This window comes from Schistocerca gregaria, chromosome 1 (genome assembly GCF_023897955.1).
Source record: "Schistocerca gregaria isolate iqSchGreg1 chromosome 1, iqSchGreg1.2, whole genome shotgun sequence".
In the NCBI taxonomy this organism is placed as follows: Eukaryota; Metazoa; Arthropoda; class Insecta; order Orthoptera; family Acrididae; genus Schistocerca; species Schistocerca gregaria.
The window spans coordinates 689,553,356-689,625,444 of record NC_064920.1 but is presented as its reverse complement, the minus strand read 5'-3'; the positions used below and the strand labels follow the sequence as shown (position 1 = coordinate 689,625,444).

Here is a 72,089-nt window from a genome sequence, read left to right as displayed (position 1 = left end):
ATAAACTGTAGATTGAAACTGAAGAAACTGCAAAAGGTGGTAATTTAAGGAGATGGGACCTGGATAAAATAAAAGAACCAGAGGTTGTACAGAGTTTCAGGGAGAGCGTAATGGAACAATTCACAGGAATGGGGGAAAGAAATACAGTAGAAGAAGAATGGGTAACTTTGAGGGATGAAGTAGTGAAGGCAGCAGGGGATCAAGTAGATAAAAAGACGAGAGCTAGTAGAAATCCTTGGGTAACAGAAGAAATATTAAATTTAATTGATGAAAGGAGTAGACAGAAAAATGCAGTAAATGAAGCAGGCAAAAGGGAATACAAACGTCTCAAAAATGAGATCGACAGGCAGTGCAAGATGGCTAAGCAGGGATGGCTAGAGGATAAATGTAAGGATGTAGAGGCTTATCTCACTAGGGATAAGATAGATACTGCCTACAGGAAAATTAGAGAGACCTTTGGAGAAAAGAGAACCACTTGTATGAGTATTAAGAGCTCAAATGGAAACCCAGTTCTAAGAAAAGAAGGGAAATCAGAAAGGTGGAAGGAGTATATAGAGGGTTTATACAAGGGCGATGTACTTGAGGACAATATTATGGAAATCGAATAGGATGTAGATGAAGATGAAATGGGAGATATGATACTGCGTGAAGAGTTTGACAGAGCACTGAAAGACCTGAGGCGAAACTAGGCCCCGGAGTAGACAACATTCCATTAGAACTATTGACGGCCTTGGGAGAGCCAGTCCTGACAAAACTCTACCATCTGGTGGGCAGGATGTATGAGACAGCCGAAATACCCTCAGACTTCAAGAAGAACATAATAATTCCAATCCCAAAGAAAGCAGGTCTTGACAGATGTGAAAATTGCCGAACTATCAGTTTAATAAGTCACAGCTGCAAAATACTAACGCGAATTCTTTACAGACGAATGGAAACACTAGTAGAAGCCGACTTCTGGGAAGATCAGTTAGAATTCCGTGGAAATATTGGAACACGTGAGGCAATACTGGCCCTACGACTTATCTTAGAAGCTAGATTAAGGAAAGGCAAACCTACGTTTCTAGCATTTGTAGACTTAGAGAAAGCTTTTGACAATGTTGACTGGAATACTCTCTTTCAAATTCTGAAAGTGGCAGGGGTAAAATATACGGAGCGAAAGGCTATTTACAATTTGTATAGAAACCAGATGGCAGTTATAAGAGTTGAGGGGCATGAAAGGGAAGCAGTGGTTGGGAAGAGAGTAACACAGGGTTGTAGCCTCCCCCCGATGTTATTCAATCTGTATATTGAGCAAGCAGTAAAGGAAACAAAAGAAAAATTCGGAGTAGGTATTAAAATCCATGGAGAAGAAATAAAAACTTGGAGGTTCGCCGATGACATTGTAATTCTGTCAGAGACATCAAAGGACTTGGAAGAGCAGTTGAATGGAATGGATAGTGTCCTGAAAGGAGGATAGAAGATGAACATCAACAAAAGCAAAATGAGGATAATGGAATGTAGTCGAATTAAGTCGGGTGATGCTGAAGGTATTAGATTAGGAAATGAGACACTTATAGTAGTAAAGGAGTTTTGCTATTTGGGGAGCAAAATAACTGATGATGGTCGAAATAGAGAGGACATAAAATGTAGACTGGCAATGGGAAGGAAAGCGTTTCTGAAGAAGAGAAATTTGTTAACATCGAGTATAGATTTACGTGTCAGGAAGAAGTTTCTGAAAGTATTTGCATGGAGTGTAGCCATGTGTGGAAGTGAAGGATGGACGATAAATAGTTTAGACAAGAAGAGAATAGAAGCTTTCGAAATGTGGTTCGAGTAGATCACGTAACTAACGAAGAGATGTTGCAGAGGATTGGGGAGAAGAGAAGTTTGTGGCACAACTTGACTAGAAGAAGGGATTGGAGGGCAGTGTGGAGGGTAAAAATCGCAGAGGGAGGCCAAGAGATGAATACACTAAACAGATTCAGAAGGTTGTAGGTTGCAGTAGGCACTGGGAGATGAAGAAGCTTGCACAGGATATAGTAACATGGAGAACTGCATCAAACCAGTCTCAGGACTGAAGACCACAACAACAACAACAATACTGTGCTCCAAACGTACATTCTCAGAATTTCCTTTCTCAAATTAAGGCCTGTGTTTGATATCAGTAAATTTCTCTTTATTCTAGAGTGCCCTTTTTGCCAGTGTTAGTCTTTTTTACGACCTCCTTGCTCCGTCCGATTTTTGTTATTTTGCCGCCTAGGTAGCAGAATCCCTAACTTCATCTACTTCGTAATCACCAATCCTGATGTTAAGTTTCTCGCTGTTCTCATTTCTGTCACTTCTCCTTGCTTTCGTCTTTCTTTGATTTACTCTCAATCCATATTCTGTACTCAATACACTGTTCATTCTATTCAGCAGATTCTGTAATTTTTCTTCACCGTCACTGAGAATAGCAATGTCATCAGCAAATCTTATCGCTGATATGCTTTCGCCTTGAATTTCAATTCCACTCTTGAATCTTTCTTTTATTTCCATCATTGCTTCTTCGATGTGTAGATTGAACAGTAGGGGAAAAAGACTACGTCACTGTCTTACAACCATTTTAATCCGAGCACTTAGTTCTTGGTCTTCCTTTCTCATAATTCCTTCTTGGCTCTTGTACATGTCGTATATTATCGGTCTCTCTCTATAGCTTACCCCTTATTTTCTTCAGAATTTCGAACAACCTGCACCATTTGACGTTGTCTAGCGCTTTTTCGAGGTGGACAGATCCTATTATTCTTCTTTAGCCTTGCTTGCATTATCAACCGCAGCGGCAGATCTGCCTCTGGTGCCTTTACCTTTCCTAAAGCCAAACCAATCGTCACCTAACACCATCTCAATTTTTTCCCATTCTTCTGATATTATTCTTGTCAGCAACTTGGATGCGTGAACTGTGAAGCTGATTATGCGGTAATTCTCGCACTGAGAAGCTCTTGCAGTATTCGGAATTGTGTGGATGACATTTTTCCGTAACTCAGATGGTAAATCACCAGACTCATACATTCTACACACCAGCGCGAATAGCCGTTTTGTTACCACTTCTCCCAATGGTTTTAGAAATTACGACAGGATGTTATCTATCCCTTCTCCCTTATTTGATCTTAAGACTTCCGAAGCTCTTTTAAACTCTGATTCTAATACTGGATCCTCTATCTCTTCTATATCGATTCCTGTTTCTTCTTCTATCCCATCAGACAAATCTTCATCCTTATAAAGGGCTTCAGTGTACTCTTTCAACCTACGTGCTCTCTTCTCCGCATTTAACAGTGGAAGGCCCATTGCGCTCTTGATGTTACCGGCGTTTATGTAAGTTTCACCGAAGTTTGTTTTGACTTTTCTGGATGCTGACTCACCCCTTCCGACAGTCATTTCTTTTTCGATTGCTTCTGATTTTTCACGCAGCCATATCGTCTTAGTTTCCCTGCATTTCCTGTCTATTTCATTCCTAAGTGATTCGTATTTCTGTATTCCTGAATTTTTCTGAAACTTTTTGTACTACTTCTTTCATAGATCAACTAAAGTATTTCTTCTGTTACCTATGGTTTCTTCGCAGTTACCTTTCTCTTCAACTGAACTGCCTATTATTGCAGTATCTATAGCCTTAGACAACTTCATGCGTATCTCGTCATTTCTTAGTACCTCTACATCACTCTTTTTTGCGTGTTGATTCTCCCTGACTAATCTCTTAAACTTCAGTCTAATATTCATCACTGCTACATTTTGATTTGAGTCTGTATCCGCTCCTGGGTATCCTTACAGTCCAGTATCTGATTTCGGAGTCTTCGCCAGACCATGATGTAATCTAACTGGTATTGTAATGTAGCAAGTTCTTATGAGATAACATTCGATGCAGTAAGGCACGCTGCCGTGTAGCACGATGGCTTCAAGATGGCTATGTTTTTTGTTTGCTCTGTCTCACAGCGCAGCTGACGATACCAGTCTCAAGTAACATCCAGTCGGTAAGCAAATTCATACCCCTACGAATCTAAATAAACCATAGTAATTATCATCTGATTTTGTTCCAACCTGGTACACAAACTTTGTTATTAAGGTAGGGATCCTGTCAAATTTTCAGTTTTTATCTATTATAGTTATGGAGATTGAGAAAATTACTTAAATGTTCTAAAACCGACACTTATGTTTCAGAACTCAGTTAGGAACAATAGCAAAATGTCTTTTATTATCATCTGACGTCATAACAAAGCTCGCAGTATATAAAATCACTTAAATGGAATTTTCTTTTCAAAACTTTAATAACTCTACGTTATGCAGTATAAAAATCATTCAAACTTATTATTTGCTTATTTTTTGGTGAATACATGGGAATGAATGAGAGAGGTATGCGGGACATACGTTAAAACTTAATGTCGTTTTATGTAAAACCTTATAAAATTGAACTGTGGGAAAATTGTGTTGCAACCACGATGCTGATGACGTATGCCGATGTGTGCTTGCTTTTGTAAGAGGAAAGCCATAATAAAAGACCGAAGCGGAAAAAGTATCCATATTATTTTTTTTGCATTTCGTTCTATTTTATTAAACAGTATATTAAAAATTGAAAGTGTAATGACGTCAATGTAGGGTTTCCATACGTTGCGGATTTCGCGGACAGTCCGCTCGAAGACGGGTATCCTGGACGAAGAGGAAAATGTCAGCAAAAAAAAAAAAAAAAAAAAAAAAAACCGCAAGTTTTGCCACTGGCCACCGATGAAGCGTTTCATAATTCCTGCAAATTTGATGATAGCCGTTGTAACATATGCTGATGTTCCGTGTCACTTCAGAATCGCTCGGCTATTTTCAGAACACACTGTGGAAGCAGTGCAATAATCGATTCTTTGCAATTGTTTCAGTTTCCCGCTGTGCACATTCAACTTTTTCCCAACCAGGTAAAGCATTAAACAGTATCCAGTCAAAATGTTCAAGTTCGGATAAAGGCTTGCTCCATTTTATCAGATAGTCTGTAACTGTCTGATAAAATGCCATGACATCCTCTGAAATTTTGGCTGCTGACACTGGGAGAGATCTGACATCAACTCTTTTATTTTCGTAGTCATGAATTTAAATTTCTTTCTTTTCTTTAAAACATGCACGAAGTTTTTAAGTTTCAACCTAACCTCATTCACAAATATGTCCTCTTTCTAAATGTTGGCGATAGCCTTTTGAAATGGACTCATCTCGGCAGCAGAAAGTGCAAATACATCTCTCCACAAGCATCAGAAAAAAAGACTTCAGAGGCTTGAACGTTTATCGAGAGACAGGAAATATGATTTAAGAGCTTGAAACATGTATATCAATTTTTCAACTGCAGGAAGTAAGCTCATCCACCTTTTTTCACACGTCTAAGTAAATCTTTGTGAGTCTTATGGAGGAAACCACAAAAATCCCTTAATGCTGCTACACGAAAAATATAAACTGAAAAGTGGTTATAGACCTTAATAATTAAAGTTTGCAATTCTTGTGAAAGTATGTCGGTTCCACTTTTAATATCATTATGCAGTACATGAACTGGGTAACCTACCCCTACTATAGACTTGTTTAGTTTGTTTTCAAGTTTCTTGAATACATTGTTTTCCCCTTTTCTTTCAACACCTCCAAAGTTAGTGTTGGTATTATCCCCATCAAAAGCACAAACTTTGTCACTAAGGTTGAATTCTAAAAGTATTTTATACACACACTCAGACACTGTACACTCATTCAAATGTAATAAATTACTTTGAGCACCTTGTGCAATGTCAAAGTACTGGACCAGAAAGGGAAACATTTTTACATGCTTGTGATTACTAGCATCTGTACTGATCCCAACATAGTTAACTTTTGATAGACTATTTTTAACATTGACTTTTATAAAAGGTGCTATAACGTTGTTAACAATTGCTTTAGTTTTAGTTTTTGCACTTGAAAACTGAACTGCTACCTTTGAATCACTAAAAATTTCACTAATGATTTTTGATGTTCAAGACGAAGAATTGTATAAATGGTGGTGTTTCACAGCATGAAACGCGAATGTTTCTTCTGCTGCAGCGACATTTTTAGATTATGTCTGATTAGCACTGACAAAACTGGTCAACTGTTTGGAAGTTGAAGCAGAATTCACAGCTCTTGTGTTTCTTGCTTGTTATGTGGTCATTGAGAGGTCGTTTCCCCCCACTGGCGATTGAAATGTAGCAACTGTAATGAAATAATTTAGGATTAGTTGCCATTTAACCAAAAGCACGCGAATTAACATTTTAGTTTATGTACGGTATTGCGTAAATGTGCACAATCTATTGCGCTATGTTTCGAAGAGTCACAACTACTAAATTTTTACATCACAAAACACACGTTTTTGACAGCTCTTTCATTCTATTGTCACCCTGAAAACTAAATTTGATGGCATGGTGAAAATATTTTTTTTCAGTAACTGAAAACTCCACAGAAAATAAAATTGCGAGAGACTTGGTTTTTAAACTTGCACAGTTGAGTAATTTGATCAATTATAATACTCATTTGTATGCTTTCTACAAATGATAGTCACTGTTTACTGTTACGTACCTACAAGGCATTGTACTTACCCACACACTTTGCGAATAGTTTCAAGTTTGTTTCTTCCACGATTAATACTTGGAAACTCATCATTATATTCTTCTCGAAAATGTACTTTTCGTATCGACATTTTAAATTTCAAATTCTGTGCAATAACAACACCAGATGTACACTTTGCACAGTTGAATGTTAACTTTACACGACCAATGAATATCAGATACCGGCAGCTGACGTGCAGGAAGGTGAAAGGACATTGTGTGATTCCAGGTTTCAACCACATTTTCATAATTACCACTGTAAAGTAATTATGCAGATTCAACTGAAATGCAAACCAATGGTCACTTGCACAACATATTGGTCCGTGTTCCAACCACATCTTTATAATCACCGAATTTTGTCCTTGATTTTCGTCCTTGGATTATGGCAGCCCTACGTCAATGACTATCTGATTAGTGGTTGGTTAAGGCACGTTTTTCCACGAGAATGATCTGGAAGGATCATTCTGATTGGCCATTTAGATCAGTAGCCAATCAGAATCAAGCGGTTCCCGCGTGCAGATAGTTAGATGGGCAGAGACGAGAGGACCATCGAGAGAGTCGCTCGCTGGCCTGCTTCCGAGTAACACCATGTTAGACGTCTCCGCAAAAATAATACTTAAAATGAAGAAATAGTGAGTTATCGCGTTTAGAAAGTGTCATGACTAAAACGGCTTAAGTTACGAACATTTTGATCAAAGTATGATATTTCTGAATTAATTAGGTAGGGACAATTTTGCGTGGCATATTCCGTGTTCTTAATGGAATACTTTGTCGAGTACTTGCCACTTAGACCATTGAAACGACCGAATGTTTAACTCACTAATAGTGGTCGATCAGTGACTGTTAGATCGTAAAATTAATCGGGTCAGACTTGCAGGAATTCTGGCTGCTTTTCCGTGTGAAATATGTTGTGTAGACAGTGAACTTGGAATAACAGAGCATTTGCCTTATTAAATACGGGCTTGATAGACATTTGATGTGCTTCCTTATGAATAAAAATACGTTAATAGAATTTTCAAATGCTTATTGCAGTTAAACTGCATTCCCCTACCGCCCGAAATTTGTGAAAATTAACTTTCAGGAATTGATTTGCAACTTGAGTTAAGCGGCCTCTGTGTGGTAGGTATTAGGGAGTGGTTTCATCAACGCTGCTTTACACTGCTTAGCGTGTATAGATTACTGCAGAGTGAAGGGTCGTCGGAAGGAAGAAATATAGAGGGAGGTGAACTGTTCGATGAAAGTGACAGAGAGAGTAAGGAGACGAAAAACGACCGAACGATCCCGCCCCGCAGCAGATCTTCTCGTATCTCCCACCCTTTTCGAAGTATTCCTCCTACTCGTATGACTCTTAAATAGAGAATTTGCTATTACCAGCTGAAATTTGTTGTAGAACTTCATTAGTCCTTCTCCTCTCTCATTCCTAGAACCAAGCCCACATTGTCCCGTAACTTTTTCTTCTACTCCTTCCCCTACAACTGCATTCCAGTCCACCATGACTATTAGATTTTTATCTCACTTTAAGTACTGAATTACTCGTTCAATATCCTCACATACATTATCATTTCATCTTCAGCTTCAACGACGGCATGTGTACCTGAATCATCGTGGTCGAAGTTGGATTGCTGTCGACTCTGATGAGAACAACCCTATCACTGAACTGTTCACAGTAACACACTCTCTGCCCTATCTTTCTATTCATAACGAATCCTACTACCGCTATACCATTTTCTACTGCTGTTGATATTACGTTATATTGTACTCATCCGATGAGAAATCCTTGTCTTCTCTCTATTTCACTTCACTGTCCAACGTTATATCTACAGTGAAGCTTTTGATTTCCCTTTTCAGATTTTTTTTGCTTCCGTGCCACGTTCAAACTTCTGACATTCCACGCCCCGACTCGTAGAACATTATCCTCTCGATGGTTATTCAGTCTTTCTTTCGTGGCCTCCTCCCCCTCGGCTGTCTCCTCCTAGAGATCCGAATGGGGGACTATTTCGGAACTTTTTGCCAATGAAGAGACCATCATACTTATTTTTTAGTTACAAGCATCATGTCCTATGGATACACAGTATGTATGTTTAATGCAGTGGTTTTCATTGCCTTCTGCATCCTCATGCCGTTAATCATTGATGATTCATCCACCCAAATGGCACGAGGGTGCCCTCAACCTCTGTCCGCTCTTCCGCCCTTTTTGACAAGGCCTTCTAATTCCGATACGTCTTCGGCCGCCAATTCAGATGATTTTGATTCAAAATTTAAGCGGTTCGAATGCAGGATATAGGAAGTTTTTATTACTAATCAAAGACACTATCCCTATTATTACTATTATTATCAATGAGTGGCATGGAAAATATAATGCAGAATTCGCATGCAACCAATAACTACTCGCTCTATAACTCTATAACTTACTCCAATCAGAGTCTCAACATTAGAGCTCTCCCACGTTGTTGATCTATGAACAGAAGATCCTGTCATTGAGTTTCTACGTCTTTGAAATTTAGGTATGTATTTCGTACTGTATAATGCAGTGATGTCTAAGCCCATCAAAGACTTCCAACTGTTGAGCCGAACCTAGATATGAGTTGAGATCGTCGAAAACCCAGCTACAGAAAACATCTGCCAAACAGTGCCTCCCCCTGCCACTTATTTGGTTACTATGCGGAGTATCTATTGACACTGACTGTACATCCTACTTTACGAAATGTTTTCGTGTCTTCTTGGAATTAGTCTGGAATACCGAGAGAACCGTTTCCGTTGAATAATGTCAATCTCCTTATAGGAGACTTCCGTCGAGCTTGTGCAATGTTCAGTTTCACGTGAAATGAGAGTAATGTGATGACTCAAACCGTCTCACGACGCTCAAGCAGTTCATATTTGAGTGTCAATTCATTACATTACATTTCGTGTTGTACAGCGCTTCTTCGTTTCATGCGTTCCGCACAGCAGTCTTCTGCATGTGGTAACTTAATGGTGAGTTTCTACTGGGAACCATAAAGCTTCTTCCAGAGTTGATTCTTTCTACCTGGTGTGAGCACACCAAGCACAGCAATCAATTTATGATGTAACATATCTTACAAGTGGAGAGATTTTGTAGCTACACTTGACGACATTTGGCGTAAACTGAGACCGATAGTACCTCTAATACTCATTGGCGTACGTACTCTGCTCGCAAGTAAAACGTTATCTATTTGCCTGGAAATTTCCCGGATATACATCACTCGAAGTAAGCAATACGAACTGTCATCAGCGAAGCGGTTTAGGAACCGATGAATCTTCTGACAGTATAGGGGAATATTACGTCCACACATTAAACGTAATTTCTTTTTGGACAGCATTTATATAAAAATTCTCTCTCCCTCAGCGGCTACTTGGCCGTGGTGAACTCCGTAACTGCCGTCATTACCAACGAATGACCAGAGGACTGTCGTTCAAACTCTTAAAGGGCCTCTTGCATACTGCCCACGGTGAATACTCTGAAGTATTTGCTGCTCACTACTGGAATTAAAAATATATTTAAACATTAGTTTTCAAATACGGCTGACAGTGGAAACCACATCATAAATTTGGGACGTGTCGCTCGAGGAAAACAGGTACCTGGAGGCGCTGGGTATCGATCCCGGTACCTCTCACATGCTAAGCGAGCGCTCTACCATCTGAGCTACGCCCCCAGCTGATGAAAGTATCTTTCGACTTTCTTTACGCTATGAACTGAACAGGTCTGGAGGCCTGCCGGCTTCCAGCTGGTAGGGCCGCTTCCGAGCAGAGAAGGGAAAGTGCTTCTGTGAAAAATATGCTGATCTGTGGACATTTGTTAACATGGTGGGGGGGGGGGGGGGTGGCTGGGGAGGGGCGAGAGGAGAATAGCTCGGATGGCTGAGCGCTCGCTTTTGATCTGAAGAAGTTGCCTATCGATGCCACTGCTACTCATCGGCTTTTTCACCTGAATTATAGAATTTTAAAATGGCTCAAATGGCTCTGAGCACTATGGGACTTAACATCTGAGGTCATCAGTCCCCTAGAACTTGTAACTACTTAAACCTAACTAACCTAAGGATATCACACACATCCATGCCCGAGGCAGGATTCGAACCTGCGACGGTAGCAATAGCGCGGTTCCGGTCTGAAGCGCCTAGAACCGCTCGGCCACCGCGGACGGAGCACGATTTTAAAATCAACGAGGATATCACGTTATTAAATAACCCTGATGTGATGTTATAGTCTTTGACAACAGATAAATTCAAAACACTTGAATTCCTCGCATAATATAAGGAGTTACATAATTGTCAGTATCTTTTTATTAAGGGAACACAAGTAACACAACGTTAGGTACATTTAGCCTGTGCACTCTGACACTGTTTTCAAGTTATACTGACTCTGCACAGCGTCTCTGAACAAGAAAGGAAGAAAGGATCAGATCGAAAGTATAAAATATCTACATCAAACTATACAGTAGACTTTCCATTATTTACAACTTGCGACCGATATGCTGAAAATAGAAAAAGACATCGAAACAGAGAAAGGTATCTAAAACAGTTGTCATTACAAATGTAGCCGAAATGCACATTACTGAAAGACTGAACTCAACGATCCAGTTCGGCTTTCAAGAGAAGTCAACCAATAAATCGGCTTTCTGTGTGGTGAGCTATTTACCATATCAGCACAGAGTTGCCATTTTTATAGTCATTGGTACTCCTTTCGACAACGTGACATTTTACAGTGCTGAAGGAAACGTAGGATGGGTAATTTCTATTGCTACAGTTTCAGAGATTATTGCCAATGTAAAGTTGTATAGAGTGCCGCACGTACGATTGTTTCTGTTACTCCTGCCAAGCTAAGCCACGTTTCGTCAATGTTGAGAGTGTATGCTGCCATAAAAAATAAAATGGGGTGAGCTGTAGCAGTTTACGGGAAATTAAACACCACTTACATAGTCCATGTGCAAAAGTGTGTTAACTGTATAATGTATAACACAAATATGGGACGAAGTCGTCGCACCGAAACATCCATCACTACACCACAACAATACCGAAAACAAAACGAAGCCCCAGCAAGAAAAAAAGGAAGCTTGTAACAGCCATCTGAAAATGGAATAGTAATATATCCGAAACCGGTAATGGTTTAAGTTAAATGAACTTTTTAAACCATACCTCTGGCTGGTTGCTGCTTAAATTATAAAAATTTTAACTAACAAACAAGATTCTCATGAAAATTAACAAAACATGTCAAACAGGGGCCGGCCGCCGTGGCCGAGCGCTTCTAGGTGCTACAGTCCGAAATCACGCGGCTGCTACGGTCGCAGGTTCGAACCCTGCCTCGGGCATGGATGTGTGTGATGTCCTTAGGTTCCTTAGGTTTAAGTAGTTCTAAGTGTAGGGGACTGATGACCTCCGATGTTAAGTCCCATACTGCTTAGAGCCAATTTTCAGTGTCAAGGAGAGACTGTAAATTTAGAAACAGTATTGATCACATCCTGTTTGTGGTGTCAGAAGATTGCACTGCTAGAAAGAGAGGAAGGGGTATTCACTAGTTACGTAAACACGACTGAGTAAGCATCGTCGACCTTAAAAAAGTACATTTATGTTAATTGAAAGGAAAAATATTGGTTAATACTGCAATCAGGTTCAGTTTACAGCCAGGATGGTGTTTTCGCGGCCGATTTCCTTCATCATCCTTTATCACGCCACGCTAGCGCCCAATCTCTAACGGTGCCGTCATCGAATGGATGTTAAGCACTAACCTTCCTCCCTCTTTTTGTTTCAGTAATTAGTCCTAGATCCAGTGTATAGATTCAACAGCGTCGTCTGTAACTCTTTATACGAATGTAAATAAGGTTGTCCTTGCGATTGTCTGCGGTGTTCGAAACCACTTCGAATGTAGGAAATGTCTAATAAAGAAGCAATCAAATAACAGCCCATTCGTAAGAGGTAGAGGCCGCAACTCACGAGAGTGTAAAATCCGTGGGCAGCTGTTTAACTACCTCACTTGTCTTACGAATTTGACCACGTACACTCTTTTCGGAACTGATCTCATACTACAGATTTTCATAAATTTAAGTGAACTGCAAAGTGGGAAGAAAGTGACGTATTGTAAAGAAATACATCTGCTGTTTGTAGTTACGCATGATGGGCTCATTTTTGGACAAACAATAAAGCTTTATTTTGATATACTGTCGTTTTGTTTCGATACATTTCTCAGGAAAGTAATCAAGTTCAAATGGGTCAAATGGCTCTGAGCACTATGGGACTTAACATCTATGGTCATCAGTCCCCTAGAACTTAGAACTACTTAAACCTAACTAACCTAAGGACAACACACAACACACAGCCATCACGAGGCAGAGAAAATCACTGACCCCGCCGGGAATCGAACCCGGGAACCCGGCCGCAGGAAGCGAGAACGCTACCGCACCACCACGAGATGCGGGCAGTTATCAAGTAACTGAGACAAAACCTTTTTACGTGTATACTACAACAGAGTCTCTCATACAGTCTCTAGCAATTTTCCCGTTATATGTACTCTCCTTTCGTCTAATACCTCTCTTTTACGTTTCGTATATATCAAGCAAATTTGTCGCAACAATGGCAGCTACAAAAATTTCCATTTCTAATTCACATAATAAGCAAATTGTCTTCAGAAAACTTATTGAAATACTACATGACTAGTGGTTCTACATAAACGCTACTTATATATTTAAAACAGTCAGCGACTAAGTTTTAATGTATGTGGATTATGTAGAGACAGTTCCTTTGTCTTTGCATATACTGCTACCTTTCGCTGTTTATGCTGTGTCAGTACAGCTTCGAAATCATAATATCTTTGAACTCTACGCGAGTTCACAAGGGATTATTTTCTGTGTGCTCAGTTTCAATTGCTTCTCACATAGAACTTTCTCCTTCCACTGAATACCAAATTTAGTCATAATGAAAAAATAATTTATACGTCTTCACCCAACACACACAAACACACACACACACACACACACACACACACACACACACACACACACATAAAACCACACGTTCACACACAAAATGTAACAGAAACTAACGTCAATTTTTTTACACGAAACTGATGATTGGGAAATAAAATTTCAGAAACATTAAACAGTTTTGCCAGAAACGAATAAATTACTCGTTAGATCAATGGATACAAAGTTAAGAAAAGGGGTGAAGCAATAAACACGAATGAAAAACAATGGCCGTAAGCAAAAAAGCGGTTAGTTTACTGCAAATTCAGTTTTCTACCTGTTTTGATCTCAAGGAACAGTGAAATTCGGCAGGGTCTATCATCATCATCATTTAAGACTGATTATGTCTTTCAGCGTTCAGTCTGGAGCATAGCCCCCTTATGAAATTCCTCCATGTTCCCCTATTCAGTGCTAACATTAGTGCCTCTTCTGATGTTAAACCTATTACTTCAAAATCATTCTTAACCGAATCCAGATACCTTCTCCTTGGTCTGCTGCCCCGACTCCTCCTACCCTCTACTGCTGAACCCATGGGTCTCTTGGGTAACCTTGCTTCTCCCATGCGTGTATCATGACCCCACCATCTAAGCCTGTTCGCCCTGACTGCTACATCTATAGAGTTCATTCCCAGTTTTTCTTTGATTTCCTCATTGTGGACACCCTCCTGCCATTGTTCCCATTTACTAGTACCTGCAATCATCCTAGCTACTTTGATATCCATAACCTCAAACTTGTTGATAAGGTAACCTAAATCCACCCAGCTTTCGCTCCCATACAACAAAGTTGGTCGAAAGATTGAACGGTGCACAGATAACTTAGTCTTTGTACTGACTTCCTTCTTGCAGAAGAGAATAGATCGTAGCTGAGCGCTCACTGCATTAGCTTTGCAACACCTCGCTTCCAGTTCTTTCACTATGTTGCCATCCTGTGAGAATATGCATCCTAAGTACTTGAAACTATCCACCTGTTCTAACTATGTTCCTCCTATCTGGCACTCAATCCGTTTATATTTCTTTCCCACTGACATTACTTTCGTTTTGGAGATGATAATCTTCATACCATAGCCCTTACATTTCTGATGTAGCTCTGAAATATTACTTTGCAAACTTTCAATCGAATCTGCCATCACAACTAAGTCATCCGCATATGCAAGGCAAGACTGCTTATTTTGTGTTCACATATCTTAATCTCACCCAGCCAGTCTATTGTTTTCAACATATGATCCATAAATAATATGAACAGCAGTGGAGACAGGTTGCGGCCTTGTCTTACCCCTGAAACTACTCTGAACCATGAACTCTATTTACCGTCAACTCTAACTGCTGCCTGACTATCCATGTAAAGACCTTTAATTGCTTGCAAATGTTTGCCTCCTGTTCCATAATCTCGTAGAACAGACAATAACTTCCTCCTAGGAAGATATATAAAGCATAGATACAATTCCCTGTTCCACTCATAACACTTCTCCCGACAACCTCTAAGAGGCCTAAACCCACACTGATTTTCATCCAATTGGTCCTCAACTAATACTCGCACTTTCCTTTCAACAATACCTGAGAAGATTTTACCCACAACGCTGATTAAAGAGATACCTCTGTAGTTGTTACAACCTTTTCTGTTTCCATGTTTAAAGATTGGTGTGATTATTGCTTTTGCCCAGTCTGATGGAACCTGTCCCGACTCTCAGGCCATTTCAATTATCCTGTGTAGCCATTTAAGACCTGACATTCCACTGTATTTGATGAGTTCCGACTTAATTTCATCCACCCCAGTTGCTTTATTGCACTGCAATCTATTGACCATTTTCTCGACTTCCTCAAATGTGATCCTATTTCCAACATCATTCCTATCCCATTCTACCTCGAAATCTGAAACATTGCTGATTGTATTTTCACCTACATTGAGCAACTCTTCAAAATATTCCCTCCATCTGCCCAAGGCATCCACAGGATTCACCAGCAGTTTTCCTGACCTTTCCAAAATACTTGTCATTTCCTTCTTACCTCCCATTCGAAGATTTCTAATTACACTCCAGAATGGTTAACCAGCGGCTTCACCCATAGTCTCCAACCTGTTTCCAAAGTCTTCCCAAGATTTCTTCTTGGATGCTGCAATTATCTGTTTGGCTTTGTTTCTTTCTTCAACATAACTTTCTCTGTCTACCTGAGTTCTAGTATGTAGCCATTTTTGATACGCCTTCTTTTTCCTTTTACAGGCTGCCTTGACTGTGTCATTTCCCCAAGCTGTTTGCTTCATCCTACCTTTACACACTACTGTTCCAAGACATTCTTTAGCCACTTCTAGTATTGTGTCCCTGTACCTTGTCCATTCCTTTTCCAATGACTGTAGTTGACTCCATTCAACTAACTGGTACCTTACTGAGATCGCTGTTATGTACTTGTGCCTGATTTCCTTATCCTGAAGTTTCTCCACTCTTATCCTCCTACATATGGACCTGACCTCCTGCACTTTCGGCCTCACAATCCCAATTTCACTGCAGATTAAATACTGATCAGTGTCATCAAAGAATGCCCTGAATACACGTGTGTCCCTCACAGCCTTCCTGAATTCCTGATCTGTTATTATATAGTCAATGACAGATCTGGTCTATCAATAAAAAATAAATACAGTTTTCTAGTCAGTATATACAAAAATAAGATCTATGAATAATGTTTACGTTAAACCCTTAAATAACACTACAGAAGGGCGACTGAACATTATTCTTAAACGAAAGCGAGGCACGACTTTATTGTAATAGCGAATCACGTCTGGGGTAACATTGATTTACAAGTGTAGCAGAATAGTTGTTCGTTACACAAAAATGGGAGTAATTTATTCATGTGAATGTGTTCCTTCACAAATACTCGCTGCGTCAATGTAATCAAACTTTCAACACCACGAATCACGTTTTTGAAGTGTGAAAGAGAAACGCGTTAACTTGCACAGATGATTGTTACCCTATCGGCGTATGTGTTGGTGTGAAACGCGTGCAGTTGTTACGCATCGTTTTTGCGTGTTACTACTTCCCGCTGCGAGAGCGTACATCGGGTCCTCAGAAACAGTACACCGCAAATAAAAACGAGAGCGTAAACGTACCGCGCAAGCGAATAAACTCGCAAATGCAATGTTACTTCATTCCGTTAGTCCAGCGCCAATTAGTGTTTCAGCAATTAGTTCCTCCCACTTCAAAGGCGTTCCTTATTCAAAGCGGACTGTCCTCCAACGCCCTGGGCTCACTCGCACGCGTCTGCACACTGCCAAACAGCTCACTGGCTTCTTTTTTTGCTTAGCTGTAGAGCCTAACGGCTTCTCGTAGTGACATAGATATTTCGTTCTAATAACAGAAGCTTCCCCCTGAATTAAAATTTTTCTGTTTCCAACTCACTTTATTTTTTGTGCTCCGTCAGCGAAGCTCTTTTTGAGAACAGCAGCAATTTCTGTTATTTTTTGGCTGTGTTTTTACGGTGTTGTAGTTTACAACACATTTCTTTGTTTAATACTAACAGGAAACTAATAACTCTTGCTTTCACGGAACGGAATTTCGACCTCAATTTTCGCTTTTCATTCTTAATGCTGTCAACTACGCCATATTGTTTAAAAGGGAAGCGCAGGAGTAAATGCAGATAGTACAGAACGTAATAGGGAAATTGTAATCTCGCAACTACGCTGTCCCTGCTCTCTTGACGTCAACTGCACGCTGTCTGCGAAGAATTAATTATGGATAAGTACTTTTATATGTCGTGTAATTGCTGTTGTAACCGCGTGTGCCCACGCCGTAGATGCAAATCGTAGTAGAACCGAGGTTCAGTCGAACCCGCTACAATCTTCATGAAGGTTAAATCTTCTTCTAATTAAATACAATTCTTTAATATGAAATCCGTTTCGTTAGCGAGGAGTAGACACAGGAACAGTTTCGAAGTATAATGATGAATTACATTCGCGTCAGGAGTTAGAGATATTGTGAAACAAACGAAGATTCCATTCACCGATTTTTCAACAACTGATAATATGATAATACCTATTGTCAGTGTTCTCTTTCATTCTCTTATAGAATGGAAGTATTTACCAATATGCCTTTTGTTGAATACGTAATCATTTTAAATAATATTTTTCAATACTTTCTTTAACTGCACGTCGTAAATACAGTTTAAATGTCATCGTTGACGTCAGTTAACAATTGCAGTCAGAGATAACACTCTTATTGGTAATCGGAATGGGTCAAATGGTTCAAATGGCTCTGAGCACTATGGGACTTAAGATCTATGGTCATCAGTCCCCTAGAACTTAGAACTACTTAAACGTAACTAACCTAAGGACATCACACACATCCATGTCCGAGGCAGGATTCGAACCTGCGACCGTAGCAATCGCGCGGTTCCGGACTGAGCGCCTCAACCGCGAGACCGCCGCGGCTGGCGGTAATCGGAATGATGAGTATGAAAATCTCACTCCAACAATACTTCTAACTGGCGTACAAGGTAGCAACAGCTACATGCCGTTAATACTTCTAGTCGGTTCACTAGGCGCATCTCATATGCACAGAATTCACACTTATAGTAACATCGTTCTTTGATTTTCCTCCAGCCATCAAATCACTGTTATACTTGTTAAAAAGTATCAAGAGTTCGTAATCCTTTATTAGAGCTCAGTACGCGTTGAATACTGAAGTGCAAGTAATCAGTCGAAACCTTCGCAATGGTAACTGTCGGAGACACTGCTACACTTTTGATCTCATTTTGTCCCTTAAGAGCACTTTGTCATTTAACTGTCAATAACCTTCTAATAGCTTCCACTGAGCTATAAGGATAGTCCTTTAAAGTGCCTGGCTAATCTCCAAGCAAATAGAAAGTCCTCAAAGTTAGTTAGCGGTATCAATCAATACTCGCAACAGAATCATTTTATATATTTACATGGATATGGTGTCTGTTCTTTCGGACATGTCCAAAAGAACAGACACCATATCCATATAAATATATAATTCTGGCAATACCGGTCATAACCTTCTTATTCTGTGCAGATGCACACATATTCCCCGAACTCTTACGGGACTTGGTAAGAATGTCTTCCACGAGTAATGAGTGTGTTGGGTAGGAACACTACGAATGTAGTGTGTGGACATACAAGGTGAGAATGTGGGTCTTGCGGGAGGCGTGCGCGAGGTAGTCCCTGCAGTCGCACTATCCTCTGTGCCCTCGGTGGCTCAGATGGATAGCCGGCATCGTAGCTCAGCGTGTTTGGTCCGAGGATTAGCTCCCTCTGTAATAAAAGAAAACTGAGTTAATCGATCAACAACGAACTTAAACGAATGTCTTACGACGTCCGCCCCGAGCAGATACAACGGACGAAAGAGAGCAAAAATGAGATTTTTTCTAAAAAAAAAAAAAAAAAAAAAAAAAAAGATGGATAGAGTGTCTGCCATGTAAGCAGGAGATCCCCGATTCGAGTTTCGGTCGGGGCACACATTTTCACCTGTCCCCGTTGATATATATCAACGCCCATGAGCAGCTGACAGTATTAATATAATTCTAAGAGAATCGCAAACACGTACAAATCTGATATTTCACTACTTTTTAATGTTAAGAGTCAGCCGTCAGACATTAAATATAGTTTTATGTTCATTTATTACCAAGACATTTTAATAATTAAATATTAGTCTCGACAATTTCCGCGTCGTCAGAACAGCACTTTAATACCTTGCCGAACTCGATCTTGGCTCATGTAATCAATACAAAACAAACATTTTTAGAATATTAACCGATATAAAACCTGTAATAAGAAATTGTAACACACACCCCTACTTGCCTGGCGTCGCTCGGCGGAACGTCTTAGAGTTTGTGACGATACATCGTAAACACTACATACCACTTACATGAAAATACAGTGTTAAGAACATATATATCCTAGTTTAACGTTTGGGATACTAATCAGAGCCTGGAGCAACAGGAGAAAAGCTAGCCTAGTGGTGTCTATAATTGTATTACAAATAACCAGCTATTCGTCGGCGAATTAACGACCGCTTGCGAGCCACTAACGCGGCAATATTAATGCAGTTAAACACGGGCGGTTTAGCTTGCCCGGCTGCGAAGCTACAGCAGCGACGCTAAGCCAGACAGGGGTGCGGCGTGGCCAACTGCCGGAAAATTGAGGGCGCTTATTGCTTCAGCAGCCCCAGCGACATATTATGGCCCCGAATGCCGAGGTGGAGCTTCAGAAACTGCCCGCAGCACATACGCCGTGTTGTCAGAAGTAAGTACATGGAAATACGTAAAATAAAACCTATAGTAACACGTAGTTAAAATGGGTATTTTTACTACCGTCTTATACAGGGTGAATCACTAACTATTGCCAGCTAGAATAACTCCGAAAGTATTGTAGGAGGTGAAAAGTTTGTGGGACAAACGTTGCATGGAACAACGGGGCCATAATATGACGTTGGTTTTTTGTTGCTAGGTGTGGTCGCTTCAGAGATATGAAGGTCAACTTTTTTTATGGGATGCTATAGTTTGGTACTTATTTTCTGATAGCGGCTATCGAGGCGAATCCAGTGATGTGTAACAGTAAGGTCTTTGAAGGTCAACGAAGGCCGCAAAAGTGGCATGAACGCCCATTTACGGAAGCTGTTCGAAATGATAACGATTGTTATCAATGCAGTGCTGCAATCTTCTTATCGTGGATTGAGTGGTATTCCTTATCATATCAGCACTTATCGAAGCACATCCTCTGACAATTCTCTCTCACATATCGTCAGGCGTAGTTGGAATATCTTCATAAACAATGTCTTTTATGAACCCCGACAAGAAAAAAATCCAGAGGCGTCAAACCTGGTGAACGAGCCGGCCACGACGCATCTCCTCCGCGTCCAATCCAACGATTTGGGAACTGTCTCTGCAACTCATGTCTAGGCATCAGCGAAAAATCTGCCGAACACTATCGCGTAATTTTTTTAATGAAAGATGATATTCTGATATTTTAATGAAATGTTTTGTTAAAAATTCTTTTATATTTCTTAACAGCCACGGCTAAATTTTCTCAGGGGGCTATCGCCAGAAATATCATACGTATTCCAACGTGAAGACATCCGTCTTACAATGGATTACAAAAAAATCTTTCTTTAATATTACGCGATAAGCCAATTAAACACAATGCTTAATTGTTTTTTCTGTGAGGCTTGATGTTCCAGGATAGCTGCCTATATGCAATGGCAGCGTACACATTTATAGAAATTACTCTTAATAAAACTGTTCCTGTGGCCAAAAAGGAATTGGAAAATATTACAACACCGATCGTGTTGATACCACATTCTGTTCCTTGTTCCTAAATATATTTCTTCCAATAACATACCTACCGTTTCTTGCAGGAATGGGGTGTACTTCCTACCATGAAGATTCCCGTCAGTGAAATAGGGGCCTATAACTCTGCCCTCCAGAATGACACACCATACATTCACCGACCACGGTTTTTGTTGTGCAACTTGCCGCAGCCAACATGGATTTTCAGTTGCCCAATAATGCATGTTATTCAAATTAACATTTCCATGGTTTGTTAATGCAGCCTCGTCAGTAAATAAAATCAAATTAATAAATGTGTCATTCCTCTGAATCTGATGATCAGCTCATCGGCAAGATGAGCCACCGTACCAGTTAAGTCTTGGTGGAGACTGATATGACAAGGATGACATTTATGGCGATTCAGAACACGAACAACACTACTGTGGCTCATGCCAGATTCCCTTGCGATTTGACAGAACTAACACAAGGATCTCAAACCACAGTGTCAACAGTACCAATTTTCGTTTCCTAGTTAGTAACTTTCCTCTGCCGCATATGTTTCCGATGTGTTAAAGATCCACTTGTTCTCAGTGTCTCATACACACATTTAGATGTAGGACGTGTAGGGTGAGTGCGTTGAGGATATCTTTCAGCGTATAAGTCTCTTGCTCTCATTGAATTTCTTTGGAATTCTCCGTAAATGAGGAGCATATCGACTTGTTCTTCGAAGGAATACATCTTTCACATTCGCTAAATTCGACTATACTAGTCTTACCGTTCCTATTAGTGTTGTATCGCGAACGGTCAAAGGGTGTTTACATGTCAATGGTACGTTAGATGGATACGCTGTATTAGGCGAATATTTACTATTTCACGATATATGAGAGAGAATTGTCAAAGCATGTCCTTCGATAAGTGCCACAGTGATTAGGAATGCCACTCAATTCACGATAAGAAGATTGCAGCACTGCATTGATACCAATCGTTATCACTTCGAACACCTTCTATAAATGGACGTTCATGCCACCTTTTTGATCTCGTTGACCTTCAAAGACTTTACTGTTACACATCACTGGATTCGTCTCGGTAACCGCTATCACAAAATAAGTACGGTACCAAACTACAGCACACATATAAAAAAACTAAGTTGACCATATCTCTGACGCGACCCACTTATCACCAAAATAAACCAACGTCATATTATGGCCCCCGTTGTCCCAAGTAACATTTGTCCCACAAACTTTTCAGCTACTATCATACTTCCGGAGTTATTCTAGGTGTCAATAGCTAGTGACTCACCCTGCATACTAAACGTCGCATTCTCCATCTTATTTTGGCAATCTAAGATCAAGTGAGACCACTAGATTTATATCTAATCGATAGCTTCAGATGAAAGGTTCCTTCTTGATCATACACTAAATTTTCGAATAATAAAAGCTGGTTCTGATGTAACAGAAAAATGACTATTTGGGAGGAAAGGAATGCAAAGGAAAGGGGATGGCAAAGGAATAGGAAGGAAGTAATGACTTCAAGTCGCACAGGGAACTGCTGCAATGCAGCGGCGAGAGTTTAAAATTTGTACCGGACGGGTATTCAAACCCTGATGCTCCGCTTCTCTAGAGCGGTTGTCTTACCTGCGCCGTCCACCCGGACACGTTTTCCATCATACGCAAGTTCGCGACTTCCCACTCGCCGCGCACCAACGACCCTCGGCCCATTAACCCCCTGCTCGAATTTTCTGATTCCCGTAGGAGTTCGACCGCATTTTATTTATTTATTTATTTATTTTTATTTATGCATTTATTTTACCTGGCAAGATTAGGGCCTTCAGGCCCTCTCTTACACCTAACCAGGCATACTCAGATTGAACGAGTTACAGTTACTAAATAACATTAAGAACATTTAACGTATTATGCAGTATTGATGTCAAACGAAAAAAAATTGAGATTATAACAGTAGTACAATGATAGTCATAACAATAAAAATAATTATAACAATCAACGATAATAATGATAATAATAATGATAATAGTAATAATAATAATAATAATAGTGACTAAGTATATGAAAGTAAACATACATTTCTTTTGTGAATGTCAGTTAGTTGGGAATTTTCTCGTTATATTCTTGCAGCTTGTGAGTTATTCTCATCGAGCAGAGACATAAGACGATAGAATGGGGTGAAAGAGATATATAAGAGGTAGATAGGTTTGAGGAAGAGAAAAAGAATGGTAAAATTCGAAGCTGTGATGGAGAGAAGAAAGAAAGAGATGTTAGGGGCACAACAATGGTGGCTATACCGTCCCTAATATGTAAGTTTTGAGTTCCCTCTTGAATGTTGAGTAGTTCTGGATAAGACGCAGATCACAGGGGAGTGCGTTCCATAGTCGTATGGCTGAGATGGAGAATGACACGGAGAAAGATTTTGTGTTATGTAAAGGTACAGCCAAGATGATAGACGTATCCGATCTGGTATTGCGATTGTGGAATGATGATAGATGTTTAATGTGAGAAGATAAGTATTGAGGGCACCAGTGGCTAAGAAATCGATGAAGTAAGCACATCGTGTGGAGATCGCGTGCCTTATGTGGGCGTATCCAACCTAGCTGGGAGTATGAAGGACTGATATGATCATACAACCGAATATTGCACACGTATCTGACGCAAGCATTCATCACTAGCTCGAGGCATCTAGAATTTTCACTATTCGTGCCGTGTTGAACTACATCGCATTTTCTGATTCCCCGTAGGAGTTCGAGGTTGGTTTTATATCCACACTGAAACTTTTACATCGCACAGCCATCGTCACCACAGAATTATACATGTAAGTGGTGTCTTTTCTATTGGACAAGTGCGACAGGACAGACACCACCCATACCTGTAACAAAGAAAACCTACCGCCATCTTCAAGTATTTACATAAATTATAGGGAAGCAGCCTACTCACGCCGTATAAGAAGGGTAGTAGGAGTAATCCATTTAACTACAGACCTATATCATTGACGTCGGTTTGCAGTAGGGTTTTGGAGCATATACTGTATTCAAACATTATGAACCACCTCGAAGGGAACGATCTATTGACACGTAATCAGCATGGCTTCAGAAAACATCGCTCTTGTGCAACGCAGCTAGCTCTTTATTCGCACGAGGTAATGGCCGCTATCGACAGGGGATCTCAAGTTGATTCCGTATTTCTAGATTTCCGGAAAGCTTTTGACACCGTTCCTCACAAGCGACTTCTAATCAAGCTGCGGAGCTATGGGGTATCGTCTCAGTTGTGCGACTGGATTCGTGATTTCCTGTCAGGAAGGTCGCAGTTCGTAGTAATAGACGGCAAATCATCGAGTAAAACTGAAGTGATATCAGGTGTTCCCCAGGGAAGCGTCCTGGGACCTCTACTGTTCCTGATCTATATAAATGACCTGGGTGACAATCTGAGCAGTTCTCTTAGACTGTTCGCAGATGATGCTGTAATTTACCGTCTAGTAAGGTCATCCGAAGACCAGTATCAGCTGCAAAGCGATTTAGAAAAGATTGCTGTATGGTGTGTCAGGTGGCAGCTGACGCTAAATAACGAAAAGTGTGAGATGATCCACATGAGTTCCAAAAGAAATCCGTTGGAATTCGATTACTCGATAAATAGTACAATTCTCAAGGCTGTCAATTCAACTAAGTACCTGGGTGTTAAAATTACGAACAACTTCAGTTGGAACGACCACATAGATAATATTGTCGGGAAGGCGAGCCAAAGGTTGCGTTTCATTGGCAGGACACTTAGCAGATGCAACAAGTCCACTAAAGAGACAGCTTACACTACACTCGTTCGTCCTCTGTTAGAATATTGCTGCGCGGTGTGGGATCCTTACCAGGTGGGATTGACGGAGGACATCGAAAGGGTGCAAAAAAGGGCAGCTCGTTTTGTATTATCGCGTTATAGGGGAGAGAGTGTGGCAGATATGGTAAGCGAGTTGGGATGGAAGTCATTACAGCATAGACGTTTTTCGTCGCGGCGAGACCTTCTTACGAAATTTCAGTCACCAACTTTCTCTTCCGAATGCGAAAATATTTTGTTGAGCCCAACCTACATAGGTAGGAATGATCATCAAAATAAAATAAGAGAAATCAGAGCTCGAACAGAAAGGTTTAGGTGTTCGTTTTTCCCGCTCGCTGTTCGGGAGTGGAATAGTAGAGAGATAGTATGATTGTGGTTCGATGAACCCTCTGCCAAGCACTTAAATGTGAATTGCAGAGTAGTCATGTAGATGTAGATGTAGGTGTATAAAATTCACAGCAGTCTTTCCATTGTGTGCCAGCCTAGTCTGCTGTAACTAGCTTTGACGTCATAAATGTTGCGCAATACTTTAAAAATCAAGTAAATAACCTGAAACGTTTCTAGCATGTCAGGAGTAATACTAAATCAATATGTGTTGAATATCAGTTCGATAACTTAAACCATTTTCGAAATTTGAACGTTTTTCTGTAAAAATCAGAAAAGAGCTAGAAACTTAATAATTTATATTTATATTACTTTTTCATAATAATTTAGTAGAAATAAAATTCTGGATCTCACAAATTAAAATTTTAGTTGAAATCCATGATTTTCTGGTTTTTGTCTTAGAAATTAAGGAAGCAAGATAGATTAAGTAGGCGAATAAATAAGGCTAGGATGTTTAAATTTAAGTAGAAGGGAGATCCGCTATATGTGAAAAGTTTCAACTGAATAACTATAAAACTATAGCTATAGAGTATCTCCAAAGGGCAAGTTCAGAGCTCGTCTACTGCGTGTAGTGTAATTAAATTAATTCTCTCGCCCAAAATGTTTGACTTAGCCACATCAAACTTTTATTATGATTACTTACCTGTGTGCTGATCGCACATTTAAATTGAGAGCTTCATCAGCCATCAGCAAAGGAAGCAATGATTTATTCGATAACTTGAAGTGGTGCATTACTAGCCCAGCGGATAGACGGGAAAGCAGTTTTGATCAGGCGTTCCCTTACCCGTCCGCACCGCGGCTTTATATGTAAGAACGCTGCGCGAGAAAAAAAGGCCCCAGTTCTCTCCAGATGTTGATTAGCGCACAACCTGTGCCGGGAGTCGCGTCGCGTCGGTATCATTGCTATAAACAGCCTCTGATGCAGTAATAAGTTACTCGGGATACGCGTAACCATGAAATCGTTTTCGAGTGAAGTGTTAATTCTGAGATAACTTTAATTATCTATCTTCAGTTTGCGTATGTCGTATTTTCACGTGCCGCCGCGGGACAGACATTGTACCATTATTTAGTGTGGCGTTTGATGAACATTATCATCAAATTATGGCGAGCATTCACTTAAACATTTAATTTGAACAGTTATAGTTGCATCAGCGCATTAGACTCTGAACTGCTCTGGTAGTTGGCTTGTGTGGATTCTTTCTGGTCTGTGACTTTCAGAATATAGTGAACATTTTAGAAAGAATCGTTTTTAATTATGAATCCTAGACAATCTCCTAATTCCTCAGAGCTATAAGCTGTAGCTATAAGTGTATTTCTCAGGTGAAGTGGGCACTAGGAATTCTAATTACAGTCTTCACGTTTTGCTAATCACTTTCTGGTTGCCAATACTGTAGTTAGAGTGCCAGTGTTGAGAACGGCCAGCAACAGCATAAATACAAAACATTTATTCTATTATTCCACCCTCCGCCCCACAAAATGTTCACCTAAAAATTATGAAACAGGTTTTACCTTGATTTTCAGTGAATTTTCACGAAAGAGTCCCCAATAACGAATACTGACTCAGTAATTTTAATGACAACTTCGCCCTTTCGGAGCGCAACGGGAAGTTCAGTGAAAAGTTTATGAAGAAAACAGGTCAATAGAGCTTGAGAGGTTCCTCTTACTCGGCACTTTCATTACCTCACATTAGAGTTTGAATTTTTCTGCATCATGATGCCTGTACGTGCTGTCATCTATGAGATCTTGCAGTACCAGTTTCGATATACCGATACAAGCTCTTTAGCAATGTCTTTGCTTGATCACTGAGACAAACGTCAGTTCTTGGCGAATCGAACTGCTCTCGACCAATAAAAAAAAAGTTCAAATGGCTCTAAGCACTATGAGACATAACATCTGAGGTCATCAGTCCCCTAGACTTAGAACTACTTAAACCTAACTAACATAAGGACATCACATTCATCCATTCCCAAGGCAGGGTTCGAACCTGCGACGGTAGCAGCAGCGCGGTTCCGGACTGAAGCGCCTAGAACCACTCGGCCAGAGCGGGCAGCTTTCTCGTTTGAAAGTAGTCCGTCATTACTCCTGGTCACTCCTTGTTCGTACTTGGAATGACACAGTCGAAGAGGAACTTTGTGCTGAGAAGGAATTGTTTTTGTCTGGCCGAGGTACGCGCTGTTGCGCAGGCACTGAAATGCTTAAGGAAGCGGCTCAGACCAACTCCAATTTATTTACTGGGATAACGATTAGTTTTACATGGTGAGATTAGTTTTTGAATGTTTGCTTATTACTCCGCGCGTTGGTATCCGAGCTTGTGTTTGACCACCTTGTAACACCTTCTCAACTATGAACTGTTTGGAAATTGGTTAATGCATCGCTTATTGCTTTATCTCCGGCAGTGCTGTTACGAATTCAAATAAATTACCTCTCCTGAAATGGAAGAGTAATTTATCTAGGAATCAGGATCACATATTTCAGACGATGTGACATTAGTCTGTAAGATTGAAACTTGGAATTGTACCGTAGGTTGGAATGTCCTACGGAGTAGTAATGTTTCTCTTTTGTATTGAAGGTCAAGCTTATGTCCACGAATTAGCATGGTTTTAGAAAGAAAAAAAAGGTCAAATGGCTCTGAGCACTATGGGACTTAACATCGTAGGTCATGAGTCCCCTAGAACTTAGAACTACTTAAACCTAACTAACCTAAGGACATCACACACATCCATGCCCGAGGCAGGATTCGAACCTGCGACCGTAGCAGTCGACAGTGACTGCACCGACATTTCCGTCGGCGTGGCAAAAGCGTAGGCCGTGTTTGGTGTCACGAAGTATTCTTTCGCACACCGCGTCTTTGACGACTTTGACGCACACTGTACTGCTTAATATGGTCAAATGGATGCCCAGTATGTCGGAAGCTAGGATCTTAGCAACGTCGCGTAGGTAGCGGTCCACTTCCAAGGCATTTGGCTGTGTGTAGTCGTTGCAGAAGCTGAATCGTAGTGTTGATTTTCTAAAATGATTGGCCATGGTTCTACTACACGTAAACGACGGCTGCTGAAAAGTAAACAGCGAGCGCGCGTGCTCCACAGGTGGAAACAACAGCACGTCCGCACTGCACGGCGGCGAAAGCCGGGCTGTGACCATTTGGCTATCCGTGTACGACCACGGCCAGACCCAAACTTGCATATGTCGTCAACCATATGCCTACGATCTGTACTCGCACATCCATTATGTGTATTCCCGCACACCTCGGAAATAGATGTGTGTGATGTGCTTAGGTTACTTAGGTATAAGTAGTTCTAAGTCTAAGGGAATGATGACCTCAGATGTTCCGGCCTGGCACAGATTTTCATTGTCGTCGTTCCATTCAACAGCTGATGATCGTCGTTATTCGCAACTGCGAATTCATCTCACGTGTTTTATAAGAGCTGTGGTCGCCGCAGTGCATTGTCATCAGAATAACATAGGCACTGCAATATCGTATTTGTCGGCCGGTAACAGGCATGCGACATTCAAGCACAACGTCTGATATGTACGTGAATACACATCATGGTTGTGCGGATACAGATCGTAGACGTATGAAGGATGACATAAGGAAGTTTGGGCCTCGCCGTGAGCCGTGCACGGATAGCCGAATTGTAAGGCGACCGCTCGCGATAAGCGGGAAATCCGGGTTCGAGTCCCAGTCCGGCACAGTTTTTCACTGCCGTCATTCCATTAGACAGCTGATGCCAGTCATTATTCGCAATTCCGAATTCATCTGATGTGTTATTTGGAATGCCCTAAATAAATCCGATTCATAAAGTCATTTATAAAGCTACTGCATGGCTTGACTGAAGCTATAAAATGGCGTCACAAAACTATATTAAGAAACTAACTTCCATGGCAGTTGGTTATCAGCAAACTGGCGGCAGTGATATGTGGCATTTTGCACTAATACCTTCAGATGACGTTGTGTATTTTCGTTTGTGAGTAACGACCTGATGGCAACAACCATAGTCCATCCTGAAGGGCAACAAATACATGTTTTTACTTTTTCTGGATGCTAAAAATACTAAAAAAGCATTAATGAAGTTTTGTTTGTTACTTAAACCCGTAAGATCATTTCAGACATCATATGGACTCGTTAACCTAGAACGTTGAAGAAAACGACCACAATATAAGTACATCCACGGGGTGCTGATTTGAGAAAATTTTATTAGGAGCTCAGTTGTCTGACAGGGTAAAGATAAGTACACTCATCTTCTTGAAAATTTTGCAATACCTCACATCATGTGGTCGCGGTCAGCCGTCTTCAGGCTGCTGCCTCGGAGTGTAGCGGCAGTGGGGAGTATGGTGCGTCGCAAGGTACACCCCAGGTGTTACATGCTTCACCCACTGTCCCTGCTGTCGAGACATCTTCGCGGGTACCGGGCGCGGTTGGGCCACCCTCTCCCCAAGGGGAGTGGCGGGTTCAGCGGCGTTCGCGGCGCACGAGGCGGAGGGTAAATGTAGAGGCTGGCCGTGTGGCATCGGCCGCTCTGCCTGTGAGTGGACATATGACTGCTCCTTCAGCAAGGTACGAGCAGGCACAAGGGGGGAGGGGTTTATTAGTTATTGGGAGCTCCAACGTTAGGCGGGTGATGGAGCCCCTTAGGGAAATAGCGGAAAGGTCGGGGAAGAAGGCCAGTGTTCACTGTGTCTGCTTGCCGGGGGGTCTCATCCGAGATGTGGAGGAGGCCCTACCGGCGGCGATAGAGAGCACTGGGTGCACCCGACTGCAAATTGTTGCTCATGTCGGCACCAATGACTCCTGCCGTCTGGGTCTGGGTTCAGAGGTCATCCTCAGTTCGTACAGGCGGTTGGCGGAATTGGTGAAGGCGGAAATCTTCGCTCGCGGGGTGGAATCAGAGCTAACTATTTGTAGTATCGTTCCCAGAACCGATCGCGGTCCTCTGATTTGGAGCCGAGTCGAAGGCTTAAACCAGAGGCTCAGACGATTCTGCGGAGAGCTGGGGTGCAAATTTCTCGACCTCCGCTATCGGGTGGAGAAATGTAGGGTCCCCCTGAATAGGTCAGGCGTGCACTACACGCCGGAAGCGGCTACAAGGGTAGCGGGGTACGTGTGGAGTGCACACAGTTTTTTTTTAGGTTAGAGAATTCCCTCCCTAGGCCCGACAAGACGCCTCCTGAGACGCGGCAAGGTACGAGTAGGCAAAATGCAACAGGGAATAACAATATTAATGTGCTAATAGTAAACTGCAGGAGCGTCTATAGAAAGGTCCAGAACTGCTCTCATTAATAAACGGTCACAACGCCCATATAGTACTAGGGACAGAAAGTTGGCTGAAACCATACGTAAACAGTAATGAAATCCTAAACTCAAATTGGGATGCATACCGCAGAGACAGGCTGGACAGTGAAGGGGCGTGTTTATAGCGATAAGAAGTGCAATACTATTGAAGGAAATTGACGCAGAACCGAATTGTGAAATGATTTGGGTGAAGGTCACGGTTAAAGCAAGCTCAGACATGGTAATTGGATGTCTCTATAGGCCCCCGGGCTCAGCAACTCTTGTGGCTCAGCACCTGAAGAATAATTTGGAAAATATTTCGAGTAGATTTCCCCACCATGTTACAGTTCTGGGTGGAGATTTTAATTTGCCGGATATAGACTGGGAGACTCAAGCGTTCATAACGGGTGGCAGGGACAAAGAATCCAGTGAAATTTTTTTAAGTGTTTTATCTGAATACCTTGAGCAGTTAAACAGAGAACCGACTCGTGGCGATAATAGATTAGACCTTCTGGTGACAAACAGACCCGAACTATTTGAAACAGTTAATGCAGAACAGGGAATCAGCGATCATAAAGCGGTTACTGCATCGATGATTTCAGCCGTAAATAGAAATATTAAAAAAAGGTAGGAAGATTTTTCTGTTTAGCAAAAGTGACAAAAAGCAGATTACAAAGTACCTGACGGCTCAACACTACAGTTTTGTCTCAAGTATAGATAGTGTTGAGGATCAGTGGACAAAGTTCAAAACGATCGTACAATATGCGTTAGATGAGTATGTGCCAAGCAAGATCGTAAGAGATGGAAAAGAGCCACCGTGGTGCAACAACCGAGTTAGAAAACTGCTGCGGAAGCAAAGGGAACTTCACAGCAAACATAAACATAGCCAAAGCCTTGCAGACAAACAAAAATTACGCGAAGCGAAATGTAGAGTGAGGAGGGCTATGCGAGAGGCGTTCAATTAATTCGAAAGTAAAGTTCTATGTACTGACTTGGCAGGAAATCCGAAGAAATTTTGGTCTTATGTCAAAGCGGTAGGTGGATCGAAACAAAATGCCCAGACACTCTGTGACCAAAATGGTACTGAAACAGAGGATGACAGACTAAAGGCCGAAATAATAAGTGTCTTCTTACAAAGCTGTTTCACAGAAGAAGACTGCACTGTAGTTCCTTCTCTAGATTATCGCACAGATGACAAAATGGTAGATATCGAAAGAGATGACAGAGGGATAGAGAAACAATTAAAATCGCTCAAAAGAGGAAAGGCCGCTGGACCTGATGGGATACCAGTTCGATTTTACATAGAGTACGCGAAGAAACTTGCCCCCCTTCTTGCAGCGGTGTACCGTAGGTCTCTAGAAGAGCGAAGCGTTCCAAAGGATTGGAAAAGGGCACAGGTCATCACAGTTTTCAAGAAGGGACGTTGAACAGATGTGCAGAACTATAGACCTTTATCTCTAACGTCGTTCAGTTGTAGAATTTTGGAACACGTATTATGTTCGAGTATAATGACATTTCTGGAGACTAGAAATCTAGTCTGTAGGAATCAGCATGGGTTTCGAAAAAGACGGTCGTGTGAAACCCAGCTCGCGCTATTCATCCACGGGACTCAAAGGGCAATAGACACGGGTTCCCAGGTAGATGCCGTGTTTCTTGACTTCCGCAAGGCGTTCGATGCAGTTCCCCACAGTCGTTTAATGAACAAAGTAAGAGCATACGGACTATCAGATCAATTGTGTGATTGGATTGAGGAGTTCCTAGATAACAGAACGCAGCATGTCATTCTCGGTGGAGAGAAATCTTCCGAAGTAAGAGTGATTTCAGGTGTGCCGCAGGGGAGTGTCATAGGACCGTTGCTATTCACAATATACATAAATGACCTGGTGGATGACATCGAAAGTTCACTAAGGCTTTTTGCAGATGATGCCGTGGTCTATCGAGAGGTTGTAACAATGGAAAATTGTACTGAAATGCAGGAGGATCTGCAGCGAATTGACGCATCGTGCAGGGAATGGCAATTGAATCTCAATGTAGACAAGTGTAATGTGCTGCGAATACATAGAAAGATAGATCCCTTATCATTTAGCTACAAAATGGCAGGTCAGCAACTGGAAGCAGTTAATTCCATAAATTATCTGGGAGTACGCATTAGGAGTGATTTAAAATGGAATGATCATATAAAGTTGATCGTCGGTAAAGCAGACGCCAGACTGAGATTCATTGGAAGAATTCTAAGGAAATGCAATCCGAAAACAAAGGAAGTAGGTTACAGTATGCTTGTTCGCCCACTGCTTGAATACTGCTCAGCAGTGTGGGATCCATACCAGATAGGGTTGATAGAAGAGACAGAGAAGATCCAACAGAGAGTAGTGCGCTTCGTTACAGGATCATTTAATAATCGCGAAAGCGTTATGGAAATGATAGATAAAATCCAGTGGAAGACTCTGCAGGAGAGACGCTCAGCAGCTCGGTACGGGCTTTTGTTAAAGTTTCGAGAACATACCTTGATCGAAGAGTCAAGATGTATATTGCTCCCTCCTACGTATATCTCACGAAGAGACCATGAGGATAAAATCAGAGAGATTAGAGACCACACAGAAGCATACCGACAATCCTTATTTCCACGAACAATACGAGACTGGAATAGAAGGGAGAACCGATAGAGGTACTCAGGGTACCCTCCGCCACACACCGTCAGGTGGCTTGCGGAGTATGGATGTAGATGCAGATGTAGATCATTCTTGTATCAGTGTCAGTCACTGTAGCTTGTTGTTTGGTGATGTTTTTGCGAACCAATACATGTCAGATGCCTGCTTAAATTTCATGACACAAGAAGCAGCCCTAACAAAAATAAAGCTGTGCCTAAATAGGATATGGATGAAGGTCAACGTGAAACGGTAGAAACTGCATGGAGCAGACGCAAGTATTTTGTACTGGTAAACATCGAAGGGGTCGCAGACCTTACAGGACGGATCACCATATAGAGTACCCAATTTCTCGCCTCCGAAGAAAATGCGGAGAGGTTTGAATTTAAGGCACGGTTCCGGACCAAGAAACGTGATGCACTGGTTTCCACACTCGGCTCGAATTCGGGAGGCGCGCGGTTGAAACCACGTTCCACTGTCGTGATACAGAACTATAGACTTACCGTGGCTTCTCTTAAACGATCAAGGAGAAAGCCGGGACGGTTCACCTTCGAAAGCTTTCTTGCCGAAAGTTTTCTTGCCCTGTCGGAGACAGAACTCCGTCTTTAAAGACTTTGTCGTCGACGGGACGTTTAATATTACTTTCTAAATTCCCATGGGATAAACACACAGGCTCCTCAGTAATGATTCAACGTCATCGTCTCTTCTCCCGTCCAAATTTCGTGGTAGAAATTTCTTAAAGATCTCATACTCGAAACATCAATCTCCAACTCGCTCGTCGAAATTTGAGAGTGATTTCATATTGTCGCTTACACAGATCAATAGTACAGACATTTTAATGACAGAAAACGTGTGATAAATAAGTGCTAATAGCCACTGGGCAGTGCTGATAACCCATCTTCGTCTCGCAGTGTATCTGAAAAGGAGCAGTTTGTCGTAGAATTAGATTGTAAGTATTCAGTCACTTCCGTATACCTGACAATCATTCAAGTATCTATTTACATTTCAAAACTAACTTCGACAGTTATCTGCGGTAAAACACACATCAAAAAAACGTTTTGTAACATCCCGGTTCCCATTACCTCTGAAGATAGACGTTGACTGTGGATATTATATCACAGACACCCCCCCCCCCCCCCCCCCCCCCCCGTCCCCATGAACCATGGACCCTGCCGTTGGTGGGGAGGCTTGCGTGCCTCAGCGATACAGATGGCCGTACCGTAGGTGCAACCACAACGGAGGGGTATCTGTTGAGAGGCCAGACAAACATGTGGTTCCTGAAGAGGGACAGCAGCCTTTTCAGTAGTTGCAGGGACAACATTCTGGATGATTGACTGATCTGGCGTTGCAACATTAACCAAAACGGCCTTGCTGTGCTGGTACTGCGAACGGCTGAAAGCAAGGGGAAACTACAGCCGTAATTTTTCCGGAGGACATGCAGATTTACTGTATGATTAAATCATGATGGCGTCCTCTTGGGTAAAATATTCCGGAGGTAAAATAGTCCCCCATTCGGATATCCGGGCCGGGACTACTCAGGAGGACGTCGTTATCAGGAGGAAGAAAACTGGCGTTCTACGGATCGTAGGGTGTAATGTCATATCGCTGAATCGGGCACGTAGGTTAGAAAATTTAAAAAGGGAAATGGATAGGTTAAATTTAGATATAGTGGGAATTAGTGAAGTTCGGTGGCAGAAGGAACAAGACTTTTGGTCAGATGAATACAGGGTTATAAATACAAAATCAAATAGGGGTAATGCAGGAGTAGGTTTAATAATGAATAAAAAAATAGGAGTGCGGGTAAGCTACTACAAACAGCATAGTGAAAGCATTATTGCGACCAAGATAGACACAAAGCCCATGCCTACTATAGTAGTACAAGTTTATATGACAACTAGCTTTGCAGATGATGAAGAAATTGATGAAAAGTATGATGAGATAAAAGAAATTATTCAGGTAGTGAAGGGAGACGAAAATTTAATAGTCATGGGTGACTGGAATTCGTCAGTAGGAAAAGGAAGAGAAGGAAACGTAGTAGGTGATTATGGACTGGGGCTAAGAAATGAAAGAGGAAGCCGTCTGGTAGAATTTTGCACAGAGCATAACTTAATCATAGCTAACACTTGGTTCAAGAATCATAAAAGAAGGGTGTATACATGGAAAAATCCTGGAGATACTAAAAGGTATCAGATAGATTATATAATTGTAAGACAGAGATTTAGGAATTAGGTTTTAAATTGTAGGACATTTCCAGGGGCAGATGTGGACGCTGACAACTATCTATTGTTTATGACCTGTAGGTTAAAACTGAAAAAAATGCAAAAAGGTGGGAATTTAAGGACATGGGATCTGGATAAGCTGAAAGAACCAGAGCTTGTACAGAGTTTCAAGAAGAGCATAAGGGAACAATTGACAGGAATGGGGGAAAGAAACACAGTAGAAGAAGAATTGGTAGCTCTGAGGGATGAAGTAGTGAAGGCAGCAGAGGATAAAGTAGGTAAAAAGACGAGGGCTGCTAGAAATCCTTGGGTAACAGAAGAAATATTGAATTTAATTGATGAAAGGAGAAAATATAAAAATGCACTAAATGAAGCAGGCAAAAAGGAATACAAACGTCGCAAAAATGAGATCGACAGGAAGTGCAAAATGGCTAATCTGGGATGGCTAGAGGACAAATGAAAAGATGTAGAAGATTATCTCACTAGGGGTAAGATAGATACTGCCTACAGGAAAATTTAAGAGACCTTTGGAGATAAGAGAACCACATGTATGAATATCAAGAACTCAGATGGTAACCTAGTTCTAAGCAAAGAAGGGAAGGCAGAAAGGTGGAAGGAGTATATAGAAGGTTTATACAACGGCGATGTACTTGAGGACAATATTATGGAAATGGAAGAGGATGTAGATGAAGACGAAATGGGAGATAAGACAGAGCACTGAAAGACCTGAGTCGAAACAAGGCCCCCGGAGTAGACAACATTCCATTAGAACTACTGACGGCCTTGGGAGAGCCAGTCATGACAAAACTCTACCAGCTGATGAGCAAGATGTATGAGACAGGCGAAATACCCTCAGACTTCAAGAATAATATAGTAATTCCAATCCCAAAGAAAGCAGGTGCTGACAGATGTGAAAATTACCGCACTACCAGTTTAATAAGTCACAGCTGCAAAATACTAGCGCGAATTCTTTACAGACGAATGGAAAAACTGGTAGATGCGGACCTCGGGGAGGATCAGTTTGGATTCCGTAGAAATGTTGGAACACGTAAGGCAATACTGACCTTACGACTTATCTTAGAAGCTAGATTAAGAAAAGGCAAACCTACGTGTTTAGCATTTGTAGACTTAGAGAAGGCTTTTGAAAATGTTGACTGGAATACTCTCTTTCAAATTCTGAAGGTGGCAGGGGTAAAATACAGGGAGCGAAAGGCTATTTACACTTGTACAGAAAGCAGATGGCAGTCATAAGAGTGGAGGGGCATGAAAGGGAAGCAGTGGTTGGGAAGGGAGTGAGACAGGGTTGTAGCATATCCCCGATGTTATTCAATCTGTATATTGAGCAAGCAGTGAAGGAAACAAAAGAAAAATTCGGAGTAGGTATTAAAATTCATGGAGAAGAAGTAAAAACTTTGAGGTTCGCCGATGAAATTGTAATTCTCTCAGAGACAACAAAGGACTTGGAAGAGCAGTTGAACGGAATGGACAGTGTCTGGAAAGGAGGATATAAGATGAACATCAACAAAAGCAAAACGAGGATAATGGAATGTAGTCAAATTAAATCGGGTGATGCTGAGGGAATTAGATTAGGAAATGAGACACTTAAAGTAGTAAAGGGTTTTTGCAATTTAGGAAGTAAAATAACTGATGATGGTCGAAGTAGAGGGGATATAAAATGTAGACTGGCAATGGCTAGGAAAGCGTTTCTGAAGAAGAGAAATTTGTTAACATCGAATATAGATTTATGTACCAGGAAGTCGTTTCTGAAAGTATTTGTTTGGAGTGTAGCCATGTATGGAAGTGAAACATGGACGATAACTAGTTTGGACAAGAAGAGAATAGAAGCTTTCGAAATGTGGTGCTACAGAAGAATGCTGAAGATAAGGTGGATGGATCACGTAACTAATGAGGAGGTATTGAATAGGGTTGGGGAGAAGAGAAGTTTGTGGCACAACTTGACTAGAAGAAGGGATCGGTTGGTAGGACATGTTCTGAGGCATCAAGGGATCACAAATTTAGCATTGGAGGGCAGCGTGGAGGGTAAAAATCGTAGAGGGAGACCAAGAGATGAATACACTAAGCATATTCAGAAGGGTGTAGGTTGCAGTAGGTACTGGGAGATGAAGAAGCTTGCACAGGATAGAGTAGAATGGAGAGCTGCATCAAACCAGTCTCAGGACTGAAGACAACAACAACAACACTCCCTTTGACTGTTCAGAGATGTCACTAAACCCGCCCAAAGATGTAAGCAATCATGCATCACCAACGCCTATTAGACGGAGGGGGTCCAACAGCCGATCACTTCCAGTCATTCCACCAGGAAGATAGTACACGACTCGTGTTGTCTGTAGTTCAACCATGCCTAGACGGTTAATACTGCGGTTCGCGTCAGCATTGTTAATTTGTTCCAGGAAGGGCTCTCAAATACGGAAGTGTCCAGGCGTCTCGGAGTGAACCTAAGTTCAAAAATGGTTCAAATGGCTCTGACCACTATGGGATTCAACTGTGGTCATCAGTCCCCTAGAACTTAGAACTACTTAAACCTAACCAACCAAAGGACATCACACACATCCATGCCCGAGGCAGGATTCGAACCTGCGACCGTAGCAGTCGCACGGTTCCGGAATGCGCGCCTAGAACCGCGAGACCACCGCGGCCGGCTGAACCTAAGTGATGTTGTTCGAACATGGAGGAGATACAGAGAGACAGGATGACATGCCTCGCTCAGGCCACCCAAGGGCTACTACTTCAGTGGATGACCGCCACCTACGGATTGTGGCTCTGAGGAACACTGTCAACAATGCAACCATGTTGAATAACGCTTTTCGTGCAGCCACAGGACGTCGTGTTACCATCCAAACTGTGCACAACAGGCTGCATGATGCGCAGTTTTACTCCCGAAGTCCATGGCGAGGTCCGTCTTTGGAACCACGATACCATGCAGCACGGTACAGATGGGCCCAACAACATGCTGAATGGACCGCTCACCATTGGCATCACGTTCTCGCCATCGATAAGTGTCGCATATGCCTCCAACTAGACAATCGTTGGAGACGTGTTTGGAGTCAACCCGGTCAGGCTGAACGCCTTAGACACACTGTCCAGCGAGTGCAACAAAATGGAGGTTCCCTCTGTTTTGGGGTGACATTATGTGGGGCCGACGTATGCCGCTGGTGGTCACGGAAGGCGGCGTAACAGCTGTACGATACGTGAATGCCATCCTCCGACCGATAGTGTAACCATATCGGCAGCATATTGGCGAGGCATTCGTCTTCATGGACGACAATTCGCACCCCATCGTACACATCTTTTGAATGACTTCATTCAGGATAACGACATCGCTCGACTAGAGTGGCCAACATGTTCTTCAGACATGAACCCTATGGAACATGCCTGGGATAGACTGAAAAGGGCTGTTTATGGACGACGTGACCCACCAACCACTCTGAGGGATCTACGCGGAATCGCTGTTGAGGAGTGGGACAATCTTGACAAACAGTGCCTTGTGGATAGTAGGCCAAGACGAATACAGGCGAGCACCAACGCAGGAGGACGTGCTACTGGGTATTAAAGGTACCACTGTGTACAGCATTCTGGACCACCACCTCTGAAGGCGAGCAATAAAAAGAGCGGAAATAAAGTTCTTGATTATCTCTATACCGATTTTCTCTACAGGTTCCGGGAATCTTGGAACCGAGGTGATGCAAAACTTTCTTTGATGTGTGTAGTTTTTCATCAAATTAATGAAACAGAAATGGTTTGTTTTCTTCCGGCAATGTGAGTGCAGTACGTAGCTCTCTGTCCCGCCGTCATCGTAACTACAAATTTGCGATTAATACTACAGAGAATATCAGTGAGTAGCTTCAGCCTAAGACTACGTAGTGCGCGTATGGTAATTATAAGTCATCTGTGTCTTCTTTCCTTGGCGCACCTTTTTCGCCTGTCCAACATGCCACTGAAGTACATCAGACGCATCCGCTTTCCTGTCTGCCATCACTCGTTATTTAACATAAAGAACCTTTAATCTATCGCAACATGCAAGTTTGAGATACGGCAGTATGTGCAATAATAATACAAATATGGTGGAGAAATTATTATTCACGGTCTCTTATCGGTGAATGGGTGTGAGAAACGAGACAAATTAAATCAAAGATAATATCAAACTGCATTCAACCTTGTGAATTGTATTGGTCAAAAAATAAGCTTTTTGTTCCCGGATCTCTATCATGGATGAAATTAACTGTTTACAGGATTCTAATTAGGGAACTAGAGAGAGAGAGAGAGAGAGAGAGAGAGAGAGAGAGAGAGAGAGAGAGAGAGAGACTACAAGGTCAAAGGTATTATTTACTTGGCTTAATTAAATGAATCATTATTTTAATTACAGTGAAAGGATTTATACTTTCTTTTCTCTTTACGACTCAACCGCCATGCAACGCATGAGACTGTGCTCGGAATATCTATCTTTCCTCGCAGTTCAGGGACATCCGCTGGAGTAAATATTTTTTAACTAAACATCATACAATTAAAAATAAGTCAGCAGACTGAATCTCTCTCTCTGGGCTATTTTCATCATGAGTCTTGCCCGGATAGCTCATTCAGTAAGAGAGCACTAGCTGCGATAGAAGAGTTCCGGCTTCGAGCTCCCGTCAGATACACAGTTACAATCAACCAGGAAGTTTAAAGAATGAGTCCTTCACGTAGAGCAACAAATATCCCTTCCTAAGCAAAGGGGACGGTACCATTTGTCTAACCTAGACAACGTAGCATTCGCTGCTTATGAAATGTATCATTCCTAAACTGTAGAAGTCTTAGATCTCTGGTTGTAGCATTTGTGTATGCAGGCAAAAGAACTGTCGACGATTAGATGTCGGTATGGATCTTTATTTCATTAAATGTGCTCGAAATTCAAATACGGGCAGCTATGAGCTGTAGAATGGAACAACAACAATGAAAAGCGTCGCTTTAAGTGAAATATATTTTGATAACACAGATTCGGTCAATGAGTCAAAGAATTCCGACTGGAGCACAAGAGGTCAGTGAAATTCTTAAAAAACTGATAAACGAAACTAATTTCATTTGTAAGCGCGTAGAGAATGCTCTTTAAGAAACTTCCTGGCAGATTAAAACTGTGTGCCGGACCGAGACTCGAACTCGGGACCTTCGCCTTTCGCGGGCAAGTGCTCTACCAACTTTTTTTTTATTTTCGTTTTGTTCGCTTTACATCGTTGCATCTGTTCGGGGCGGACGTCGTAAGACATCGATTTAAGTTCGTTGTTGGTCTGTTAACTCAGTTTTTTTATTACAGAGGGCACGTTACCTTCTGACCAAACACGCTGAGCTACCGTGCCGGCTAACCAACTGAGCTACCCAAGCACGACTCCCACCCTGTCCTCAGAGCTTTACTTCTGCCAGTACCTCGTCTCCCACCTTCCAAATTTAACAGGAGCTCTCCTCCGAACCTTGCAGAACTAGCACTCCTAGAACAAAGGATATTGTGGAGACATAGCTTAGCCAAAGCCTGGGGGATGTTTCCAGAATGAGACTTTCACTCTGCAGCGGAGTGTGCGCTTATATGAAACTTCCTGGCAGATTAAAACTGTGTGCCGGACCGAGACTCGAGCTCAAGACCTTTGCTTTTCGCGGGCAAGTGCTCTACGAGATACTAGCAGAAGTAAAGCTGTAAGGACGGGGCGTGAGTCGTGCTTGGCTAGCTCAGTGTGGTCACAAGAGACAATCACCCGACAAAGCAGCCGCCGTGTGAAGCACCGACTAGCTGCCGGCCACCTGGCTTGTTCGACATCACAAACAACTCTTTCCTGTGTCCGTCCAAACCACCTTCCCAGTGATAATATGCATGGTTCTAAAATCTTAGCTATCAGTATTAGCCTTGATACGTTGATACTAGTATCGTTCTGTCAAATGGCTATCTTTGTCCGAGTGGTATTTGTCGCATATTATTTTCTGAATAAATATCATGTAAGGTGCTAAAATCTTCCACCTTACAAGTCTGCACGGCAGTTCAAAATGGCTCTGAGCACTATGGGACTTAACTTCTGAGGTCATCAGTCCCCTAGAACTTTGAAGTACTTAAACCTAACTAACCTAAGGACATCACAAACATCCATGACCGAGGCAGAATTCGAACCTGCGACAGTAGCGGTCGCGCGGTTCCAGACTGTAGCGCCTAGAACCGCTCGGCCACCTCGACCGGCTCAGATTATCACCTAGATCATTTATATAAATCAGGAACAGCAGAGAGCCTATGACAGCACCGTGCGGAACGCCAGATATCTCTTCTGTTCTACCTCTCTGAGAGGAAATCACGAATCCAGTCACACAACTGAGATGATACCCCATATGCACGCAATTTGATTAATAGTCGCTTATGTGGAACGGTAACAAAAGCCTTCTGGAAATTTAGGAATATGGATCAATCTGAGATCCCTTGTCGACAGCACTCATTATTTCATGGGAATAAAGAGCTAGCTGTGTTGCACAAGAACGATATTTTCTGAATCCGTGTTGGTTATGTATCAATAAGTCATTTTCTTCAGGTTGATTCATAATGTTGGAGTACAGTATATGTCCCAAAATCCTACTGCAAATCGAGGTCAGTGATACGGGTCTGCAATTCAATGGGTTACTTCTATTTCCTTTCTTGAATATTGGTGTGACCTGTGCTACTTACCAGTCTTTAGGAACAGACCTTCAGACCTTTCGTCAAGTGAGCGGTTGTATATGATTGCTAAGAAAGGCTCTGTTTGTCTGCATACTCTGAAAGGAACCTGATTGTTATACCATGTAGACCGGAAGACTTGCATTTCTTAAGTAATTTGAGTTGTTCCGCAACACCGAAGATATCTACTTTTATGTCGCTCATGCTAACAGCTGTTCTGGTTTCGAATTCTGGAATATTTACTTCCTTCTTTTTTTCGAGAAGGTATTACGGAAAACTATATTTAGTAACTCCGGCTTTAGAGGCACCATTATCGGTAATATTTCCATCGCTATCGCGCAGTGACGGTATTGACTGTGCATGTGGTGATAAAAGGAATGGGTACAATGGTCGGGCAGTTCCAAATAAGCCACACACTTCTGCAGTGAAGACTAAGCGAGGCTTCAGGTGGTGTAGGGACCGACACTACCGGACAGTGCCTGACTGGAAACGAATGATTTGGCCTGATGAACGCTTTGGCAATCCGAGGGAAGGACACGAGTTTTGCGAATGCCTAGAGAATGTTACCTGCCATCACGTGTAGTGCCAACCGTGAAGTAAGGAAGAGGTTGTCCTACCATACAGCTGTTTTTTCGCGGTTAGAATGTGGTTCCCTTATTGCGCTTAAGAAAACAATAAATGGAAAACGATATGAACAAATGTTACATCACCTTGTACGGTATACAACAGAGGATCAGGTCGCAGACGATGACTGTATCGAGATACAATGCACTCTGTCATAAAGGACCGTCTTTGGAGCAATGGTTTGTGGACAACAGTCGTGGAATGGATTGGCTTCCGCGCAATCCCGAGAACATCGACTTCTTTATAGACTAGCTTCAAAGATCATTACTTTCTCTGGTTTCGCCTTTTGAGGAATAATGAGCTGCCATTCCTCCACAGACATTCAGGTATCTCAGTTTTAATGTCCCCAGCAGAGTTGAGGCCATCATAAAAGTAAAGGGAGGCTAGAACTGATAGTAATATCCACCAACAGGTGTCTGGATGCATCTGATCGCGTAGTTCATGTGTTTCTTGAGAGACATTAACTGTGTACCCAGTCTGAAGACTTTGACGTGTTACGCTCTCCATCCATCTTTTGTTTTGACCCGTCGTTAGTAATTAAATGTCTCGCACATGAGGCAACAGAGTTTAACTTGTCTGAGGACGTGTTGTGACGTGGCTGTAAGGGGTCCAGCCATAAAATGTCGTTCTTTTTCAACTGTCAAGCATGCGTGTCATTATTTTATCAGTCGAGAAAATGATAAATGTGATAGAAGTGGCCGCTAGATGACTGTTGGTTCTACACTGCAAATAAAAGCTAGTATGTGACTCGAACTCTTTTTACAAATAATTGTGGAGCTCGCCTAAAAATATAGGCTTAAACTTGTTCATAAAGATTTACAGCAAAATGATGCAGCATAGTGACTTATTTCAGACAAACTTAGATCCAGGGAAAGGAGTGGTAATGGCGAGCTGTCCTATGACGCCCGCCATAGTGTACGACCCGAGTTCGTTGTCGGGGTATGACAGGCATTGAGTGCCCTCTGTGATGCTTTGTCTGGTAACCGTAACTTACTGAAAGTATTGCTCCACGCAGTGTGAACTCACTCTTTTTCGCTTTGCTGTCTGGAAAAACACGAATTTTAATTCAGATTAGTTGTAATCACTCGGCGAATAAAAATGCGTGTAACAATTGAAAATGGAAATGATCGCACAGTATTGTTGGCCGGGAGGCCCCATTCGGAGGAGTTCGGCCGCCGTATTGCAAGTCCTTTTTACGTGGCGCCACATCGGCGACTTGCGAGTCAGTGATGATGAAAGACACCCAACACCCAGTCCCCTGCCTCGAATCGAACCAGGGCCCCTGCGTAGTAGGCGGTAACGCTACCGCTACGCTACGGAGGCGCACCGTGTAAAGATTGACACGACAGGACTTTCTGAAGGTATCAAAATAATGAGAATCGAGAAATTATGTTCATAAAACAAGAAAGAAATTCATGGCAGGCTCCATAATAATACCAGCCAGAATGTTCGACAAAAAGAATGACTGACGTAGTACGACTGCCCAAGCAACGAACATCGTCGAAAACGATTGATGAATCTGATAAACGCCCTCATTACAGTGGAGTGGGGTGCATTAGTGTCGGCGCTATCCGGAAATGGAATGATATTCCATTACATTTACATTGAGGGGGAGGGGGGCTGTGGCTAGACACTACCTTCTGTGTATCTGAAGAAACGTTGTATGTACAGGCGCCTCATGTTGTTTGGAGGTTCACATAAACGTCAGTGCTGCACTGCCTGGAGAATGAATTGTAAGAGGTGGTCCTATTCATTGGCCTATCAGTTCACCCCATCTGAGTCTCTCAGTCTGTTACTGAACGAAATAACTACAAGAACTTTTTTATAGAATTATAATGGGCACAAGGGCCAATTCTCTTACATTGATGTTCTATATGGTTGAAAAGTTCGTCCAGCTCTTGAACTGGGGGGCATGACATTAATTTAATCTGAAAATAAATGTAGGTACATAATGATATCCGAACATCAATTAAAATAATACGTGAACGAGAATGTATCTAACAAATGAATGTAATGAAAGTGAAACGCATAAAATAATGTGACCAAGACTGAACAAGACTGACAGGTAAGTTAAATACCACAAATCTCTCCGCATCCCACTTCCCGCATCTCTAACTCTCCGGGGGATAATTTCATTTTCCTAACATAATTTCTGCATGTGTTTCTACACTTTTAACGATGCATGCAGCACAACGACAGTACAATTTCATAACTATGCATAAAATGTAATTTAAGAATGTATTGCCAGAGGAAGGAAAATAATATAGGATGTAAAATAATAAATGAAAAGCACTAGTTTTTATTTTAGTGTTAAGCATTAGTTTTTATTTTAGTGTTCAACCAAGTACCGACGGAAGATTAAGTTAACGTGGATGTAAATATATACCACCGGCGTGACATCATACATTACTGGTCCGTAACTTGTCACTCAGTAACACGATGTCGTCACAAAAAAAATCTCTTGAGACCTATATTCATTATGTTCAACATTCGTTATTCATCAACAGGGGACAGAAATATTGAGCCCGAGTAAAACAGTAAACTTATGTGAAATATATAATTTATGATGGGCTCTTAGAAAGAATTCTTATGATAATCGAAAAATGTGGCTATCTATTAGCCCTGAAAAGCTGAGGAGAATGCAAAGGTGGATGCTTTTCAACGACTCGTTCTGAGACAGAATGAAACTCGATTTCAAAACGTGAGCCAGAGGGCACGCTGAGTCTTGGCCGCCTGAGTTACACATCGTTATCAACAGGGGTTGACAAAGCAGATGCTTCAGTTGTGAAAATTGCACCAGCAATACATGCTTCTAATGAACTCACCGTCGCCGCTACACTCGAACAGATGAAGAAACTTCAATGATTGACAGAGACCATTAAATTTTGAAATAAATATGCAATTCTCTATTACTGACCACGTATATTTCATTTTGCAAGTAGGCTGTGTAGACTTTTATGTTGGTAACGCCACGTAGTGCTGTGTATGAAAATCGCTGACTGTGCTGTGTGCAGTCTGTGGCTGGTTGGACTCATTGTTGGAATATTCGCTGGTGTAGTGTTGGCAGTTGGATGTGAGCAGTGTGTAGCTTTGGGCAGATGGACGTGAGCCGCCAGCAGTGGTGGATGTGGGGAGAGAGAGATGCCAGAGTTTTGAGAGGTTACCATGAGCGGACGATCTGGACGTGTGTCCGTCAGGAATAGGAAATTTGTAAGGTTGGATGTCATGAACTGATACTAACACATATAGAGACTTTTGGACACTATTAAGGTGTATACATTATTTATTCTCTATCAAAATACACTCCTGGAAATTGAAATAAGAACACCGTGAATTCATTGTCCCAGGAAGGGGAAACTTTATTGATACATTCCTGGGCTCAGATACATCACATGATCACACTGACAGAACCACAGGCACATAGACACAGGCAACAGAGCATGCACAATGTCGGCACTAGTACAGTGTATATCCACCTTTCGCAGCAATGCAGGCTGCTATTCTCCCATGGAGACGATCGTAGAGATGCTGGATGTAGTCCTGTGGAACGGCTTGCCATGCCATTTCCACCTGGCGCCTCAGTTGGACCAGCGTTCGTGCTGGACGTGCAGACCGCGTGAGACGACGCGTCATCCAGTCCCAAACATGCTCAATGGAGGACAGATCCGGAGATCTTGCTGGCCAGGGTAGTTGACTTACAACTTATAGAGCACGTTGGGTGGCACGGGATACATGCGGACGTGCATTGTCCTGTTGGAACAGCAAGTTCCCTTGCCGGTCTAGGAATGGTAGAACGATGGGTTCAATGTCGGTTTGGATGTACCGTGCACTATTCAGTGTCCCCTCGACGATCACCAGAGGTGTACGGCCAGTGCAGGAGATCACTCCCCACACCATGATGCCGGGTGTTGGCCCTGTGTGCCTCGGTCGTATGCAGTCCTAGTTGTGGTGCTCACCTGCACGGCGCCAAACACGCATACGAGCATCATTGGCACCAAGGCAGAAGCGACTCTCATCGCTGAAGACGACACGTCTCCATTCGACCCTCCATTCACGCCTGTCGCGACACCACTGGAGGCGGGTTGCACGATGTTGGGGCATGAGCGGAAGACGGCCTAACGGTGTGCGGGACCGTAGCCCAGCTTCATGGAGACGGTTGCGAATGGTCCTCGCCGAAACCCCAGGAGCAACAGTGTCCCTAATTTGCTGGGAAGTGGCGGTGCGGTCCCCTACGGCACTGCGTAGGATCCTACGGTCTTGGCGTGCATCCGTGCGTCGCTGCGGTCCGGTCCCAGGTCGACGGGCACGTGCACCTTCCGCCGACCACTGGCGACAACATCGATGTACTGTGGAGACCTCACGCCCCACGTGTTGAGCAATTCGGCGGTACGTCCACCCGGCCTCCCGCATGCCCACTATACGCCCTAGCTCAAAGTCCGTCAACTGCACATACGGTTCACGTCCACACTGTCGCGGCATGCTACCAGTGTTAAAGACTGCGATGGAGCTCCGTATGCCACGGCAAACTGGCTGACACTGACGGCGGCGGCGCAGAAATGCTGCGCAGCTAGCGCCATTCGACGGCCAACACCGCGGGTCCTGGTGTGTCCGCTGTGCCGTGCGTGTGATCATTGCTTGTACAGCCCTCTCGCAGTGTCCGGAGCAAGTATGATGGGTCTGACACACCGGTGTCAATGTGTTCTTTTTTCCATTTCCAGGAGTGTAATTCATACTTGCTAACTATTCCTATCAGTAGCCAGTGCCTTCAGTAGTTAGAATTTATATTTCGCTGGCAGTATTGGCGCTCGCTGTATAGCAGTAGTTCGAGTAACGAAGATTTTTGTGAGGTAAGTGATTCATGAAAGGTTTAAGTTATTGTTAGTCACGGCCATTCTTTTGTAGGGATTATTGAAAGTCAGACTGCGTTGCGCTAAAAATATTGTGTGTTAGTTCAGTGATGATCAGAATAAGTAACGAGAGAACTGTCTGAGTACGTTCAGTTTTGCTCAGCTGTTTGAAAATCAAATAACGTAGAAGTTTGCATGCTCAGTCTTTCTTAATTTTCAAAGGGGCGTTTAAATTTGTGCCTTCACAGCTACAGACACAAAGAAACATTAAACATTACAGAAAACAGGGCAGGATTATGTTTCTCAAAGTGTTCCTTTCGCTTTGGAAGGAGAATCGTTCTTTGACAGCGTTCTTGCACAATCACTTACCTGCTCAAGTGACAGACGTAACTTGCATCTTACGAAATCGTTTCACTTAGGACGTCGCAATTGGAATGAAGTGAAGAGAGGACTAATTGTTAACGTGAATCCTTTTTGTGGTAGGAAAGCAAATCACTGCGAGCTATCCATAAACATCTAATATTAGATATCATAATTTTATTGCAGAATTTTCACTTCATGTTCAATAATTTTTTTTCTCAGATTATCTGACGAGGAATGTACGCAATGTTCTCAGGATTCCTTGTTCTCCACTTCATCTCTGACAAATAACATTTTTTACAGCTGAATGCGAGGATGAAATTTCTTCCTGTGATTTATGTAGACCTTCTCATTCTACTAGCTAGACCGGAAATCAAGGTAAAATATGAATCTTGGCTACTATTTGTTCGATTTACACAGCGAGGGGAAAAGAAAATAAGAATTCCACTCTATTAATATGAAAGTATATTTTTAATTTGATAGTGACTCATTGCTTTTTTCCAGACCAGCGGCTAAAAAACTTAAAGGAGATAGTGTCAACACAGTAGACGCCACACACAGAACTATCTTCCCTCCTTCAGTCGACGAAACGGAACACAGCTCCTCAATTGATTCTGATTCTTAATAGCAGGCAGAAGAAATGTTAGGACCAGGAGAGACACCAGAGCATGACTCAGTAGAGACTTCTAAACTTGAGACATGCGAGGAAATTACAGAAGTCATACCAGTCCCATCTGAGGGTTCGAAGTGGCCAGACCAACGATCAGAAAGGCAGTCACTACCGTTACTGGGGTGCAAGCTCTCAAAATGGAGCCAGAGTCAGTTGACGCTATAGGTTTTTTTTCGGCTGTTTTCACCGACTCTGAGAGCCCTCAAGCCGAATCATGCGATGAAAGGAATTTAAGAACTAAAAGTATTTCTGGCCATCTTTTTTCATAGAGGCATCATTCGCCTCAGTAGTATTAGTGACTATAGGAAAATTGACTATCGCTATGACAGAAAAATTTTTCTGATCGCAATGTCACATAACAGGTATTTGTTACCTCTCAGAGCTTTACACTTTTGTGAAACCATGAATGACGTCGGCTCTGATAAAATGTCTAAAATTTGACATTATTTTAATGACAGGGTGGAGGAAGTACATTCCACGTGAAATGACCTCTCTGTGAACGAATCTATCTTCCTATGGAGGGGCAGATTACGTATCAGGCAGTGCATAAAAAGTAAGAAAGAAAGATGGTTTCGAATTGCACGTCCTGATAGAACCTGGTTTTGAGCAAGAGTTACTAATTTACGGGCCCCCGTTGACGACAAAGAAACAGGGAGGAAGAGAGTCTCTGAAAAAGTGGTAGACAGTCTAATAGCAGGGAAAGGAAATACTGGTCATAGCCCGTATGCGGACAGGTGTTACAGTAGTGTAACTTTGGCAGAGTCTCCTTTGCGTACCAAAACCTACTTTACTGGCACACCCCAAGCAAACAGGCACGGTAAGCCCCAGTGAAGTGACAAAAAGGAAGCTAAAGAGGGGACAATCAATCTCAGTGTATACCAAAGGAAGGAACAAAATGATGAGATAAGGGAGAGGTCCTGTGCATATCTTGGAATCCACGGGAGATTTAGTGGAGACATGGAACAAGGGGGGTGTAGTCACGAGGAAACCGCAATTTATTGTTGAACACAGTAAGTATGTGAAAGGAGCAGATCGATAGGACCAATTGCTTTCATAACCATCCGTCGTGCCGAAAAACTCTCAGGTGGTACGAGAAATTAGGATTACATATTTTTCAAGTAATGCTCATCAATTCGCAATTGCAATACAGGTTGAACCACTTAAACGTTTCAGTGCAAATATCTCTGGAACGACAACAGATATTCAAAAATTACAATCGTGGTAATGAATGTAAGGCAGGAGCTTACGAAAGTAAATACTATGAGACATTTTAAAAAGTAAGAGAATATTATTTTCTCACGCAATCAATGAAGTGAAAAATCACAAAAAGAATGGTGGTGGTTGCATAACAAAACATCAATTGCATCCCAAGAAATCGTAAAGCGAAGTTCACGCTTTAACTAACGAAACACGCCGCTGTAGCATATCCGTAAATGCAATCATGAACAATACGTTGCTCGCAATGGCGATGTCGTCGACGCACGTAATCTTAGTCACCGTTACCACGAGGGCCAAAAGTAATTATAGGGTTTACTGTCACAAATACTGATATTTACAAACGGTTACACAATTACGTTTGTTATTCACCTACGTACACGCCACGGATCAGTACTAGTCAGTGTGCTAAATCAACATTCCGTAAATCGATGGATAGGACGGGGCAGTCTAGTTTATAGTTTTCCAGCGCGGCCCCCGGATCTCGTCTCCATGAACTATTTGTCTGGGGACTTGTGAAAAATGTGGTGTATCAGAAGCTTCAAACAGCAATGGACAACATGAAATCCCATATCACCGTTGCATGTGCCGCAATAACACCAGAAACACTCACAGCATTGGGTCGATCAATGTTGGAGCGTGCAGAGAGATGCCATGTAAATGGCGATCTCTTAGAACATACGTTGTAGAATTTCTGCTGTGGGAAATGTGATTGCATGCCGGCGTAGTTTTTGTGCGTTTCTGACGAGACGTATATCTGTTTTGCAGGTGCAAAAGTTAAATTATAACGTAATCATCAAAAAATTTTCAGTGACACGTCCTGTACCAATCATGTACGATTATGGAATTGATGAACAATTAAGCAGAACTAGAATTTAACCGTGTTAGATCCTTGGTCAGCCATTAATTCTGTTTACTCTGGCAGGTGATATTCGATGTTTAGTTATCAGTATGTCCATTCTGGTACTGTAGTAAAGATCAATAAAGCACAAACGAGGAAAACCTTTCCGTATTTCTCATTGCGTGTGACTGTACATTTCTATTGTTTCCAGTAAATAACAATAAGTACAGCGTTAGCAGCATCGTATTACGTCAATCACATCCCGATTACGGGGGTTCACGCTTGCGTCTCGGGATGTGCAATAGCGGCGTGTTGCGTCAACTTTGCTTTGCGATTTCTTGGAGTGTAATTGACGTGTTGTTATGCAACCAACGCCATTCTTTTTGTGATTTTTCACGATGTTTATTGTGTAAGGAAGAATACAGTCTATCCATTTAAAAAACCGTAATTTTGTGTTGAAAATAATTTTTGCTTGCGTTTTAGAATGTCTCATAGTATTTACTTTCATGGCTCTTGCCTTACATCTATACCCGCGAAAGCCGTTTTTCAATATCTGTTGTTGTTCCAGAGATTCCTGCGCTGAAACATTTTAGTGTGATAAGTAGAGAGGAAATGTCAAGCAAAAAAATGGTTCAAATGGCTCTGAGCACTTAACTGGGGACTTAACTTCTAAGGTCATCAGTCCCCTAGAACTTAGAACTACTTAAACCTAACTAACCTAAGGACATGACACACATCCATGCCCGAGGCAGGATTCGAACCTGCGACAGTAGCGGTCGCGCGGTTCCAGACTGTAGAGCCTAGAAACGCTCTGCCACCTCGGCCGGCCAGTTAGGGTTTCCGCGTTACTTTATTACCACTTTGACCACAAGAACCAATACTGTTTGTTGTCCCAGGCTTCCGAACCTTTCATATTATTGACCCATAATATCTGTAAAACTTTATTACAATTAAGTTTACAAGAATAAAGATGTTGAACTTTCAAACATCCTACTTAGTGTCATAAATATTTAGACTATTTTGTATTAATTAATAATTTAATAGAACAAAACCTAGGATTAGTTTAGACATAGTAGTAGTTTAGACATAGCAGTGATATTAGACATAGATTAGTTTTGTAAAAAAATACCAATGTGTACTTTGTGTGTATTCCTCACTTATTGAAAAAAAGTACGTTGTTGTTGGTAATCCTAAACATATTTCGAATAAATCCACCCCCTCTCCTACAAAAGAAAAATATAAAATAGAATACAACCATTTGTACACCTATGGTTCTAAAAATAATATATACGGAATTGAAATTCCTGAGGCTGCTGAGTCACTGTGGAAGTACACGTAATAGCCGCACCACACCCCGTGTGTCGGGAATACACAGTTCGTCCCCGCCACGCTTCCCGTGGTGAAAGCAAAGCGGCACTAAAGCTGTACTCACCTTTTCACATGATTTTTTTCCTTAATAACACTTCATTGTTTACTGTACTAGTATAATAAAAATGACTACAGACATAATAAGCGTCCGAGGTATTAAATGGTTCTGCCAATAGCTAGCTTTATAACCCACGGGTCGTGTAATGGTGACAAGCACGACCTCACAAAAATACGAGCTGGAGGCGCCGGGTATCGATCCCGGTACCTCTCACATGCTAAGCGAGCGCTCTACCATCTGAGCTACGCCCCCAGATACAACAGGAAACGTGCTGGTCTGCTGTTCAAACGTGCCGGACTTTCTCCGTTGCGTGTGGAGCCAGTGGGCCGTGTTGGTGGGGACGCGGAGTAATTGGAGAGGTTCCAAGGCAGAGCGCTGACCCGGATAGCAGGACGAGCCGGCCATTCTCATAGCCCAGTTGCAGCTTCGTCGATTTTGCATGGTATCAAAATTATCAGTCTCGGGCCTGGAAATTGTAGGACTGTTTATTTAATGTTAAAAATGTCCTTATTTCTCGGAGTGGTTCCCCACCAGGACCGTGATTCTTCTTATTCGGAAACTATGTTCCATAAGCGAAAAGTGATTCTGGACATTTTACACATTTCTTCATTTGTGTAACTAAATTTTCCGTATTTGTTTTACAATTATTGAGCGTATTTTAATTATGTCTTTGCACCTATAAGAAAGTGATAGTTCTTGCCACCAAACGCGTTTCGTTTCATTTAACTATAACATCAGCAGTGGTGGTATTTCATGCTTGGTTTTCCTTTCGCATCGGGAAAGACGGTCTGCTTGCACGTTTTTGGGTTATTTTTTAGTTTGTCACTTAATTCTGGCCTAATCGCACACTGCTTTCCTGAACTACGCATTTCTTTATGTTGAACACAACACAGTGAAGTACTGGCACTGTTTATTTGTATCATCTATTTGCATCCAAATCAACAGTGGTAGTACTACATTGCGTTGTGCTTAACATAAAAAATGGATAGTTCTGCAAAGCAGTATGGGATGAGACCAGAATCAACAGTGTCAAACGAAGAAATAACCCAAAGCGTAGTTTATTGACGCGAACGGAAAACCAGGTGCAAAATACTACCCTGACGGTGATGTATTTCAATAAAATGAACGCGTTTGACTATAAAAACTCACATTTTCCTGCGGTGGAGAAGACTATATTAAATACCCTCAATAATTTAAAAAAGAGCCCATCTATGGCTGCAACAAGACATTCATTCGACTGCAAATATTTTATAGTCACAAAAGAAAAAACAGGTGCAAATCATATAGTGCCTAATTTAATGAAAACGATGAATGTTCCAACAATTCGAGCATCAAATTCCACAGTTTTTCCACTGGGGAAGTACGGTTTGGCGCTAGCGCGCTGCCTTAGTGAAAGGTGCTTTTCTTCCATTTCAATACGTCATTCCTCACGTACTGTTTCATCCAGTTGATGCAAAATGATAGCGTACTATTTTGCTCTTTGCAATGTAATAGTCAAAATGAAACACCTCTTCTGAATCGTAAGAAAAACACGATATAATAATCTTTTTGACATTTTAAATAGATCTCGCATTTCGTGATGCAGGGACACCGACCTCATCCGGATGTGAAGCCTAGCGTCAAATCATGTAAAATGTATCTTCCACAGAATCAAGTAGGCGCACAAAGGCGGATATATCATTTTTACAAGATCCGAAATGTTACTGAGAAATTAGTGACGGCCAGCATTCAACAACTGACTCGTCCATCACAAAGCTTTCCAATAGTCCATGTTTCATGCACCATTTCATGAACACTTTGTTTTGATATACCTATGGTGTCAGTCATTTCTTACGCCTTGGATCGTTGATCAGTATCTAACACATTGTAATGATTTTAACGGTGAGTAGCGTGGCACCCAAAATATTGCTGACATCAATGTAATTGTATGACCAAAACATAGGGACACTGAACTGCAATGAATTCTGATTTTAGCTTGATAAACAAATTCTGAATTGACAACCTCTAAATACTGAATCTACAGGGTGAGGTATTTAAATCTGTTTTTGGAAACATCTGGAAAAGTATAAATCGAGTTAAAAAGAGGATGTAATAAAATGATTCGTCTCGAAGGGGAATATCCAATGACACCAACCTCGATACATCTGCCCCAACCCAAGGGGCAGGAGGGAGTCAGAATTGAAATCTTAAATTCAGGGCGTCCGTAATTAAACTTCCAGTTTCAAAACGCTGTAGAAAGAGAACCACTGCTCAGAATGACGCCAAATTTGAACAGCATATTACTGAAGCAAGGGTAAACGTCACTGACAAAAAAATTTAAGGCAAATTTCATCAACAGATGGCGTTGTAAGTCTCAAAATATGTACACCAACAGACGCGCTGCACACGGCTGTTACTCAGCTACGGCCGACATGACTGACTATACAGGGCTGCTTACCGCTCGTTAAGCTCTTTTACAATAACGGCGACTGTGCGCCAGGAGGCCTGCAGAAGTTCCGCGCAATCAAACGTATGAAAAAAGGCATTAGTCCTATGTCTGCTAAGGGTTTGGAGAGAATGACCACAAAATTCGAAAATACAGGTTCTTTTGCCATGCATTGTGGCAGCGGGAGCTAAGAAGTTGATCCGACATCTGACCAAGATGTGGTCACAGCATTGCAGGAGGGGTCGGGCGGTGGTGTGCAAACATTCTGTACACGGGGAGTTGCCCGAACGTTGGACACGCCTGCGAGCACGGTGCATAAAATCCTACAAACATCCTGCATTGTTATCCGTATAAAATCACCCACGCTCAAGAGTTGCTTCCTGCTGATCTGCCAGCAAGACAAACGTTCGCTCTGGAATTCCTTTGCTCACATGGAAGTGGACAGTGACTGACCGTGGAGGATTCCGTCAACAGACGAAGCACACTTCCATTCGAGCAAGGACATCTCAGTACGCAGAATTGTGGAATGTGGCTAACGGAAAATGCGCACGCACATAAACCTGCATCACATCATACTCCGAAGTGACTGCGTGGTAGGGGTTGACAGCATCGTTTGTCGTACGGGCGTATTTTTCGAGGAGATGAGATCTTCGAATCCTCTAACCTGTACAGACACTGGGAAAAGCTAGGAGAGTCTTCTGCGTACAAAGGATATTCCAACTATTCAACAACGTGGATATGTGGCTAGGATCATTTTTATGCAAGGTGGCGCTCCTCCGCAGATTGCACAGCCAATGAAGCGGCTGCTACAGAGGCATTTTGGAAATGTTAGAATTATCAGTCGTTATTTCCCTACAGCCTGCCATCATGATCACCGGGTCTTTTCCGTGTGACTTTTGACTATGGGTTATCTGAAATATGATGAGTTCAGTGCTCCAATTACGTATGTACAGTAACTGAACTGCAGACACGCATTGCGCGACGGATTCTGAACGTGACCCCTGAGATACTCCAATCTGTTGTCGAACATGGTCTTTCTCTATTTCAACATGTGGCAGAAAACGGTCGACAGCATGTTGAACATTTCTTGCACCAATGTCGCGAAAAGTAGAAACCGTTGTCATTGGGCCTTTATGCCGTTTTCGGCGCCAGAAGAATTAAAAACAAGTGTCCTTTGCTTTTTGTGAGGGTTTTGGCTCCAGGACAATTAAAAACTGACTTCTCCCGTCCGATATGTTACGAACTTGTTGTGGTGGATGGGCTTACCTAACTAACCGTGCTACTACTGTTGACTGCCGAATTTGTGCAGTCAGGCATTTTGAACAGTACGGATGGTAGAATGTGTAACTGATTTCATATTCGTCGTAAGCCGTCATTTTTGCAAAATCTTTTTTGGTTTCATGACGTTTCCTCCTGCGTCAAAAACATGCTGTTCAAATTTGACGTCAACTGAGCAGTGGCTCTCTTTCTAGAGCGTTTTGATCCTCGAACTTTAATTGTGGGTGCCTTATACGTATAAGAAATCAAGTATTTTTGCTATGGAACTGGTTTGTCATTATGATTTTTGAATAACTGCCTTTCCCACCTCCCGGGGCTTTGTCTGATGTGTAGTTTTTGAGATGTTATCATTTTTCAGTGGTTTTTAACCCATTTTGATTTTTGTCGATTACAGTACCATCTATCACCTAAAGAAAAAATTTAAATGCTCAAGTTACGTATTTTCCCCCGGAGAAACCGAATGCACGATTAAATATGAGGGTTCCTATTTAAGATTGCAAAGTTGACGCCCCTCCCGTCCGCGGGGAGAGGGGCAGGAGGGGTCGAATAACAACCTTTTTTAATCAGATATGTAGTTTTTAGATATTACCGAAAACAGCTTTAAATGGCTCACTATGTATACAACGTTGACGAGAGGGCGTTATATGTCTTATTAGTTTGCTACTGAGTTTTTATGGATGATTTTAATAAGATGTAGTATCTTTCAAATTTATAATTATTAATTTTCAACAATATGGCTTTGGCTGTTAGGCAGGTTCATTTGTATGAACGAGAACGTATTGTGCTCAAGGATATCTCTGCTAAGAGGTATTTTGCGGTTCCAGGCAGCTGTATAACGACAGCCTAGAAGATCTGCAAGTTTCGCTCAGAGATCACGTGTAAAAGTGCTCCGATTTTCTAAGGATCTTGGATTTACGATTTCTTAAGCGAACACGGGCCTTAACCCACGCACTTAAACCGCATGAGTCTAAGGCAGACACCTACATACACATGCTGGGAAGAAGGTTCCCGAGAATACACTGTCTTTTTTCTGCGGGCAATGCGCGAACAATAACATACTCTACACTTAGACTACACAGATACAGACATAGATATATGTACACTGTACAGTAATAAGAGACGAAGAACAATGGGCACAATTAAACGTGCTGACAAACAGTATGTCAAAAACAACACGTGAAGAGTACATGCGGACACGACATAACAGACATGCCTATGTGCAACGTAAAAATATCCCCCCCCCCTCTCTCTCTCTCTCTCTCTCTCTCTGTCTGTGTGTGTGTGTGTGTGTGTGTGTGTGTGTGTGTGTGTGTGTGTGTGTGTGTGTGTGTGTGACTGGTGTGACTGGCGGTCAACGGTTCGAAGAAACCATTCCGAGGTATTAACCGTCAGTCACATTCGGTGAAGGTAATAACAAATCTCTCCTCTATCCTCTCATCTTTTATATTCTTCTTAAAAAACACACGAAACTTATTTATATTTCAACCTTAAATTATTGTTATTTTGAAAAGTATCATTCTTTGTAAATGTTATAGATAAAACAAAAGAAGAGTAAACCGTAAAAAGATGAAAAACGAAAATTGGAAGATGTACGACCTGTTTTAAAACATTAGGTTGGCTCTGAGCACTTTAGGACTTAACATCTGTGGTCATCAGTCCCCTAGAACTTAGAACTACAGAAACCTAAGGACATCACACACATCCATGCCCGTGGCAGGATTCGAACCTGCGACCGTAGCACTCCCGCGGTTCCGGACTGAGCGCCTAGAACCGCGAGACCACCGCGGCCGGCAAACATTAGGTATCAGGTCTATAATTTGGCAATGAATAAATAAATGAAAATTTACGACAGCAGTACAAAACAGCATACCACGATGTTGTGCAATTCCTTGCTGGGAGGGATTATTTAAACAAGTCCTAGCAAGCACACTCACTCTCACTCCGGACAGTTTTCCGAAGCAGCCAACACGAAACGTCCGCGTCGGGTAGTCAGTGCTTAGCAGGAAGTCGGTTGTAGTGGACACTATGTTGTGGCGAAACACTTGCACTCAGACGACTGGTGAGGGCATCTAAGATTGATCGAAACATTTATCACTCTCGTAGCGTGAATTATCTTCGTGATTAACTCGACCGTAAGATGAAACGTCGGACTGTAGTCTGTAGCCTCAAGTTCTTATTTTACCGCCCACCGGCTAGGTGACAAGCTGTCCTGTTCCACTGTCACCCTCATTACCTGCTGTTCTTTATACCACTCTTCTCAACTCCTTAGTGTCTCGGTTAATCTGTGAACGCTTTTTTCGGTTGATGCCCTCCTCAACAACTGAAGCGTGTTGTGGCTACTAGTTCACGTTCTCCCCACCCCGGAATTCCAGTGGAAAATGTATGTTTGCTGATGTAAATGTATGTTTGCTGATGTAAATGTATATTTTCTAAAGCACAACAAATTCAAATTATGGAGTCAAGTTTGGCTTTTCTTAGTGTTTCGACTGTGGTATCACCTTTAGTGTTCACCTACACCCCCATGATATACCTTGATTAAAAAATGGGACAGTTCACTGCTCGAATCGTGCTTGTAGGTGGCGGTCGAATACGATGATTTCGAGACTACATCAAGTGGAGTGTCTTTCCTTGGGGTCCAGTTGTTGGAGACATTGTCAGCAGCTTCGTTGCAACGGAACAAGTGTTGCTGCACGTCAGTGATAGTAAAGAAAGGCACGGCAAGTTTGATTGTAGCGATCCGTTACCTACCAGTCGAAAATCAGTTTAATACGTCGGACGAACATGGATGCAAACGGGTTAATTGTGTTTGGGGTGTTCAGCTGAACTATGGGACGTTTGGCACAGATCAACCTACTCTTCGGGTGATATGTCACCTACATCATCTTCAAAATAAATGATCAAGAATGTAAATTAATAAATAAGTAGAGATATATGGAAATTGCATCTCCGGTAAGGAGGGAAGTCTCAACGCAACGGCCCGCATATCGTGGTCGTGCGGTAGCGTTCTCGCTTCCCACGCCCGGGTTCCCGCGTTCGATTCCCGGCGGGGTCAGGAATTTTCTCTGCCTCGTGATGGCTGGGTGTTGTGTGATGTCCTTAGGTTAGTTAGATTTAAGTAGTTCTAAGTTCTAGGGGACTGATGACCATAGATGTTAAGTCCCATAGTGCTCAGAGCCATTTGAACCATTTTTGAACCCAACGCAACGGTGCTATGATGTTCTGTACTGTTGCTATACCGCAAGCTTTTCTGATCCTCTAGTGCTTTTCTTCAGTATAGTTATGAAATTAGGGCCGTCTTGCATCGTACGCAACGTCATCCAACAAAAAGGGGCAGCGTCAAATTCACAAATTTGAAGTATGAATATATCGACGCACTGTAACGATGGTCAAACATGGTGTTCAGGAGGTACACGTTTAAAAATACAGTCAGTGGAAGAAACTTATACTGCCAGATTCGCGCTATCCGAGTGGAAAGAAGTAGAGGAGTACATATCCCCACGAACAGACCACTTTCCGAGGTTCTGTATTAAGTCTGGACACTTTATCAGTAATTAGAACTCTGTCTGTCGTGATACAGATGTTCGATGAGCCGAAGCTGTGGAGCCTATGTAGTGAGGTATACAATAGCGCAGCTGATAAAATACTGACACTTTTCCAAAAGATATCGATATATATCGGCAATATTTTTATCGCAGATACATCTATAAGCGATATCGAAATATCAATAATTTTTTTTTATTTTTTTTTTTTTATTTTATTTTATTTTTTTTTTTTTTGCAATTTTCGGTAAATATATGAAATAGTTCTTTTCAAACTGTAGAAGAACATAATCTTACTTTCACTGGCTGAAGGAGTCTGACGACTTTTTGAGCTCCCGTCACGTCCAGTGTCTCTCTATGTGAAGCACGTATAGGCGGCACAAAGAAGTAGTCCGATTGCACAGGGGAGGGGAGGGGGGGGGGGGGTGGCCGTGTGAATGAAATAACAGGATTTCCGATGTGGAGAAATAGCAAACCAGTTATGTTAAAAAATAATTTTTAACGGAACTAGTGTCCTATTTCATCACATTTGCATTCTTCAGGAACAGTTGCTGAAAAAATGGACCATAATCTAAATTACAAGATTTGTTTTTGCGATGGGTAGAGACTTGTGAGGTGACATGCTGACGCTCGCCGCTACCAACAGAAACTGCAATGTTTAACTACACCACATAATTTTGACACAACTACTAGGTCGCTAGCATTTGCAGAAATGAAAAACCAGGGAAGTCTGCATACAGTGCTCCAGACAAAACCTCTATGTGACGAAACCGAACGACAGACCCATCGGACATCTTTCATTGTGTCATTACCTGCAGTTACCACTGTTACGGAAGTGGTTATCGCCAAGCGTGAACGTGCATCGTTTTCCTTTCAATTCTTGCCCTAAGGGGGAGAAGCGGCCAGGTAGCTTGTTGATATACAGAATAGCTAATAACAAGTCAATAGCCGGACGTGGTGGCCGGGCGGTTCTAGGCGCTTCAGTTCAGAACCGCGCGGCTGCTACAGTCTCAGGTTCGAATCCTTCCTCGGGCATGGATGTGTGTGATGTCCTTAGATTAGTTAGGTTTAAGTAGTTCTAAGTCTAGAGGACTGATGACCTCAGATGTTAAGTCCCGTAGTGCTTAGAGCCATTTGAACCATCAACAAATCAATACTTAAATATGCAGATCTAAAACCGGCAGTACATTTACAATGTGCAGCCAGTATTTTTATAGACCGGTACGTCAATATTTTGTCGTCGATGTATCGAGGGCCGATAATGACATTTTGAATATCGATATATGGGTTTCCCAACATTTTCAAACATTTCACCGGCCATAGTGTGGACTACACACTAGAATTATGTTCCATCGCCATCCTTCATTTCACTCCTCGTTCAACCATAACATCACTAGCACAGAACAGTATCTTATCCGTGCCATAACATATACCCACCTGATTCATTGTTGACACGTTGGATGCTCCTCAGCCCGACAACATGAGGATATTTCTGCATCACATTGCAATAATGAATTCAAAATCTTGTATTAGAATGTCATGTTGTCTTAGCAAATTTGCCAATATGGAATGTATTGTACACAGAAAACGTTACGCATTCCATTAATAAATTACAAAGATTCTGAAATCCAAAGAGCAGATTTCATTTCAAACGCCTGAAAGAGCGTCACAAAGAGAACTTAAGTTCGTGAATTACAAAGACCAGTGTAAAAATAGGACAAACTCAACCAGAGAATGGAATTCAGGTGCCTGAAGACGCTGTTGCCTTCAGGCTGAGTCCGTTTCAGATGCTGTAATTAGCAATTTACACATGATTAAACATTAGTTAAACGTAAGCCTTAGAAAAACGAGAACCTAGAATACAAGCCATGCGTAACAGCCTGCTATACGCAGTTTCAAGCACATGAAGCAAATCAAGCTGAGGAAATATGCGCACGTGATCGTGTCTACCCAATAGGATCTTCACCGTTGACAATTAAATGCCATAGAAATGTGAGAGTGACATTAGACACAAATTCGGTTAAAGATTTTTACGATCTTGTGACAAAAACGAACTTCAGGAAAGGTAGAGCAAGAACTCAGAGGCTGTGCTGTTATATCTCCAACGGGTCACAATCACATTAATTCGTACGTGCAAGACTAGAGGGTGAAAAGCACTGCCAAACCACCAGTGGGCGCACTTATTTAACAAAAGTTATGTAAAAATATACAGAGCACGTCGTCAGCTGATGCGTGTATCGTCAATGAAGATAGGTAATTACTTCACTTTCAGTTTGCGATGGTAACATTTTACACAAGTCATTTGGACCAAACGGCTGAAAAAATATAAATGAAATAATTGAAAACATCTTATTACTTCAAGACAATGCCTTTCTAAACATTCATGGTGGTGTCTGATTGTTCTATATCGTATCTCCCTACCACTTTCGCGCAACGACGCTCTGAGCGTGTTTTTTAGGGAATTAACTAGTTTGAACCTGGGACCTGTTGCTGGTAAAGAGACGCCAGACCATACATGACATGTAGAATTCAGAAGAGTTCAGTGAAACTAGCGATGATATAACCAAATACTAAATGATCTCAGCGTCAGCTCCACTGCACTCCCTGTAAAAGAATCTTCATACTAACTAAATTTAGTGGAAGGCGGTCAAGGCTTTCCTATTTTTAGTTAGCTGGTAAAATAACGTCGAAAAAGCAGTTAAGTTTACCATTGGTAATTTTATTCTACTCACAAAACATTGTTTATAAATTGCACTATTGATAAAAGGAAGTGTTTTAATAGAGGATGGTAAAAACTAACTGCGTTCAACAAAAATGTGAACGAATATTCCCTGAATGGGTTTCAAAGTTCTACAATGGATCGAAGGATGACCTGTGCCATATCACATCTATGATCTAGGTTTAAATTAAGTTTCACAAAAGAGAAAAAATACCAAAATGGTCTACAGTGACCCTCAATTATCTTTAACAACTTATCTAACTTGTCGTAAATTACAGTGGCTGATGTGGCTTCTCAATAATTATATAACAGAAAAATCATCGCGTTTCAGATTTTTACTTCAAGAGGCAAATGTGAACACCATGAGCTATAATTGACGATCGACACTAGTATTACGCAAAAAGGAGGTGTAACAGATGAGACTTCTGCAGTTCTGAGTGAAGCTTTATGCGCTGTTATGCAGCATTGCGTGCGTTCATTACCTTGTCGGTGTTCGTCAGGGGGGCGGCGGCCGGCGCAGCAACCATCCAGCTCGCCGTCTCGGAACTAACTAACATCTCCTAACTTCTCCTTACTACCATATACCAAAGTTGGTTTAAAAAAAACTATCTGGCTGGGTTTTCATCTGCCCAATAAGGGTCTCAATGTTAACCTTAAGCTCCGCCTACAAAAATTCTGTCTATCCAATGAGAAACGTTATTCTTTTCGTGGTGGGGCAATGTTTTTAAAGTGTGCAACGTAACAGAGACGCGAAAAAGTCTCACGGCTAAAACCTGCAGCTGGTGTGGTCCTTTTAGCGTTATAGATAGATCTATACTGTTCTTCTGGAGGGCTCTATCTTTTAACATGGGCTGGGGGGGGTGGTCCTAATGTAACAGAGACGCGAAAAAGTCTCACGCTAAAAGTTGCGGGTGGTGTGGCCCTTTTTGTGTTATCGTAAGATCTATACTATTTTTCTGGAGGGCTCTAGCTTTTAACATGGGCTGGGGGGGTGGTCCTTGACGTAACAGAGACGCGAAAAAGTCTCACGCTAAAACGTGCGGGTGGTGTGGTCTTAGCGGTAGGCTGGCGACGTGGGTGTCCAGTCCGTCCCTTATCGTACGGCCTTCTAGCTTAATATGGTTCTGCTCTCGGCTTCTGTTCTCGTTTCTCCCCTCGGAACTGCGTCTGTCTCACGGTGGGAAGGTATGGCATGCATTTAGCCATTCTTGTGTTAGTCTGTGGTATTCCAGTTGCTTACTCGTTACTCGTATTACTTTGGTTAATTTAATGTCACGATTTATTCAGAGCTATGTGACATACTACTGGATTTGCTTATCATGTCAGGGTTTTCATGGAAGGTGTTGGATTTGCCTGATACCTTACACCTTTGATCTGAAAGTGATTGGGCAGTGAAACAACTGAGCAATTTAAAATACGATGTGTTGGGGCATCCATCTACTATAGTCACCAGATTAATGCCGATTCCCACATGTAACAAAATTGGTAGCTCTATAGCGATTTGAGCCAAATGAAGAGGAGATGGCAGCCGTACGTGGACACTTGGATTTCCAAAGCCTCATTTTACAGGCGGAATATATGCACTAGTCAAGCACTGAGCGTCGAAAAAGGTGACGTATTTTTTACAAAAAGAACAGTGTACCAGTGTTAAAAAGAAAAGGCAACATAAATATCTAAACTCAGTTATGCCTCCTAACCTACTGACTAATTACTCATTACATTCATGTAGTGTACACAGTGTGTTTCATAATTACTGTTACAGTGTTTGAGGGACTATAGAGGAAACTTAAAAGATAAAATTTCGATAGAGTACCCATGTCCAGAAATGTACCGTCACTTTCTCAGCCCCCCACTTTACGATACGATACGTAATGGTACTGCTGCACAACACATGTTTAGAAAACGTTTTTCAGGTTGCCTCCGTCCATTACATACCGTTTTTCTACGACTGCAACAACATCTGAAAGAAACTGGTACGTTTGCAACAAAGAATATCTACTGTGGTGCTCCACGGACGCGGTCCAGGGTTTGTGGACCGTGTGTATCAAAGCACGAGTCGCATATGCACCTTGTGCAACGAACATCAGGGTCGACAAGCGGAGCAACTCCTGTAGAGTACACAGGTCAGGAATGAAAAAAATCGAACGTTTGAAACCGATACCGGTACTTGAGTTCTCAATAATCACTATTTTTCGGTATTTGTTTGGCCTCGGTTCTAAGAGAGTTTTTAAATTTTTTTTTCTAATAACCGAGTAAAACAACCGAAATAGCTGTAGCAGCAGTTCTAAAATTTTTAGTTTTTAAATAAACCCCCTTTTAAAAAAGGAATAATTTTTATTCTATATGTAGATACTAACTGTTCGCGAAAGAACAGATACCGTTGATGACCGTGCAACTTCTCTAGAATAAACGATAAGTAATTGAAACACTCAGCTGGCGACAGGCGTTGTTGATATTTCTCGATGGGGACAGTTGAAAATGTGTATCCCGACCGGAACTCGAACCTGGGATCTCCTGCTTACATGGCACACGCTCTATCCATCGGTATTATTATTATTATTTTGTTGCGGACGTCACATGACATCCGTTCAAGTTCGTTTTTTGATCCTTCCACTCAGTTTTTTTTATTACAGAGGCCAACCAGCTCTCTGACCGAACACGCTGAGCTACCGTGCCGGCATCTCAGCCACCGAAGACACAGATGAAGAGCGCGACTGCAGGGACTTTGCCTTGCACGATCCCCGTGAGACCCACATTCCGAACTGTCCACAATCTACATACGTAATGTACGTAATAGATTTTTGCCCATCCACTTATTAATCGCGCACACTACTTTTGTTCGTACAATACTGACGGAAACGAGCAACATACACACACCATAAGAATTGGTACAGCATTGCTGGGACAATATTGGCCCAGTTACCGTTTGTTGTGGCTTAAGATACGCGTGTACGTGCGGAGTACACGACTTGCTGCGACATCGTCTCGCTGCCGTCCCCGAATATCCTTCGTATCGGAGAATGGCATCGACCCTAGCCTGGAAATATTTTTATGAAGTGACATAGCGATGAAGTACAATGCTTCATTTTGTTTAAGAGATTAAAGATTTGTATGCTATTTCTATGAAATGAAGGAAGAGGAAGGAAATTATGGCAAAAGCAATAATCTAGAAACTTAACAATTCAATCATAGCGTACAACAAAAATAGAAACTAACTGACCTTCTATGTCTATATAATAAGCCTTTATCTGCTTGTAGGCCTTCAAACGCGCAAATTTACGCGAAAAACAGTGTTCTTCAAACTCAGTTTTCCACCATTTTGTACTGACTTTTCGTAATGCCTAAAGAGTGGCATGATCCCCCATTACAACATGAGTTTTGGGCACATTTTCAAAAAAACTACAGTCAATAGGAGAGTAGTGATTTTTTGCAGTATTCAACTAATTACCTCTTTTCGAGAAAAGTAGTGAACTGTGGACGGACTATTTTCTTTCATTCACCTATTTAATTTAATATTTTGAGTCCAAGTATCTTGATACTGATAGTGTCAAAATTTTTAAATCTTTGTTCAATTTATACTTTTGTTACAGGAAATAATAACAACATAAAACCGAAAATCAGTTATTTCAGGAATCGGTTATTTCAGAAATGATTATTTTGGGCGGTTTTAATGTCACTTTAAATGGCGTGCAAAAAAAAAAAAAAAAACGATATAACCGTAAACCGGTTGGTTGAGCGATAACAGCCATCCCTACTGTACGGATCTTTTGAACGGAAAGTGTAGCGGAGCCAGTGCCATCTACAGGGCGGCGTGACTGGACGGCTGCCGCCGCTCACCTGCACAGCGTTCTCGCTTTTACTCCGCTCCCCACCAGTAGGACCCACCGGCTCCACACGCAACGGAGAAAATACGGCACGCTGCATGTCAGCAAAACGTGGAGACAGGCTGCCAAGACTGTATCTGGGGGCGTAGCTCAGATGGTAGAGCGCTCGCTTAGCATGTGAGAGGTACCGGGATCGATACCCGGCGCCTCCAGGCCTTATTTTTTGTGAGTACATGGTACCACGCACTATACAACCCATGACATTAATATGACCATCGCTCGTCAGGACCAGACTGTAAGAATACGTGTTCCATATTTGTAATGTAAGTGATGGATCACGAACAAAGATGAATCAATGTGTTCATAAAAAGAAGTGGCTATTAAACAGGATGCTTGATCGGTGTCTTAGAGCGTAATGATTACATTCATATTACGTTTTTATAATCAGTGTTCTATCATAGAGCACTTCTAGCAGCCTTTTCCCTAAACAAAGATGCTGGAATTCATAACACGTGCAGTTCCATGGGTGAGATAAATAACTGTACTGTAAAATGTGTGACTGACATCGAAAAACAATATTACAAAGATTTCATTTGCACTGCATTGAAAATGAAGCTTTTAAATAATACTAATAATATAATATATCATTATTTTATTATTATTGTTATTATTATATGCATCGGACATGTTGGTTACGGATCGGAAAGGTGCAATAGAAAATATCTGGAAACTACAGAGAAGACTCCCTAAGGTGGTGGTGGTGGTGGTGGTTAGTGTTTAACGTCCCGTCGACAACGAGGTCATTAGAGACGGAGCGCAAGCTGGGGTTAGGGAAGGATTGGGAAGAAAATCGGCCGTGCCCTTTCAAAGGAACCATCCCGGTATTTGCCTGAAACGATTTAGGGAAATCACGGAAAACCTAAATCAGGATGGTTGGAGACGGGATTGAACCGTCGTCCTCCCGAATGCGAGTCCAGTACTCCCTAAGGCCCATAAAGAGAATGGAAAGTGGATAGGAGACCGAACACGTATCTGACATAGTACATGATATGAAGGAACGTCGAGTGAAATTTTACCGGCATATCAAGAGAATGATGGACACCCAACAAACTAAGCACACCATTCAGTATATGAAGTTCCCCAGTTTTCTCCTTGGCAAAGCACACTTTGGGGCTCGTGCATTGCCCACTCCTCCCTTATTTTTTTCATTCAACTGGTACAAAATATATGAGTAGCTTGTGCTCTGCCCTAATGAAATGTGTTTTTACTTTTTATTTTAATTTCATACAGTTCACTCCTCACGTATTTTTTTATTCAGTTGCTACAAAACGTACGAGTAGCATTTTAGTCTTTGCTATTTAATGGTCAAGAAGAAACACCCCTTCAGAATCCCAAAAAGAACTCTGGATATAAATCTTCCTGGACCGTTAAATCGTCTCGCCTATCATGGTGCAATGACGCCGACTTCATTCTGATGTGACGTCTGGCGTCAGATCATGGCAAATGTGTCTTCCACAGCATCAAGTCGACGCACAGAGGCATATACATTAATTTTAGAACACCGAAAATTTGCTGATAAATTTGTTTCGCATTTTCTTATTCTCAGAGTTCAGTAAAGGACTCAGCCTGCACAAGGCTATCCAATCGTCAGCGCTTTATGCGCTGTTCCGCCCACTCCTTCTTACACGGCCATCCATCAGTTATTTCTTACACCTTTCATCGTCGGTCTGCATGTACCATATTACAATTATTTTAACAGTGAGTAGCGTGACACCCAAACTGTGTGCTGATTTCAATGTTAACAAAATACGAGAACACTTCACTGAAATGAACTATGATATTAGTTTCGCAAGTAAGTTCTTATAGAGAACACCTAAATACTGAATATATACGACGATGTTCTGTGTGTTCCCGAGACGAGAGGGACACAAATATTAGATCTTGCTATTAGTTTGGTACAGAATATTTTTGGATGATTTTAGTAAGTTGTAATATCTTTATACTTATAATTATTAATTTTCAGCAAGATAGCTCTGACCGTTAAGTAGGTTCCTTCGTATGGAGGTAGACGCCTTGTGCTCAAGGATATCTATGCTATGAGGTAGCTCGTGGCCAAAGCCAACTATAAAATGGCACCCCAGAAGATCTGCAGAGTTCCCTCGGAATACGATCGTAAAATTAGTCCAGTTTTCTAAGGTTCTTCCTTTTACGATGGAAACAAAATAGAGCATATCACGATGGTGTACTATTCCTTGCTGGGATCAGTTATTTAAAAAAGTCCCAGCAAGATCACTCACTCTCAATTCTGACAGGTTTCTGGAGCACACGAAACGTCCGCGTCGTGTAGTAATTGCCTAGTAAGATGTCCATTGCGGTTGATACTATGTTGACGAAAATCTTGTAGTGATTCACGCAATCACAGAGGAGTGGTAACAACCTCTGATATAGACTGTGACGTTTATTGTTCGGCAAGCGTGAATTACCTTCGCAATTTACGTGATCGGAAGATGAAACGGCGACCTGAGGTCTGCAGCTACACGTGCAGATTTTACCGCCTACGCAGTGAAGGCTAGGTGAGACCCCATCATATTCCGCTGGTACCATCTTTGCTCGCACTTTTTTTTTGCTACTCCTCTCAACCCCATATACAATCTATAAAACTATTCATTTTGAAATATTTTCATGACTAGGGTCAGTGTAAAATGTATGTCAGATAACGTAAATGTAAACTTTTGGAGCACAATATATTCAGATTATTGCGTGAAATTTGATTCTTCTTAGTGTTGTGATTGTCGTATGTCCTTTGCTGTTCAGTTACATCCAAAGATTAACCTTTAGCTCAATTCACGTGTGTGTGCGGGGTGGAATAGGGTGCTTTCGAGGGTACATCAAACGGTTTCTTTCCTTGGGTTCCTGTTCGAGAAACTGTCAGGCAGCTTAGCTGTACCGTCACTGTGTTTTCAGGTTAGAAAAGTACTTCACGTCGATTTCCTTACAAAGAGGCAAGGCACGTTTGATTTTCAGAAGTTAAGTAACGGATGTCACTATCCAATTTAATACGTCAGTCAAACTCAGATTCAAACGGACTAATTGTGTTTGGGGTGTTTAGCTTAGCTATGGGTTTTACAGCTTGACACAAATCAACCTACTCTATGGGGGATCTGTCATGTACTCGTACATCATCTTCAAAATAAATAAGTACATATGCTAATAAATAAGTAAAAAAAGAAGACATGCAACTTCCATCGAGGAGCAAGGAAGTGAGTGCCAATGCAACGGCGCTAAATCATTCTGTACTACTGCTGTATCGAGAACGTTCCTGATTCTCTAGCGATTTCTTCTTTTTAGTGGTAAGAATTTCAGTCACCTTCCACCGTACACAAAGAATTTCAGATGTTCTCGAACACGAAAGGGCAGCGTCAGGCACATAAAGTTGGGTCTAAATGTATCGGCGCATTAGGGACTGAAGATAACGGCGTTGATAAACGCCAGCACCTTGGAGGTCAGACTAGCCATATTTGATGAGACGTCTCGATGAACTGCTTTCTGTGTGTAGCTTTGCATCAGAATACTATATGAAGCAACTTTCGAAGATGAAAGTCAACCTTTTGTTTAACAATGGTCAAACATCTTGCGATGGTACACGTTTCAAAATATAGGCAGTGGAAGAAGCTTACACTTTCAGATTCGCGCTGTCTAAGCGAACACAGGTAGAAGAGTACATGTCCTCATTCACAGACCGTGCTCCAAGGTCCTGTAACGTTCGGACACTTGTTCGGTAATGCGAACATTGTGTGTAGTGACGCATACGTTCTGTAATGGCCGGGGATGGATGCTCACTGCGATGAGTGGCGAAGCTGAGTGGTGGCTTCTGGACTCGGTAGTTCACCATCCTCGGCTGGGTAGCAGTAAGTGACGAATGAGTGTCTGGTTGCAGGCTGATATGTCATCAGGAAATACCATTTACTGAAGCTACTGGTTACGAAATGTGTTTAGGCAATGGGAAATCGAGGAATTTCAAGCATGATTTGTTGGAGCATTAATTTATTCATCATATTTCGGCACATTCCCGCACAAAGAAACGTGCTGGAAAGCTATTTGAGTTAAAAGAAGAGAAATGGCAGCCCTAGATTGTTTTTTGAAGGACTTCCAGAGTCCCACTGAGCACTGAGCAAGACGTGTTGACCTAATAGTGGACTACGCCGAAAAAAGAAGCATATTTCTTATGAAAGAAACATCCTCTCTTTGTAAAAACAGAGAAGGCAATAGCAAATGAATAGATTGGTCAGAAACAGTCTGAAAAGCTTGTAATGTTTTCGCGGAGTAGGTTGTGCTGAGAAATAATAGTTAAGAAAAAATTCGATACGTTGCGCCGTTTCAGAGCTAATTAGCACTGAAGTTAGCCAGTCAGGCTGTTGAACGCGCAAGTTCCAGGGCCGCACCAGAAATGGTGTTGCCAAACGTCTTACTCCTGCGGTTTCCTAAAACCGATCAAGAAAGCGACAAAAAAATTGGCCGTGGAACGGTAGTAAGGAACGAAAGCAAGCGAAATCGTGAGCAGTCTCGTGCGATACCATCTACGCTATGAGAACAGCTGACACTAATTGTTTCTCGCGGGCCACTTGAACCAGTGCGCGCAATGCCTTGATTCCATAACTTCACTGCTAATTAACTCAGAAACGGCATAACGTAACGAATTTTATTCTTAGCAATTATTTCTCAGCACAATCTTCCTGCAACACCATTATAAGCTCTTCAGACTGTTTCTGACCGCCGAGCATGAAGTCACCTACTCGCCCTATTCCACTGACGAATTACTCTGCACAGTCAGTTAAAGCAGACAGAGTGCTTCGGAACTCCTATTACAGGGTTCTATGAACTGTAGAGGCAACTTTAACAAAATTTCATATCCTTATTTGTGAAGCGTACTGTTTGGATATAGAAATAAGTTTGAAGAACGGATACCTTTAAAATCTTTCGCTCCACGGTACAAAACGTAATGGTAAAGCGCCACAGTGCAAATATGGGAACGTTTCCCGGATCGCCTCAGTCCGACTGTAACATTGCTAGCGATAAACTGGTACGTTCGCAACTAGGATGGTCGACTATGGTGCTCCACGGACGCGATCAGCATTTCTATTCCGCGTGCATGCAAGCATGCGTCGCGGATGTACCTTGTGCAACGAACAGCCGAGTCACGTTACGAATCTTGTAGACACACAAGTCAGAGCTCATTGTCTACACAGAGCGTACCGCGAAGCGGAAGATTTGAAGCTGATCCGATGTTCATATATACTTTACATCCAAACGGAATATTTCCGCAGATGGGTTTCTTATCAAAACTATGTACAAAATCTCTTCTACAACCCTCAAAGCCCGTAATACGAAACAACTTGTTTATTATTAATACAATGATCTTCATAAAAAGAGCTGCATCCAGAAGGATCCAACTTGGTGGTTATGTTGCACACCATCAGCTGTGCCAATGATTACATTTGCACTGTCGGCCACGCACCCAGGGAGCGTCAGAGGCGCCATGACGTCGCCGACTGGTTGATTTAAGAGGGCCCCAAACGGTCGTGCAGGTCAGCATCACGTGAATGCGCTCAACTCTTGGGTGACACGTATGATAGCAGCCTGCACAGCTAGACGAGTTCGAGAGGCAGACAATACCATTGGCCGTTGTTGGCGGAAATGAATACAGGAAGGCAAGCATGCACAACTTGTGGGTTTGGACGTCTCACTCGCACGAAAAGGCGGGAGGACTGACGGACTGTCTGCCACGCGTAAACAGATCCAACGGCAATGATTGCGGGCTGTCCTGCCTTCTGTGCCACATCCGTTAAGTGCTGGTACCACTGACAGGCGGCGGGATGTCTCGGGGTTCGCTGCACACCGACCATTGCGAGGCCTGTCACTCACACCTCGCGCCCGACTCGCCTGATACCGGCAACAACGGGCATGGTCCCCTGCAGACTGGCAGCGGGTCATCTGTAGTACGAGTTCCGTTTGTACCTCAGGGACGACGTCTGGGGACGCAATGCACAGCGCCACAAAGAGCGGTTTGTGGTCTCCCGTCACACGTCCGTTAGCCTGGTTTGAAGGTGTGGGTCGCGATATTCTATGGTACCCGTTCACCGTTAGTGTCCCTAATAGGCTCCATGACAGCTGCATGCCACCTGGGAGACGTCCTGCAAACAATGTCTCTACTTATCGTGGCCGGCCGCTGTGGCCGAGCGGTTCTAGGTGCCTCGGTCCCGAACCGCGCGACCGCTACGGTCGCAGGTTCGAATCCTGCCTCGGGCATGCAAGTGTGTGATGTCCTTAGGTTTGTTAGGTTTAAGTAGTTCTAAGTTCTAGGGGACTGATGACCTCGGATGTTACGTCCCATAGTGCTCAGAGCCATTTGAACCATTTTGAACCTATCGTGATCCTCACTCTCATTCCCTATTTCAACACGGCAATGCTAGTCCTAGTAC

The 72,089-nt window shown here is 42.1% G+C and overlaps 2 non-coding genes across 2 annotated transcripts; one reads left to right on the top strand and one right to left on the bottom strand.

Annotated features, from left to right (window-relative positions):
• Positions 1–52,004: 52,004 nt before the first annotated feature.
• Positions 52,005–52,077, bottom strand: Trnaa-agc (transfer RNA alanine (anticodon AGC)). The gene has a single exon. It is a non-coding gene; the product is annotated as a tRNA-Ala (tRNA).
• Positions 52,078–65,749: 13,672 nt separating this feature from the next.
• Positions 65,750–65,822, top strand: Trnaa-agc (transfer RNA alanine (anticodon AGC)). The gene has a single exon. It is a non-coding gene; the product is annotated as a tRNA-Ala (tRNA).
• Positions 65,823–72,089: the final 6,267 nt, after the last annotated feature.